Raw genomic sequence first — 72,089 nt, forward strand, 5'->3', positions numbered from 1 at the left:
TATGATATTGTGTACAAAGCTCAGAAAGCAATCAAAGGAAGCATCCTTGCCGAGCATCTTGCTTATCAATCCCTTGATGTTTACCAACCAATTAAGTTTGATTTCCCTGATGAAGAGATCATGTATCTGAAGGCAAAAGACTGTGAAGAGCCACTGATCAGTGAAGGGCCAGATCCCAACAGCAAATGGGGGTTGGTGTTTGACGGTGCTGTCAATGCTTATGGTAAAGGAATCGGGGCCATCATTGTAACTCCGCAGGGGCACCACATTCCTTTCACTACTCGAATAACCTTTGAATGCACAAACAACATAGCTGAATATGAAGCATGCATCTTGGGCATTGAAGAAGCCATTGATATGAGAATTAAGCACCTTGACATCTATGGAGATTCTGCACTTGTTATTAATCAGATAAAAGGTGAATGGGAGACTCATCATGAGAAGCTGATCCCTTACCGTGACTATGCAAGACGTCTGTTGACATACTTTACCAAGGTTGAGCTGCACCATATCCCTCGGGATGAAAACCAGATGGCTGACGCTCTTGCTACTTTGTCTTTCATGTTTCGTGTCAATCACTGGAATGACGTGGCCGTAATTAAGGTGCAGCGTCTTGATAGGCCCTCTCATGTGTTTACTATTGAAAATATGCCAGATCAAGCTGATAAAGGTGTGAATGATAGAAAACCTTGGTATCATAATATCAAACGGTTCTTGCAGAATCATGAATATCCACCTGGTGCTTCCAACCGGGATAAAAAGACCTTGAGACGATGGGCTAGCAAATTCCTTCTGGACGGAGAAATCCTATACAAGAGGAATTATGACATGGTCTTATTGAGGTGTGTTGATAAGCAAGAAGCTGAGAAATTAATGCATGATGTACATGATGGTACTTTTGGGACCCATGCTTCGGGTCACACCATGTCAAGAAAACTGTTAAGAGCCGGCTATTACTGGATGACTATGGAGCGTGACTGCCACAAACATGCTAAGAAATGCCACAAGTGTCAAATTTATGCTGACAAGATTCATGTGCCTCCACATGCCCTCAATGTTATCTCTTCCCCATGGCCTTTCTCTATGTGGGGCATTGACATGATCGGAAGAATTGAACCAAAAGCTTCCAATGGACATCGTTTCATTCTAGTGGCAATTGATTACTTCACCAAGTGGGTTGAAGCTGCCTCCTATGCAAATGTGACCAAGCAAGTGGTAGTGAAGTTTATCAAGAATAACATCATCTGTCGATATGGTGTTCCCAACAAAATCATCACTGACAATGGTTCCAATATGAACAATAGCATGATGCAAGCTTTATGTGAAGAATTCAAGATTGAACATCACAACTCTTCTCCTTATAGACCTCAGATGAATGGTGCAGTCGAGGCCGCTAACAAGAATATTAAGAAGATTGTTCAGAAGATGGTCACTACTTACAAAGACTGGCATGAAATGCTACCATTTGCCTTGCATGGTTACCGTACTACGGTGCGCAGTTCAACCGAGGCAACTCCTTTCTCTCTTGTATATGGTATGGAAGCAGTTCTCCCTCTGGAAGTGGAGATTCCATCTCTTCGAGTGATCATGGAAGCAAAATTAACTGAGGCTGAATGGTGTCAAAGTTGGTACTATCAGTTGAATTTAATTGAAGAGAAACGTATGGATACTATGGCTCACGGACAGTTGTATCAAGTGCGAATGAAGAATGCTTTTGACAAGAAAGTCCGTCCTCGAGAATTCAAGGAAGGCGAACTTGTATTGAAAAGAAAGATAAGCCAGCAACCCGACCCAAGGGGCAAGTGGACGCCTAACTATGAGGGTCCTTATGTTGTCAAGAAGGCTTTCTCTGGTGGTGCTTTGATTCTTACACACATGGATGGTGTGGAACTTCCGAACCCTGTTAATGCCGATATAGACAAGAAATACTTTGTCTAGAAAGAAAAGAACAGCGTGGTAGGTCGAAAACCCGAAAGGGCGGCCTAGGCAAAAATGCGCTTCCCGGTGGATCGAAAACCCGAAAGGGCGATCCAGGCAAAAGTTAGGGACAAAAAAATGAATATGGAAAGCTCGCTGAGATTGTACGCAACTCAGGCAAGAATGAGCGCCTCGATGAGCCGAAAACCCGAAAGGGCGGTTCATGCAAAAAATGAGGTTGACAATAAAAGACAAGTAACTATATCTGGCAAACCACCATCACTCCTTGGGGCATCTGCAACTGTCAATGATCGTCTTCATCAGAAGCTTCTGTACTTGTGAATTCAAAATTTCTATGAAATATAGCGGTCATCGTGTTCAATGTATCACCAACCAATAAAATTACCATTTTCCAAGCTTTGTAAATCCGTGGAGTTATGCCTTTGGCTGATTTTCACTCTTCTACATCAATTTGAGCCTGTGCTTTTGTTTGAAACTCTACTTCTTCTTTCTACTTTCAATGCTATATACAAAAGATTTTCTTTCTATTTGATAATGTCAATGTATGAAACAAACATTTTTGAAAATTGAAAAATCTTTTCCTGTCTATTTTGAAAGCAAGCCTGAGCAATAGGGCACATTTCAATGAAACATGCATGAATAAATGAGTGTCAATGTCTATTTCAATACATGTTACGAGCAGGTTACTCCCCAGGATGATCTGTGGTCAATGGCAAGAATGAAAAAACAGAATGAAAATGAAAATGAAAATAAAAAGCTCGCTAAGTTGAAAACCTGAAAGGGCGGCTTAGGCAAAAATGAGCACCCCGCTGATTGACAACCAATGAAAGCAATTCAGGCAAAAATGGGGCAGTGAAAAGAATTTATTCCCGGTGAATCGAAAACCCGAAAGGGCGGTTCAGGCAAAAATGGGATTGGAAAATGAAAGAATGAAAGAATGAAATACTGAAAAGCATTGACCACAGATGCGAACATCCAATGTTTACCCAACACTGACATGCCTAACAACGGCGACCTGTATCAAAGAATCTTCCGAGGTCCCTCTTCTACAAGTTTCTATTACCCTCAGCCATGGTTTTGATACGTCTCTCAACGACGATCTCTCCAAAGAGGATTTCCACGTGAATATGTCATAGTACGAGCCACTACGTGCCCAATCTTCCAATGTTTTGTCTGTCTCTGTGAAATTTCTCTGTCAAACTACAAATCAATTATGCATTTCAAGCATTCATACATGCATAATCATGCATTTTATGTGCTCATACATTCAACAATCTTGTTATACCATACATACATGTTGCATTTCCAATCTCAACTTTCAATTCAACTCAGTTTCCACTTTCAATTCAACTCAATCTCCAATTTTCAATCCAATCTCAATTTCAATTCAATTCAATCTCAAATTTTCAATCCAATCTCAATGTCAATTTAATTCAATTCAATCTCCAATTTCAATCCAATCCCAATTTCAACTCAATTCAATTTCAACTGTCAAACTCAATTCAATCTCAACTTTCAGTCCAATCTCAATGTCAATTTAACTCAATCTCAATTTCAATTCAACCCAATTTCAAATTCCAATTCAATTCAACTCAATCTCAATCTCCAATTCAATTCAATTTCAACTCTCAATTCAATGTCTATGTTTATGTCTCTGATTAATCTCAATTTTCAATCCTTCTTTCAATCTCAAACTTTCAATTCAATGTCTTTGTCAATATTAATCCACTCTCAATTTGCTTTCGGGCCAACAAAAATGGTCATGTCTATTTTCAAGTCGAGTCAATATCAACTTACTCCCAATTTGTATCTTTCCAAATCAAACTTCCAATTTATATCTTGATTTTGGTCAAGTGGCTAGTTCGATCCAAAGAACAGCTTGTACCTGCTTATATGCCTATGTTTCCGGTCAAACGGCAAGCTCGATCCGAAGAACAGTTTGTACCCTGCTTATGTTTTGTTATCGGTCAAACGACAAGTTCGATCCAAAGAGCAGTTTGCACCAACCTGCATGTTGTAATGTTGATCAAGCCGCAAGTTCGATCCAAAGAACAGCTTGTATCATCCTTTTGTCTATGCCTCCAGGTCAAATGGCAAGTTCGATTTAAAGAACCGTTTGTACCTGCCTATCTGTTTACATTCTCAATCAAGCGACAAGTTCGATCCGAAGAACAGCTTGTATCTTCCTATATGTTTGTATCTTCAATCAAGCGACAAGTTCGATCCAAAGAACAGCTTGTATCTTCCTTTATGTCTATGTTTCCGGTCAAGTGCCAAGTTCGATCCAAAGAACAGCTTGTACCTGTCTTGTATTTCTATTCCCAGTCAAGCGGCAAGTTCGATCCAAAGGACAGCTTGTACCCATCTTCTGTTTGTATTTGCATGGTCAATTGGCGAGTTCAATCCAAAGAACTGTTTGTACCTATCTTTTGTCCCCTGGTTTGTCTACCCTGTCAATGTCTACCTAAATCCCCAGTGATGTGACATGCTCTGTAGACTCCAGTTCGCTCGTCTTGCATTCATAATCAAAATGTTCCATGGCATTCATATTTTGAAAATCTGAGAGCGTATTTTTATGTCCAAAAACAGTGCAAATGTTAATATTTAAGTATCTTCGTCCCGTCAAATCAAGGACTCCGTCTCTTGACTCTCCGGACAAAGAAACTTAAATAGGGGCAGCTGTTATACCCTAATTTTGGACCTAAAAAGACTAGCTCAATTCTTCTTCTCTTGCATTTTTATTCATTTAAAATTGTCTCTGATCAATTGCATCTTTCTCTGCATTTTATTTCAATATTGTTTGCAAAATTCATGAAAAAGGGTATTTTAGTCATTTCCTGCATTCAAATTCATTTTAGTCCTTTAAAAATTGTTTGAGTCTTTTCAATTGGTTTGAATAAGTCTTTATTTCAATTCTATGTCAAAATCTATTTCAAAAATTGCATTTGAAGTTATTTTGAGTCAGTTTAGCCCCTAGGGGCATTTTAGTCTTTTCATGTGTTGAAACTCTGTTTAATTTCTAAAAATTGTCTCTGAGTCTTTTTCAATTTGTCTGAATAAACTCTTGCTTTAATTTCATGATAAAATCCATTTTAAAATTGCATCTGAGTCATTTTGAGTCGTTTTGGTCCCCAAGGGCATTTTGGTCATTTCACACGAAATTTTGACAAAGAGAGGTTACTTTAAAGTACCTCATTTAAGTAATTGGTTCGTTTTAGTCCGTTTTGTCATTTTTAATCGTTTCACTTTACGTTATTTTCCATCTTACCAATTTTAATTCAATTTTATTTTTTATTTTCATTTTAGTCCTAAAAATTGTTACTAATTGCATTTTAGCCCTTAAAGTTTTGTTATTTGCATTTTGGTCCTTTTAGTTTGTTATTTTTGCAGGTCAAAGTTGGTCAAAGTTTGTTACAAGTCCAGTGCCACATGGCATCAGCAGATTGGTCCAGTCATCATACACATTAGCTATAAATAGCCCAGTCACAGGCCAAGTCACACAGATCCATTCATTACAGTACACATCATCACAAACATATTTTCTTTTCTCTCTCTCTGCATTTTCGATCAAACTCCACTAAAAATCACAAAAAAAACTCAAGAACATTCAAGAACACTCTTGAATGTTCATCCAACCACCATAACCACCTTCAACCACCGCCACTCCACCACCCTGACAGACTCATAACATCACCAAATTAACTTCTCAAAACTAAATCCGTCCAACACATCACTGTAAACGTTTCAATCATTCCAACCGTTCCAGAATCAAATCAAATCGGTACAAACAGAAGCAATCGGAATCGGATCGGATCGAACAAAGAAGGTCTGTGACGAGCTGAATCAAAATCGTAAAGAATAACAGATCCGAATTGAATCGAATCAGTGAAAGAAGAAGTAGTGTGAACCGGAACTGGATCGAGCAGAAGAGGAATGTGATAGCGGAAACGAATCCGAGCTCAAACCGTCAACACAAGCGTCACGTACTGGACCGGCCACTCAAAACCTCAAACGGCAGCAAGCGCGTTCAGATTCGAGAAGGTCGAAGTTTTGTTTGTGGTTGTGTTTGATTTTAAAAGTTTAGATCTACACTACTTTGTTGTTGATTTTCGAAAACCGTTTTCAAAATGGAATAGAGGATGAAGAGAGCTTCCGAATGGTGTAAAATTTTTTTTAAAAAAAGGAAGTTAAAACTTCCGGTGCGGCGGCGGTGCCGTCAACGGCCAGCTGCCACCGCGCCGGAACACCTATCTTCATCTTCTCCGTTCAACCAGTCCTAGAGAGAGAGGAAGAGAGTCTGTAAACTTTAGAGAGAGAAAGAAGGGACTAAAATGAGAGAAAACCGGTTCAAGGCCTTATATAGGCCTGTGAACCGGTTCGACCCGTTGCCAGTACCCTACCCGGCCCGTTACTCTCCCTAAGGCCCATTCTGCGTGCCTGAAGGATCTGTTGCTATGTGTACCCCCTGCTTCCTGCTTTTCTTGTTGAAAACTGCTATATACACCTCCTGCATGTTTTTTTTTCTTTCTATGTTAAAAATTCCAAGAAATACGTATTGTTTTCCTTTGATATTTTTTGATCCTTGATAATTCTTGCATGTTAAATCTTGGTTAAAGATGTATAGGAAAATATTTTGTTCATTGTTTTGTTCTATTTTGCTAAGCACTTGTGAGAAAAACCTTTGAAAATTGTGTGAGTTTTTGCGTGAGTAATTTTAGCATTTGAGACCTATCTTTTGGAAGGCAATTACATGTAAAAATTCGCTTCAAAAATATGTAGGATATATTCTTGTATTTGCTTACTTTTTGTTATGTTTCTTGTGAAAATTGTGATGTGATTTTGTCCTTGAATCTTGGTACATAAATGTGGCTTTGAGTATGTCATTCTTTGGAGTGATTTTGCTTCTTTTTAGTATATGCTTGCTGTTCTTGTTATGGGTCCTTCACCATGTGAATAATGTGGGTTTCTTGTGTTAAATAAAGTACAAATAGGCTTGAAAATACTATGATTGTATTGCATGCTAATTTCCCTTGATTTCTCATATCATGATTGAATTAAAACCTTTGGAATATTGCCATTGATGTGAGGATTATAGGCCTTAGTTTTGCCTTAGAATTCTAGTAGTTTTAAGTACCATTTCACCATGTTTTCTTTTGGTTAAGTTTTTTGGCTATTTCCTTGTTAAATTCTAGTTACTTTACTATGCTCTTTTGTTTGCTTCCATTTCATTTTACATCTTGTCCTACTAACTCTTTTATTTCATGTTTCATTCATTCATAAGCTTTCCATCCTCCATCCTATATTTTTAGTTCCTTATTTCTTGCATTTTAATTTTACTAAGACTTAGCATGTAAAAAACCTAGGGATTTTTGTACTTTTATTCCATGCAATTTCAATTCCTTGCAAGACCATAGCATGTATCTAGGCCAATGTAAAGGACAATGGACTCTTAATATGTACACCGACACTCACACCGACACTAGCACACACCTCACTTGGTTACTTTAGATGTATGGCTAGGATATGCATGTTTAGATGTATGTTTAGGATTGAATGTTTAGATGAATGCTTAGGATTTACACTTAGAAAAAATCAATTTTCCAAAAAAACTTGAACAACATCACTTGAAAACCTTTTTCCAAAAAATATAGGAGTCAAAACTCCTTTGCATTTTCTCTTTTATTTTCTTAATCAAATTTTAATGAATCTTAATCATACTTGACTTTTTTTTCCAAAATCACTAATCAAACCTCACCATTTCACAATCTTATGCCCTTGAGGCCTCTCTCTCTCATTCTTCAAACTCCAATTTTCAAACTTAAAATCAATCAACGAAAACAAAAAACATTTTTTGGAAGAGAACTACGGTGGATTTGATCCCTTAAAAGGGTACGTAGGCAAGGAATCAAAATTCCTTCAATTAAATTAAAATAAAAATTCAAACATTTTCTTCTCCCTCCAATTCTTCACTTAGTAAACCCTTAGGTGTAAATATCATTTTTCAAATAGCATTTAAAAATAAAGCGCGCGCGTAGAAAGTAAAGACGGTTCCTATAGGTTACTATAGTCGTTATGGGTGCCTAACACCTTCCCGTAGCGAAAACAACTCCCGGACCTCGATTCTCAAGGGTTTTGCTTATTTTTTCCCTTCCCAAGAAAAAATGAGATATCACCGGTTAAAAAGGTTCAAACGTAATCAATGTTTGACACCCGAAAACCAAGATAAAACAGCTGGCGACTTCACTGGGGAGATTCGAGAGTTACGCCTAGTCTTTATTTCCACGCTTGCGCTTCGTTTTTACTTGTTTCTTTTACTTGCGATTCGAGAGTTACTTGTTTTATTTTAACTAGACTCTAACCCGTACGATGTACGGGTTTTGTAGAGTTTCTTATATAAACATCAAAGTGACTATATTATTAATTTTAGAGTTACATTCAAAGTTATAGAAACAATGAAATTAAGTGATGTTTGAGAGTGATCGACATGCAAAATCTCAAAAAAGAAAATTATAACATTAGTTTGCATCAACAAAAATGAACATGGAATAAAAGTCATAAATTAAATTATGTGAAATTAATCAAACATGAAAATAAACACATTAAAAATGAGTGTTAGTGGCTTAAAAAAAAGGCCTTTAAGATTACATATCCATTTTAGAAGCAACTATATTTCAATAAAAATGTTAGTGGTCTAGTGGTAAAAGCTCTAAGGTGTTGTTATGGGTAGTTGGTTCAATTCCTTGCAAAACAATTTTTAAAAAATATATTTAGACCCGCCAAAAAGGGCGGGATTAGGGTTAATTAAGGTTGATTGGAGAATATCTAACATATATATATATATATATATATATATATATATATATATATATATATATATATATATATATATATTAAGATATTTGTTCCTTTATTAAAATGAAAAAGATTCGTTAGGATTTTTATAGAATTTTTCAAGCATGTGATAGTTTTTTTTTTTTTTTTTTTTTAAGGAATGTGATAGTTTTTTGTTTCTTTTGTTTTTAGGGAGGTATGTGATAGTTTTATTTTCACGGGATATACCACGTAATAATTTGATTTATTTTTAATTTAGAAAATTATTGATTTACATTATGTCAACGTGTGGAAAGACGGGCATTCACATAGCCGTCTTTTCGTTTTTTTATTACGCTAACACATATAGATTATGAACGATATTTTATATAAAAAAGTTTATATAGATTAAAATTATAAGCATAAATATTTATGAATTTTAAATGTAACAAACAAAATTGTTTAAGGTATAGTTTGAATAACAAAAGTCAGTCTAAAATCCTCTATTGTTTATAAATATAGTACAAATATATCATTAATAATTGTAACCAAAAAATATATCATTAATAAGTGTACTACAACTTGTCAAAAAAAAAGTCCACAGAAACAATAGATATATACAAACGATGACACAGCAGGATATGAATAAAAAGCTTATCAGCGAGGAGAAATATTAGGGATTGCTGCATTTTAGAAGGAATTTATTAGTTTAAATTGGTGCGCTGCATTTTAGATGGAATTTTTTTTTTGAAGTATGCATTTTAGATAGAATTTGTTAGGTTAAATTGCTGCTAATCTAATGCAGAATTTTAAAGGGAAATTATTAGGTTAAGTTGCTGCAGACCTAATAAAATTAGTAAATAAGGATAAATGAGGATAAAAAAGGCATGAAATTGGTGGGCATGAAATTGGTGCGATGCATTTTTTTAGATGGAATTTGTTATCTTAAATAATTGCAAACCTAAAAGTGTAGAAAATATTTGATTCAAAAAAAAAAGGAGGATAGGAATGAAATTTGTTAGGTTAAAAAATAAGGATTCGGCTGGCCAAAATTATAGCAAACTTGATAACAAAATTCGGCTGGCATTAAGTAAGATGATCAATGACCAAAATTGAATGGCGCCTAAATGTGCTAGATCTAATGGCTCAGAAAAGTGGAGGGAAAAATGTGGGGAAAATATTAGGGCAACAATAGCTTGAGGGGTTAAGCTTTAGTAAGTTAGGGTAGAAAATATTTGCTTCATAAAAAAAAAAGGCAAGAGGATAGGAATAAAATTGGTGCGATGCATTTTTTTAGATGGAATTTGATATGTTAAATAATTGCAAACCTAAAAGTGTAGAAAATATTTGATTCAAAAAAAAGGAGGATATGAATGAAATTTGTTAGGTTAAAAAGTAAGGATTCGGTTGGCCAAAATTATAGCAAACTTGATAACAAAATTCGGCTGGCATTAAGTAAGATGATCAATGGCTAAAATTGAATGGCGCCTAAATGTGCAAGATCCAATGGCTCAGAAAAGTGGAGGGAGGGGGGGGGGGGGGGGGGGGGGGGGGGGGGATATTAGGGCAACAATAGCTTGAGGGGTTAAGCTTTAGTAAGTTAGGGTAGAAAATATTTGCTTCATTAAAATAAAATGGGTAAGAGCATAGGAATAAAATTGGTGCGATGCATTTTTTTAGATGGAATTTGTTATGTTAAATAATTGCAAACCTAAAAGTGTAGAAAATATTTGATTAAAAAAAAAAAGGAGGATAGGAATGAAATTTGTTAGGTTAAAAAATAAGGATTCGGCTGGCCAAAATTATAGAAAACTTTATAACAAAATTCGGCAGGCATTAAGTAAGATGATCAATGGCCAAAATTGAATGACGCCTAAATGTGCTAGATCCAATGGCTCAGAAAAGTGGAGGAAAAAATGTGGGGAAAATATTAGGGCAACAATAGCTTGAGGGGTTAAGCTTTAGTAAGTTAGGGTAGAAAATATTTGCTTGATAAAAAAAAGGCAAGAGGATAGAAATAAAATTGGTGCGATGCATTTTTTTAGATGGAATTTGTTATGTTAAATAATTGCAAACCTAAAAGTGTAGAAAATATTTGATTCAAAAAAAAAAGGAGGATATGAATGAAATTTGTTAAGTTAAAAAATAAGGATTCGGCTGGCCAAAATTATAGCAAACTTGATAAAAAAATTCGGCTGACATTAAGTAATATGATCAATGACTAAAATTGAATGGCGCCTAAATGTGCAAGATCCAATGGCTCAGAAAAGTGGAGGGAAAAATGGGGGGAAAATATTAGGGCAACAATAGCTTGAGGGGTTAAGCTTTAGTAAGTTAGGGTAGAAAATATTTGCTTCATAAAAAAAAGGCAAGAGGATAGGAATAAAATTGGTGCGATGCATTTTTTTAGATGAAATTTGATATGTAAAATAATTGCAAACCTAAAAGTGTAGAAAATATTTGATTCAAAAAAAAACAGGAGGATATGAATGAAATTTGTTAGGTTAAAAAGTAAGGATTCGGTTGGCCAAAATTATAGCAAACTTGATAACAAAATTCGGCTGACATTAAGTAAGATGATCAATGGCTAAAATTGAATGGCGCCTAAATGTGCAAGATCCAATGACTCAGAAAAGTGAAGGGAAAAATGGGGGGAAAATATTAGGGCAACAATAGCTTGAAGGGTTAAGCTTTAGTAATTAAGATTCGTAACAAACGACCTAACACTCAAAATATAATATTTTTCTGTACTTACGTGCATAGAAAAACAAAACAAATCTTCATTTAAAAAAAAAAATATACATTAAAAAAGATAAAAACAAAACAAATCTCGAAATAGTAAAGTACGGATTCTCCCGTAAAATATTGATCTCAATATCCTTATAAATATTGCTTGTTGGATTGGTACCCCCACATCAACTATTTATTTCTCGAAAAGTAGTTTTTAGTTATTAGGGTTCGACGTCGACTGCAATCTTTCAGCCATGAATCATCAGTCTCTCACCACCAAAATCACGGCGGAGTCGCCAGCGATCCTCCCGGAGAAACTCCTCATGGAAGTGCTTGCCTACCTTCCTGTGAAAAGTCTACTTCGATTTAAGTGTGTCAGTCATTCGTGGAAAGAACTCATATCCACTCCTTCCTTTATTATATTGCACCTGAAGCGATCAACAATAAGGCGCTCTTATATTTAGTTTCTTTTGCGGCTTGTGCGTCTTGTGCAGGTTTCACGTCAATAATATTTGCTGATTAAGTTTTGGTGATAACGTTTTCAACTTTCCCTTTATTTTGTTTTCTATTCAGTATTATCTAGGTTAAGAATAATGATTTGTATTTTGAGTAACAGTGTGACTTGGTTGATCCTTTACAATAACTAAGTTTTGAATAATCAATTTGTGATTATCTATTGAACTCTTTGTGTGTTGATGGATTGACTTTGTTTTTCTTATTGAAAATTATCTTGTTATATGGTAGTTATCAAATTTGGAGTTCCAGAGTTTTGGCATAGCTAATTTAAATTATTTATTAAAGTTATCTTCCGATTAGACATTATTTTTGTGTTAACCCTTGAATTTTGACGGAATGGATCCTGGTAATTTGGAGTTGGGTCTGAAGTTAAATAAAATTTGATCAAAAATTATTTCATCTAAATCTTTATCGGAGAGTTCACTAACTACTTGAGCCTGATTTACGAACCTGAAACTTGACAGGAGCATATACACCAAAGATCTCAAGCGGGCTATTAACAGTAACTAATTTGGTTTGATGGTATATTAATTGAGTGATAGTCTATTAGTTATTGTTAAATGTTTGACAATCAACCTGAATTTTTTCCCTGTTGGTGTTTTATGATGATGTTGCTGGTGTTTGTTAACTGGCTACATCTCTGTTGTGATTTATGTCATGATGCCTTTGTTACTATTTATCAAAGTTTGCTTCTAGGCCTTGTAATTTCTTTAGCACTGCAACATGATTACTTAACAAGGGCTTGTTTTCTATTCCTTTTATTTTATTTTGATGTTATGTATCTGTCTTGATGCAACTTTAAGTTTGTCGAGATAAAAGATCGTTTGTATATAATATTTGAACTCGTCAATCTAATAAGTTTTTTTTTTTTTTTTTTTTGAAAATAAAGGATAACAACGTGAGGGTTCATACAATGTCCCAAAACGGATAATACTTTAGAACGTAGTCACGTACTTGAGGGTGGAATAAAACAATTGTCTTGCTAATCGTAGCTTTGTGTTATGAATTTACAATTTTTTTTTAAAAGAAATGAACAGTTTTGAGTAAATTAGAGTCTATCCAAATAATTTTTGTAATACAACTAATTTTGCTCATTCCCTAAATAAAAAAAAACTAATTTTGCTCATATTCCATTTGAATCATATACATATCGGTCCCTTTGTCAAAAAATAAAAAAAAATATCGGTCCTTTTTTTGAGGTATAAAATATCGGTCCTTAGTATTTGGTCTTTTCCATTTTGCTGAAAAGTCAAACCAACACTAGTTGGTATTTGCAAGTCACATCGTTCCTTATAATTTTATAACTAGTGGCGTTGTCGGGACCTTGAATCGGGGTTCAAACTTTTAAATTTTAAGTTTAAATGCAATTTTGATCCTCTTATTTATAATTTTGTTAATTTTTTGTGCCCCTTTTTCTAAAAACAACGTTTTGATCCCCTATTTAGAAAATCAACAAAAGTTTTTGGTGTCCCTTCTCTTTTGATGATGTGGTGCTAGGGGTGGGAACATGCCAGGCCGTCCGACAGGGGCCTACGGCCTAGCCTCTTTAAAGCCTAACTCGGCCCAACTCGTTTATTAACAAGGTCGGGCTCAAGCTTTTTATAAGGCAATTAAATAGGCCAAGCTAATGCTTGCAAAAAAGCCTATTAAGCTCATCAGGCCGGCCTATTAAGCTTTTCATATATAATATATCTTCCATTGTTGATATTTTTGAAGTTTTTTTTCATAAACATAAACCTTCATATGATTGGTTATTTAGTAGCTGATATATTGGTGTGATTAGACCTTCGTAAGAATTCATTATTTAGTAGCAAACATATTTGTGTGTTTTAGGCCTTAATAAGTTTTAACCAATTTAGGAGTAGGCTTACATGTGTTGCAAGGCCTCAGCATAAAATAGGCTTTTAAATAGGCTTTCAGGCATCATCAGGCCTTTAAAAAAGCCAGGTCATGCCTCGAAAATGAGCCTATGACGGGTAATAGACCAGGCTCATGCCTATAATTTTTGTAGTAGGTCAGGCTTAGGCCTTACAAAGCCCGACCCAGCCTAACCAATTTCCACCCCTATGTGGTGCGCTCATTAATGACGTGCGTTCTACATATATAGTATTGTCTACTTGATATCGTCATTACTCATTTCCACTTCATTATTATTAAAATTAAATAAAAAACTTTAATAATTAGAATTTAAAAACAAAAATCTGAAAATAAAATGTTTATATAATTGAAGAACCCTAACTTGTAAATTCTACAAATTGATTTTCCTCCCCAAATTGAATCAGCCCCATCCACAGTCCTATATAGCCTCTTAAATACTGAACCCTAACGTGTGTGCATATTTTATTATATTTGTTTGTATAATTTTGATTACAATTTTTAAAATTTTAAATATTAATGGATATTTGTACACCAATTTATTTACAAATTATTGTCAATGCATATAACGAAATTATTTAGCACCTCGACATATTTTGGTTTGCCTATATAAAAAATAAGAATAAAATAACAATCATTTATTGTTTATTCTAACAATAATTAGTTAAATAATAACATAATGTATAAATGACTTGTTGTATAAAGGAAAAATCATATGATTACGATAAAAGAATATTTTTAAAAACTACATTTTTTGTAAAGTTTGTTTTTGAACAAGTCAAAATGAAATATATATATATATATATATATATATTAACATAACAAAAGTGACCCCCTCCTGCACAAGGTGTGCTAAGGGAAGTCAGCAAGAGTTAGTACAAAGGTAGCAAAGCCAAAAGCAAAGGTGAGCTGCCGCAAAGCAACAAAGTAATTGCAAAGAAAGGCCCATACATGCTAATGGGTGTCGCCGCCACTCATGGTAAGTGTAGGAAAAGTTTATCGATTTAGCCTTGAGCCATGTAAAAGAAAGTAATTTAACTTAATCTAGCAATTGATGTAGCTCTTAAAATTGGTTGCTGAATATCTGATTGTTTCTTTCTTTCCAGATCGTCCAACTACATGCGAACCATATAAGTTTTAAGAACGGATGAGTCTGTCTGGGGAATCCACCTAACTGACTGAATTGATGGAAATGATCGTGAGCACAAAAAGAATCGACGGAAGAGATGCCAAGCCAACTACAAATTTGCGTCCATAACTGAATGAAATGACGACAAGTAATTAAAAGGTGATCTGCTGACTCCTGAATCCCACAACCACCAAAGAAGGTATTTGCTACTGCTTGAATGATACCGCTCATAATGAGATTATCCTTTGTTGGAAGACGGTTGTGGAATAGGCGACATGCAAATAAAGATATTTTAAGTGGAACGTGTTTGAGCCAAACATTAGATGTGTTAACCTGCACAGTATTTTGGATTGGCATTGTAAACATGTGATAAACACCGTTGACTGAGAAACCGTTGATTGGGTCAAGTAACCATTTCCAACGGTCGTGAACACCATCCTGCAAAACAATGTTATGAAGCAGAAAACAATAGTTCCTAAGAAGGTCCTCCTTCCATGCAAATAACCTTCGTCTCCACTTGCTTCTTCAAACAAAACCTTCATCTCCACTTCCATGCCTCTCCTCCCTCATCCCACCCTAATTGGTGCATCTCTGCCACCGCGCACAATGGGTTTTCAGCCAAAACATACAAACGACTAAACCTATCACACAAAGGGATATCACCTAATCCACCTGTTCGTCAAGAAAAAAGTGTTACTACCATCTCCGACCTCCCGAAAAATATTATCACCAAACCAGATCCCCACATATGCCATCACGAATATCTGCCATACTCTGCCACCAAGCGAAACCTAACCTATTGCCCTCCTTAAGCCACCCCTTCTTCCCTGTAACGAGCCTTCAACATGCTATACCACAACCAATATCCTCCAACACCATTTACCTAGTAACGACAAGTTAAACTCCCCCAGCCTTTTGACACCTAACCTTCCATCCTCCTAACTCCAACAAACAGAGTCCTAATTCACCCAATATATTTTCCTAGAATCCTCACCCCCTCCCCCAAAAAAAAACTTTTAAAAATAGATTCAATAGAAGAGATTATACACGCAAGAGCCTTGAAGAAGGAAACAAAGTAAATCAGACGACCACCGAATGAATGATTCTTGCTTTTCGAACTAGACAACGTCATTAGTTGGTCATCCATTAACTAACACTGATGCCGTTGCTGAACCAACACATTCTAAAATCCACATGCGCAATAAAACTGGGAAATTCATTTTTTTTTCATAACATCATCCAAATAATGCCAGTCCAAAGAATCAAAAGCTTTATCAAAATCTACTGTAAAGAGCAACATCTCCTAATTGAGTTTCCTGGCATCATCAACCATTTCATTTGCAATGAGGATTTCGTCTAGAATCTGTCTTCCCTTGATGAAAGTTGACTAAACATGCGACACCACACTCTCAATAACAAGGTGCAATCTGTTAGCGAGGACCTTCACCCGCACTTTATACATACAACCAATAAGAGAAATATGACGAAAATCATTAAGGCGCTGAGGACTATCTACCTTTGGAATTAGAGATATAAAAGTTGCATTGATTCCTTTTGAGGGCTTCCCGTTTCGATGAAATTCAATAAGAAAGTGCATAAAATTCTCTTTGAGCTCATTCCAAAATTCTTTAATGAAACCGAAATTTATACCATCTGGATTCGTGCTTTTGAAACTATCGCAATCCCAAACAACTTTCTTAACCTCCTCCAAATAAAAGGGGCAAGTTAGCTGACCAGGATAAGCAACACTTAACTTTGAAAAATTCAAGCCCTGTATGTAACACCCTACTTCTATTAAGCGGTAAAACGCGCGAATATACGAACATATTCTAGAAATAGATGCTACGTCATCAAACCAAACATACATGCATAATTATGATGTTACATCTCATAGCAGCGGATCACATATATAATCCATAAACAACTACAAATCTCAAAATAAAGATACAAAAATACATCCTCCGATGTCAGATACAATAATATCTCAATTCCAACTACATAGACAACAAAATCCAACATGCAGGAACTACCCTAGATCAGAGCCCTAATCTAGACACTTGCACATAAAAAGAGGAACTCCGCTCCTCGGTAACATCAAGCATATAGTCTAAGCATCCTGCACTCTATCTACCCGTCCGTACGGAAAGGTAGGTGGTAAACCACTGAGGGTTAGCATTACATCATCATAATCCATATAAGATTTAACAAGAACATTGAAATGAAGATATATTCAAGAACGAAGGATAACAAGTCATACATGCATTCACAAATATTCACAACACACACATCATTCAATATCATCATTCCAAGTTTGTATCAACAAGTGTATCATACACATCTCACAATTTCAACCATGTCAATTAACAATTAACAAGTTCAAACATCAAGTACAATTCAAATGTAATTCAATTCACCAACAATGTATGCAATAGCTCTAGACTCATCTAGATGCATGCGGTACCATATCACCTCAAGGTCGTCACCTTCGATGCAACAAAAACATCGTAATCACCTCAATTGGATATAAAATCCACCACCATCAGTCATGAATGCATGAACATATGACTCGACTACAATGCATATGTTCACACATATAAATCACCTCAACATCACCAACATTTGATATGTATGTAATCAACAACAATTCACCATCACATAACATATATACAATCACCGACAACATTCATAATTCAATCCACATGTAGTTGTCACACACATACACCACCAATCATCTCCACATAATTTATATCAAATATCCACAAGAATTCACAAGACAAAGGATTCTTAAAGCCATTTTCAACAAAGTTCGTCTCTTAGATCACAACTTAAAATTAATCAAGCCTTTAAGCCAAAACCAAGTAAATAAGTTCCAATGCCTCAACTAAACATACCCCTAGGCCACATATGAGCGCAATAGAGGATGCCTTGGCGTTTCACCGGCCAAGTGTGACGAAATCAATAAAAACCCAAAGTTCGTCTCACTTTATCATTTTCCACAAAATTTCTATTTTCAAAGAAAAACAAGTTAGATTCAACACATCACAGTTTAAATACCTTAGTTGAACTCATAAAAATCAAGTTTCATTGATTATAAACAGTCCACAAGGTTTGGGTCGACTTAGAACTAGTTATGCGGGATTTTTTGATAAAACTTTTCAAGAGTATTTTCCCCATAACTTGAAAACCAAAAACCATATCCAAGTCAAACCAAAGCCTCTAGAAAGCTAAAAATATTCTCTACAATTTTCATGTTTATACCAAAAGCCAGTTCAAAACAAAAACGAGGGATAAAGGCACAAAAACGCAAAACAGGGAGTACTGACCCGTGCAGCTCGCCGTTGCGAGCAGGTCCACTCGCGAGGCGAGTGATCAGTTACTCGCCGTTGCGAGTAAGTTTACTCGCAAGGCGAGTTATGATAGTTCAGTCTCGGGAAAAACCTCATTTTCACCCCCAAAACCCCAATTTTGACATCCCAAAGCTCAAATTTGATCCCAAAGTTTGTTTAAACATTTCCAAACATGAAAAGACACTCGATTCCATATAAAATTTGCCCCAAAACATTCTCTTAACAAAAATCACCATTTGACCCATTTTTCATTAAAACTTCAAAAACAACACAAGGTCATAGTAAACTCCACAATTATGATTACCCAAAGTTTTAATCATCAACAACAACATCTCTTAACAACAACAACAACTAACCATCATGAATCCATCAATAATTCATCAACAACAACACCTCATATCATCATTTTTGGACAAAAATGCAAAGCACACATATAACCACAACTTAAGCATGTAGTCTCATCATCAACAACTCAATTAACATTCAATTTGCATACCCAAACATTGCATCAAAACATAAGCACAAATTTACAATTAATTAGGTTCAATTCATCAATTTCAAAAAATGGGTAAAAGGGAAAAGTTATGAAATTATGAGTGAAGCCTAACCCTCTTACCTCTAGCACCAAGAATCTCTAATCCAAGCTTCAATTTAGCTCCTAGATGATGAATTCCTCTTCTAGCTCTAGCCTTCCTCTTCACTTCTTATCTCTTCTCTATCTCTATCTCTTCTCTTCTCAAATGAAAAATGTTGGTGAAAAACCCTAACTCTTTACTAACATTAGTTTATATAGGCTCACTTAATTGGGCTCATCTCACAAACCTTAATGGGCTAACCCATTTCTATTCTAACCTCAAAAATGTTACTACTCACTTAACGGTAAAATATAACACTAACGGTCACTTAACGGTAAACTAAATAATTACCCCACTCTCCAACACTTAGTAAAATAAGAACTCTCACTAAGCGCTAAAAATAACCTTCAGCAAAATTACAAAATTACCCCTGCTCTCAAAATGACCAAAATGCCCCTAAGTTCAAAATGACTAAAATACCCTTCTAACACCGAATTCTACAATTCCCAACCAAAAATACACACGGAGGCAAATAATCACACAAGAGAACATATAACACAATTAAGAATAATAAAAATAAATCTAATCGAAAAATCGGGCTGTTATACTCTACCCCGGGCCTCTCAACACGAGGAGACTTAAAGTCATGTGCAAAATGAGTAAAGACTACTGAACGGATATGCTGAACACCTTCAACTTGAACACCATTTACATTGATCATAGTAATTGCATTTGCTCTCCGTCGACTACACATGATCCCATGGAAAATTTTTGAATTAGCGCCATCTTCCTTTAACCAGTTCGGGCGAGATTTTTGCCAACAAATGCTCGAATGAACCCGCGCCAACGAATTTAAGTTAATAGACATATCATGAAGTTCCACTAGCCCCGTCCTCGCCTAAAGCCGAATCCTCCCCTTTTAAGTCCAAAGATGAGATGTGGTTCTGAACATTTTTCATTCAACCTTCCATATTACGAGTGTTAGACTGATGCCACTCCTTATGGTGGCTTTTGATCAGCTTAAGCTTTTCCTTCAGAAAAAAAATCTGCCCCAGCCCTGAATTTGATAAGAACCCGTCTTGTCACGCACGAAATTCTTATAGCCTAGAAAGTCATCCCAACATTTTAACCTACGAAGAGGCTGCGGTCCCCAGTTTGCGGAATCCACTAGGGATGGCAATGGGTACCCTATGGGTAGGGTACTATAGTGCCCATCCGCATACCCACATTTGTAAAAATACCCGTACTCATTCCCGTACCCTCGTGGGCAACAACTTTAGTGCCCTTCCCCATACCCTATGGGTACCTAAGGGCACATACCCGCACCCATTACCCGCACTTTAACTATGAACAGACAATAAAAACATCATAATTGAAATAAAACTACGGTCTAAATTTTTTAAAATTTACTCAAAAAATAGTTCGAATCGTAGTATTTAGTGAAATAAAAAACATCCAAAATATCCCTAAAAAATTGTACACCGGCATGATGGAGTTGTTATTATATTAAGTAGTTTTTTTTGTTTAAGTTTAGGTATAGGCTTAAATAGCTAGATAAATAAATTAATTATACACAAAAAATAAATAAATTATTTATGATATTATATAAATATGTATATGCGGGGCTGCGGGCCTGGGCAGTATAGTACCCTTACCCGTGCCCATACCCATTAAAATTTGTGGGTATTACCCGGACCCGTGCCCATACCCATGAAAGCGGGGTTTTACCCTACCCATCGTGGGTATTTTTTGCGGGTATCCATTGGGTCTGGGTCCAATTGCCATCCCTAGAATCCACAGATAGTAAGAGAGGAACAAGAACAGAGAGACCTCTTTGTTGAGCCATTTGGATATTATTAGACCACTTCATACACAAATTTTCAGATAATAGGAATCGATCTAAACGACTCATCGAGAACCCATAACCGCGATACCAAGTGTCGACCCTCCCACTTAACGACAAATCCACCAAGCTGTTATCGAAAATGAAGCTATTAAAAACATCAGAATCGATCTGACAAAAAATTGACCCTCAACTCTCCCGTTAATCTACTGGACAAACTGAATTGAAATCCCAACATAAACAAAGATTATAATTTTCTAGTTTGATGAAGAAAACCTGAGAGTCGGTCCCGTAAAGCATGTTTTACTGCCAAGTCACACATAGCATAAACATTAATAAAAACAAGTTCATTTTTACTTTGAACAAACTGCCTTGATTGCCAAAAAACGATCGATGTTTGTAGTAAACCACACTTCAACTTCTGAAGTATCCCTCATAGATAACAAACCACCTCACGCACCAACCGAAGGCTGAAAAGAATAATCGCAACCCGAATCACCACAATTCGACAATACAACAGAGTCGTCCAAACAACCAAGTTTCGTTTCTTTAATACACATGATAAATGGTTTTTTATCACAAAATAATCTGTACAATTCTTTCCTCTTTTCCAAACTCCCCAATAATGGGTGCCTCAACCACTCATAATAAGTGTAAGAAAAGTTTATCAATTTAGCCTTAAGCCATGTAAAAGAAAGTAATTTGACTTAATCTAGCGATTGAGGTAGCTCTAAAAATTGGTTGCTGAATATCTGATTGTTTCTTTCTTTCCAGATCGTCCAAACACATGCGAACTATATAAGTTTTAGAAACGGATGAGTTTGTCTGGGGAATCCACCTAACTGACTGAATTGATGGAAATTATGTTTGCACAAAAGAACCGACCAAAGAGATGCCAAGCCAATTACAAATTTGCGTCCGTAACTGATTGAAATGACGGGAAGTAACGAAAATGTTATCTGTTGACTCCTGAATCCCACAACCACCTAAGCAGGCATTTGCTTCTGCTTGAATGATACCCCTCGTGATGAGATTATCCTTTGTTGGAAGACGGTTGTGGAAGAGACACCATACAAATAAAGATATTTTAAGTGGGACATGTTTGAGCCAAACATTAGCTGTGTTAACCCGCACAATGTTTTGGATTGGCATTGTAAACATGTGATAAAATCGCTGACTGAGAAACCGTTGATTGGGTCAAGTATGCATTTCAAACGGCCGTGAACACCATCGTGCAAAACAATGTTATAGCTTTTTTAAAGAAATAATTACTTTTAAGTGTATTGCATCCGTTTGTTATAGTTTTTAAAAAAAATCAGAATCTAAAATAAACCAAAATCTGAATTATAATATTAAAAAAAAAATCACTTTTATTTTAATTCGTAACAAACGAACCCTAGCACACAAAATTATAATATTTTTTCTGTACTTAACGTGCATAGAAAAACAAAACAAATTACCTAAAAAAAAAAAACAAATCTTTATTTAAAAAAGAAAAAAACAAAACAAATCTTCAAATAAGGATTCTCCCGTATAATATTGCTCTCATCCGTTGCACGAACATAATATATATTCTTATAAATATTGCTTGTTGGATTGGTACCCCCACATCAACTATTTATTTCTCGAAAAGTAGGATTGAGTTATTAGGGTTCGATATCGACTGCAATCTTTCAGCCATGAATCATCAGTCTCTCACAACCAAAATCGCGACGGAGTCACCAGCCATCCTTCCGGAAAAACTCATCATGGAAGTGCTTTCCTACCTTCCTGTGAAAACTTTACTTCGATTTAAGTGTGTCAGTCATTCATGGAAAGAACTCATCTCAACTCCTTCCTTTATTAAGTTGCACCTTAAGCAATCAGCAGTTAGGTCACGGTCTATAATGGCATAAGGCACCTTTGTATTTAGTTTCTGTTGCTACCTGTGCGTCTTGTCCAGGTTTCACGTCAATAATATTTGCTGATTAATTTTTGGTGACAATGTTTTGAAGTTTCCCTTTTGTATTCTCTAGTTTAAGATATATGGTTTGTATTTTGAGTAACAGTGGTTGATCGACTATAGTGTATATCACGAGTAATAATATTAAGTGGTTGATTCTTTACAATAACTGAGTTTTGAATGATCAATTTGTGATTATCTATTAAACTCTTTGTGTGTTGATGGATTGACTTTTTTATTTTTTTATTTTTTTTTATTTTTTATAGAGAATGATCTTGTTATGGTAGTTCAAATTTGGAGTTCCAGAGTTTTGACATAGTTGGTTTAAGTTATTTATCAAAGTTATCTTCCTACTATATATATATATATATATATATATATATATATATATATATATATATATATATGGGTAATGCTAATGCACACCCACTTGAATTTTAGTAGGTGTGCATTAGCATCATACACCTTTTTGCTTTGGACTTAAAAACCATTTTTTCCTTTTTAAACAACTTAGATTAAAGGGTAAGATAGTAATTTTATTTGTTTATTGAAAACATACAATTAATTTCCCCATTTTTTCTTATTTTTTCCGTAAAGAGGCTTTGAACTTGCCATCATGTTCTCTCTCCAAAAAAAATAAAGTCTCTCCAAAACATGACCGCCCATCTTCATTGCCGGAATCCAAGCTACTCCGATCACATTTCTTCATTATATGTTAAGTTTGTCTTCTACCAAAAAAATATATTAATTTATCCTTTTGGTATTAGAATTTAAATAGCTTTAGTTTTGATACAAATTGTTAACCCTGTGCTGATGAATAAAGAGGAAACAAAGGTATCTATCAAAAATCATGGACGGTGGTGTTTTGTTTTTTGCCAACAGCAGATGTGATTCATAGACAATGGAAATAAAAATTTTGGTGTTGGTTAATCAAAACAATCAAAATAAAAATAGAAGAAGGTTTAATTTTTTTTTTAGGTGTAAAAGAAGGTTTTCTTCTTTCCCTGTGCTACAACGTGATTGTTTAGGAGCATGAAAGAGAAGATGATGAGCAAGAATGGCAAAATTACTTTAAGAGGCATATGCTTTTAATGACAATTGAAGAAAGAGAAAGGGTATTTTTGTCCAAAGTGAAAAGGTGTATGATGCTAATGCACACCTTCTAAAATTCAAGTAGGTGTGCATTAGCATTACCCTATATATATATATATATATATATATATAGGGTTATGATAGAAGACACCTTTTATGAAGGTGTCTTTTATCAAAGTTATAACTAAAAAGTGAAAATCACACCTTAAGGTGTGACTTGATAAAAGACACCACCAAATGGTGGCTTGTAACATAACCCATATATATATATATATATATATATATATATATATATATATATGTGTGTGTGTGTGTGTGTGTGTGTGTGTGTGTGTGTGTGTGTTAAGCCTTCGATTACGTGAACTTCAGAGTTGGGTTGGGAGGTAAGTAAAGTGAAAAATTATTTCATGTAATAATTGAATTTAGTTCTCCCGAATGAACAAGAAGGACCAGAGTTGTTGGATGTTGCTCGGTGTTGCTATAAATTAACAACGAAAAAGCTCTGTGTCAAATTTTAGCCCCTTCGAGTCGGCAACAGAGCAACAACCCAATGACGCCCACCATTGTGGAAGGTTTGTTCTTTGATGGAATTCATTGACCACTTCAGCCCGATCAAGGGTTTCTATTATAAATTTTAATGTTGTTTGCAACTTTTGAAATTATCAACCCATTGCCTTTTTTGTCTTTCTTTGAATATAGTTTAATTTAATTGACAAACAATCACTAGAGAGGTTTATAATTTAATAGAGTAGACTAGACTGTTACTTTTTTTTTTCCTCCCAATTTTTCCTCTTCCACGTGAGTCAATTTTTGAGTCAAAAATGAGTTGGTGTAGATTGCTATTCTTAGGGAAAAAACTTGCTGAATTGGTCAACTCCTTTTTCCACTTATTCCATAATCTTATGGCACCACGTTCCTATAGTAACTGTATAGTGCTAAAGATCAGCCCTCAACGTGTTACACGTTTCTTGGCTTTGTGATGGGCAAGACTCTATGAAAGGGAAATATATTCTCTCTGTTTAAATGGTCACTGAACCCATACTCTTCTATCTACAGAAAACTACACCATCGAGTTTGAGTGAGTTAAGGTTTAGAATAGTTAAACAAATTGGTTGCAGCAGCAGCAAAAAGCTCTTTTCTGACAAAGCCATTTGGTTGGAGGTTAAACAACACATTTAAACCAGTAAGCGAAAGCAAATTAAGAACGCTAACCTCCGACCATTTCTATGTGAGAACCGATTTGTTTCACTATTCTAAACCTTAACTCACTCAAACTCGATGGTGTAGTTTTCTATAGAGAGAAGAGTAGGTTCAGTGACCATGAAAGCATATTAAGAACACTAACCTCCAGCCATTGATATGTGAGAAAAGAGCTTGTGCTAAAAACGATTTGTTTCACTATTCTAAACCTTTAGCACTGTAGAGTTACTTTAGTTCAAATAGGTTATTTTAGTTGATAAACTATTTCACTGTTACCCCTGCTGTCAGTTAATAATTAAATGATGCCGATGTAGCCGTTAACTTGTTGACTTTGATCAAATCACTGTCTTTTAAAAGCTTCAGGGTGTCAAAACGTTACGTTAAATGGTCACAAATATCATTTTAGCACTATAAATATCGTCTAATAATGCTAGAAAGGCATTTGTTGCAGTAAATAGTTGCCTTTCTAGCACTATAAATGATCATTTGTGACCATTAAACGTGCTTTTTGACACCATGGAGCTTTTAAGAGACAACATTATGATCCAAGTCAACAACTTAAGGACTACATCAGCATCAGTTAAACGGATACTAACAGCAGGGGTAACGGTAAAATAGTTTATCAACTAAAAGGACCTATTTGAAAAGGACTAACTTGGGAATCTTGTCAAACTAAAAGGACCAAGAGTGGTATTTGACCGAATTGATACATTTATTAGTTTTAATGAAAAAGATAAGAGTAATTGAGAATGGGTTTAATTGACAAATTGTACCCTTAAATTACCAAAACAACAGTTAAATATAAACATTAAATCCATAGTCAAACGATTAATTAATTTTTTTAGTTATCATTTCCAATCCTAAAATTATCTATTACTCCTTCAGTTTCTTTTTAAGTGTTGTTTAACAACGGATTTAGCTTTCTTATTCAACTGTTGTTTTGCTATTATAAGGGGTATAATCTGTCAATTATACTCTTTCTACTTACACTTATCTTTTTCAATAAAAATAATAAATGTTGTCTATTTTGAAAATTAATTTTTTTTTCTAACGAAGTTTGTTTATTTTTATCTTTAAATTTAAACGAAATTTTGTTAACTATAATAATAGTTTCATGAAGAGCTGAAATTCTATAAGCAAGATGACTAACATTGTTTCAAATTTCATATGCAAAATATAAAAAAAAAAAAAATCTTCTAATCCCTTGGTTCAGCCCCCCCTGAAGGTTTCGTCTGATACAAGGTCTATATTTATAGTAAAAGAATCTCTAAAAAATTGGAACAAATCTGACGCATAAAAATACGTTTTATTTTTATGCATCAGCGCAAAATCGAGGCTCGATTTTGCAAATCGTGGCTCGATTTTTCCAGAAGAAAAACTCCCAAAAATGCACCCAAAATCATGGCTCAATTTTGACAGATTTATGATCCTCAATTTCGAGTCACTTTGACAACAAAAGATTTAATTTGCTCCCTAAAATCTCAATTAACTTTTCAATATCAAAGTAATTTATATCTAGTGACCAAAAAAAAGTAATTTATATCTTGTTGTATAAATTGCTACAAGGAGTACAGTGAAGGAGGTAAAAATATGCTTCAAAACAAGTTTATAAGAAGGAAATTATGTATCTTGTAGTTTATAAGAAACAAGTATATTATCTAGGTACGGTCCAAGACTATAAACATAAAAAAAATTAAGTATCATAATCATAATTAGGTAACAAGTTTAATTAATGAGAACAAATTAAGATTACTTGCAGAATTGAATGCATTAAGTATCATTGCTGAAAATACCAAGTTCTATATAATACTAAATGATTCGAGAACAAATATATACTCGTAGAAAAACTGAACATGAAAATGCTTCTTTTATTCCAAGTAATTTCATTGATACAAATTTAGAACATGGAGATACTCAGAGAAATATTCTAAACAGAACAATAATGTTGCTTTAATCTCTAGTAATTTCTTTGATACAAAGCAAACATGTTGCTTTGATCATTAAGTATCTTGCTCAAACTATGATCCTTCCCACTATCACATGATTTCTGGTAAACAATCTTCTTCCTCTTATGAATCTTGTTGAGTCTTCTATCCTCAAGTGCCCAACTCTCTTTCAAAGACTTCCACTTGTTCTCAAAAATATCACTAAGCTTCATAGCAATTTTGTGAACAACATCCCTTTGAGGATAAAGCCATCCATGATAGAACACAAACCTCATATCCTCAGCAAACTCATCCGGTGTTGAATAAAATTTCAGCTTGGCTTCGATATCTTTTAATCCAATTGCCTTCAATTTATCGGACGTCTTCGATGACTTGTTCTTCAAAAACTTGAGATCAAGAGGGTTTTTCAAAGCCCATCCATCTCTTCCGGTTATCATTCTACTCACTATCGCCCAACATTGCATCCTTTTATAACGCTCCATTGGGGTTTTCTTCTCTTTATTCATCATCAACTCTGCACCATTACCCAAATTCTCATTCTTCTTCTTGCAGCCAACATCATCCTTTGATTCTATTGGAAAAACGTTTAAGTTTTCTTTTCCAAAAGATATTTTTGAGTACGAACGATAGGCGGTAGAAACAGTTGTTGTTGTTGTTGCTGCTTTGTTGGAGTGTTCTTTTTTGTTGTTCTGGTTGGTATCAACAACGTTGTTCTTCTTATGTTGAGACAAAGATATTGTTGAATCAAGCCAATAGCCAGTGACAATTGGCTTTGCATGATCTTCCATCTTTCTCCTCTTGCTAGCTGATCCTTGAGAGTGATCATCCATAGAATCATCAATGAGTGAACTAGCATGCTTTTTAGGATAAGAAATCTTTATAATAAGACGTTTACGAGGTTCACTGGTAGTAATCAATGAAGAACTCATGATTTTGTGCTTATAGCAAAGTTGAAATCTGATGCTTCTTTGAATTAGGTTTAGGTTATGGGAAGGTGTTGGGTTTGTTTTATATATATGATGATCGAATCAAATCTTTTAAACTAAATCTTTTGAATAAATCATTTGAGTAACAAACTAATATGATATATACGAGTTATTTTCCTCCCAAATCTATTATATAATATATGAAACTTAATAACTTCCCTAAAAAAAAATGAAACTTAATAACTACCAAAAATACAATCTTAAGTCATTCTAATTATTTGACACGTCATCAAAATTATATTTTTTGTGTCTTTTATTTTAAGATCCCCCTATTATTTCTCAAATCGATAATTAAAACAAACTACAACAAACAAATTTTCTCATGATAACTTACTTTTCACTTCTAAATATCTAGAGTCCGTCCTTAAAAATAAAAAAAACAAAAAAAAACTCTAAGAGTAAAAAATAATCTCCAATAAAAACTGATAATTTATTCTCTAATTACTACTCTAATTCTATCAACAACACAATTCTAATCATTTGACGCTTTGGATTTTTTTTTACTATTTTGTGTCTTTTTGTTACAAAAATTAAGTTAATTTTGTAACAAAATATTTGTTTGATTTAGTTGTGTTCAAACAAACTAAATAATTAAAAAAAAAATTTACGATAAACAAACACAAAAAAAAAAAAAAACGAATATGATATATACGACAATTAAGGCATGAAAATTCGGTAACACGGAACTTGTGATCTTATCTTACATCTTACATACAACATAATTAGGAAGAACAATGATAATCAAACTTTTTCTACTACTATTAGAAAATAGTACTCTTTTTTTGGTGGTGGTCGGGGTTTGAACCCCAGACCTTGCATATATTATCCATTGTCCATACCCAACTGAGTTAAGATCACAAGTACAGAAAATCGTACTCTAGTAAAACTTTATAATTATCCTCAGTTAAACTTATAATCTTCTTAATTTTATGGACTTAATCATCGTCATAAAAATTTAAAAACGAATTTATTCATATTCTGAAAATTTAATTTTTTTTTCTTGAGTTTAACTTCCAAACCTAACTAATTAATTCAATATATTGTCATTTTGCAGATATATCACTTTCAAGCCTAACTAATTCTTCTATCATCATTTTGCAGATTTATCACTTTCAACCCCCCTTCCTGTGTTTTTCTCACCTTCAGGGATCACATTTCAATTTATATTTCTAGCCTAATAAATATGTATAAAGCAACTTGTTGTGTTTTGAAAAAAATGCAAAGGAAGAAACAAATTATTCAACAAGTGGAAATGTTGATAGTGGTTACAATTACTTGATGTCATGTGATTTTATATTGATCTTGCATTTGATGAAAGAAATCATGGGGATAACATATGTGCTTTGTCAAGCCTTGAAACTGCAATATCAGGATGTAGTTAATGATATGTTTCTGGTTGGTAACACAAAAACTCTTATTCAACAATTTAGAGAAGATGGTTGGGGTGAATTGTTTGTTGATGTGAGGATTTTTTATGTAAGACATGATATCGACATTCCTGATCTAGATGATTTCCATTCAGCAACAAGATTTGGACGATCTCGTCTTGAAAACAACCATGTAACAATAGAGCATTACTTTAGAGTTGAAATATATTTTCCTACCATTGGTAAACAATTAGAAGAGTTGAATAGTATATTTAGGGAGCAAGCAATGGATTTGTTAACTCTAAGTTGAGCTTTTGCTCATAAGGATAATTATAAAGCTTTTAACATTGATATTGTTTTCACTCTTGTTGAAAAATACTATCCCAAGCTTAAATTGCACTGTCAACTCCAACAATTCATTGCGTGTGGAGAAAATCTTGCATGAGGTTCGGGGAGGGATGAATTATCGTCTGAGGTGGATGGATGCTAGGGTTGCGCAATAGTTTTCTGACTGTGCTGTAACTTTTGGATAAATTATGTTTTTAATTTATGTTTAAAGTTTCAAATTATATAATCTGAACTGCGTACTAGTCTTTGGGGGGTTTGGTGCCTTGCAGATTATATAATACAAATTGATATTAGCTTTTTCAGATTTTATTGACTGATTTGTGTTGAGACAATATTCAGATGAACCAGGACAACTTGCAATTTTTTTATACCTTTTTTAGGGGATTGGGATTATAATAATCCAAAAATCATGAAAAAAATGGTTCAAATTATAGAATCCGAACTAGGTATTTTCTTCAAATTAGAGGGCGCGTGAGAAGTACAGAGGCTCGGAAAGAAATTCTCATCTAACAAAAATTAGTTAAAACCCATTTAGACCATGATGTGTCTTTTACAAACCAAAATACTACAGTGACGCATATTTATTAGACGGTTGTGTACTTTATGTGTGTGTGTGTTTTTAAAGGAATATATTATTGATCGACAAGTTTTGGTAATCTCTACATTTTTTTATTTGAAAATAATTGGAAAAATTCAAATCACTTATAGTGACATGCAACTAAATTGCTAACATTACTTGTAGTTAAATATATGAGCAATGGTTCAAACATGACTTTTACCTATTGACAAAGCATAATTGACAGCAAAATTATTGTCTCTCCGATATTTACCTACAGAAAAATTATATTTATTGACGGAATATGCCGTAGGTAAAAGTTTATTTTCTTCTTTTTTCAAAGTTTCGAGCCCTGTACCAAGAGCTTTGTTGCATTTTCACAATGCCCCTCTAACTTTTTTTTTTTTTTTAAAGTTTATAATTTAAGATGACGTGTCAATATAATAAAAGATATTATTTGATGCTAGTGTATATGAGTTTCCTTAATCTAATATAAAAATTAACCTTTTTAATTAAGGAGCTATTTTGCTCTATGGGTTGATAACCTCCAATTCTATGCCGTGCGTTACACGTCACAAAGGAAAATAATTTTAAGTATATTATAAGAGGGAGATATGATAAGAGAAAATAATTTTAAGTATATTATAAGAGGGAGATATGATAAGAAAGGAGTTTATAACTTGAAATAATTGGTTAAAACTCATAAAATTGTGTTACTTTATAGTATTTCATTAAGAAAATTTTCAAAAGATTTAATTTGCTCCCTAAAATCTCAATTAACTTTTCAATATCAAAGTAATTTATATCTTGTTGTATAAATTGCTACAAGGAGTACACTGAAGGAAGTTTATAAGAAGGAAGTTATGTATCTTTAAAGTTTATAAGAAACAATTATATTATCTAGGTACGCTCCAAGACTATAAACATGAAACATTAAGTATCATAATCATTGTTATCAAAAACGCGACTTAAGTCCCAAAATCCTGGTTTTTGCGACTTTGCGTAGCTTCAACGACTCAAATCCATAGCAAAGTCCCAAAAACAGGCAAAATCCTATCAAAGTCGCACAAAATCGCACAAAATCGTGAAATCCATTCAAAATCGCAGGATTTTGATGGATTTTGAAGGATTTTGTTCATTTTTTTGATAAGGGTCAATTTTTGACCCAGTTCGTAAATTGACCCGATTTGAATCCATGACCCGTTCTATAAATAACCAAAAGGCAAATTTTTTTCATTCTTTCACTTCCCCCCACATTTATGTATATGTATTTTGTGGATTTTGAACTTTAGTCATTTATGACTATATGCAATATATAACATATATTTAACATTATTTTTGTTTTAATAGAATCCTCGATTTTGATTGCGATTTTACGAGTCCCGATTTTGCTACTCCCTTTCGACTTGAAGTAAAGTCCCGATTTTGATAACCTTGATCATAATGGTAAAAATCATAACAAAATTATAATTAGGCAACAAGTTTAATTAATGAGAACAAATTAAGATTACTTGCAGAATTAAAACTGAACATGAAAATGCTTCTTTTATTTCAAGTAATTTCATTGATACAAATTGAGAACATAGAGATACTCAGAGAAATATTCTAAACTGAACAATAATGTTTCTTTTATCTCTAGTAATTTCTTTGATACAAAGCAAACATGTTGCTTTGATCATTAAGTATCTTGCTCAAACTATGATCCTTCCCACTATCACATGATTTCTGGTACACAATCTTCTTCCTCTTATGAATCTTGTTGAGTCTTCTATCCTCAAGTACCCAACTCTCTTTCAAAGACTTCCACTTGTTCTCAAAAATATCACTAAGCTTCATAGCAATTTTGTGAACAACATCCCTTTGAGGATAAAGCCATCCATGATAGAACACAAACCTCATATCCTCAGCAAACTCATCCGGTGTTGAATAAAATTTCAGCTTGGCTTCGATATCTTTTAATCCAATTGCCTTCAATTTATCGGACGTCTTCGATGACTTGTTCTTCAAAAACTTGAGATCAAGAGGGTTTTTCAAAGCCCATCCATCTCTTCCGGTTATCATTCTACTCACTATCGCCCAACATTGCATCCTTTTATAACGCTCCATTGGGGTTTTCTTCTCTTTATTCATCATCAACTCTGCACCATCGCCATTCTTCTTTAAGCCATATTTTTCAGTCCTTGGGTGATCTTTGACAACAGAAGGTGTACTTGTATCATTACCTGAATTCTCATTCTTCTTCTTGCAGCCAACATCATCCTTTGATTCTATTGGAAAAACGTTTAAGTTTTCTTTTCCAAAAGATATTTTTGAGTACGAACGATCGGCGGTAGAAACAGTTGTTGTTGTTGTTGCTGCTTTGTTGGAGTGTTCCTTTTTGTTGTTCTGGTTGGTATCAACAACGTTGTTCTTCTTATGTTGAGACAAAGATATTGTTGAATCAAGCCAATAGCCAGTGACAATTGGCTTTGCATGATCTTCCATCTTTCTCCTCTTGCTAGCTGATCCTTGAGAGTGATCATCCATAGAATCATCAATGAGTGAACTAGCATGCTTTTTAGGATAAGAAATCTTGATAATAAGACGTTTACGAGGTTCACTGGTAGTAATCAATGAAGAACTCATGGTTTTGTGCTTATAGCAAAGTTGAAATCTGATGCTTCTTTGAATTAGGTTTAGGTTATGGGAAGGTGTTAGGTTTGTTTTATATATATGATGATCGGATCAAATCTTTAAAACTAAATCTTTTGAATAAATCATTTGAGTAACAAACTAATATGATATATACGAGTTATTTTCTTCCCAAATCTATTATATAATATATGAAACTTAATAACTTCCCTAAAAAAATGAAACTTAACAACTACCAAAAATACAATCTTAAGTCATTCTAATTATTTGACACGTCATCAAAATTATATTTTTTGTGTCTTTTATTTTAAGATCCCCCTATTATTTCTCAAACTGATGATTAAAACAAACTACCACAAATAAATTTTCTCATGATAACTTACTTTTCACTTCTAAATATATAGAGTCGGTCCTTAAAAAAAACTCTAAGAGTAAAAAATAATCTCCAATAAAAACCGATAATTTATTCTCTACTTACTACTCTAATTCTATCAAGAACACAATTCTAATCATTTGACGCTTTGGATTTTTTTACTATTTTGTGTCTTTTTGTTACAAAAAAAAGTCCAAAAATTAAGTTAATTTTGTAACAAAATATTTTTTTTATTTAGTTGTGTTCAAACACACTAAATAATTAAAATAAGATTTTTAGGATAAACAAACACAAAAAAAAAACTAATATGATATATACGACTTCTTTCAAGAAAGATCTAATTTCATATATACGACAATTAAGGCATGAAAATTCGGTAACACGGAACTTATGATCTTATCTTACATCTTACAGACAACATAATTAGGAAGAACAATGATAATCAAACTTTTTCTACTACTATTAAAAAATCGTACTCTAGTAAAACTTTATAATTATCCTCAGTTAAACTTATAATATTCTTAATTTTATGGACTTAATCATCATCATAAAAATTAAAAAACGAATTTATTCATATTTTGAATTTTTTTTTCTTTCTTGAGTTTATCTTCCAAGCCTAACTAATTCAATATATCGTCATTTTGCAGATTTATCACTTTCAAGCCTAACTAATTCTTCTTTCATCATTTTGCTGATTTATCACTTCCAAGTCTAACTAATTTCCAATATTAAAAAAAAAACAATTTTTTAACAAAAGGAGGAGTTTGTTTGAAAATTTACAAATTTATTGAAGTAATGAATAAACAAACGATTTTTTTTTTTTGCTAAGCAAGGAGAGAGACAAACGTCAGGAGGCAACACCGACATCCCAACTAAATGGCACCCCGGGAAGCCTCCGTCGTATGCCTGTCAAACTCTAAAATTTATTAAAAAGGGGGGAAAAAGTCTGTACAAAAGAGAGGGGGGACTAGACCAAAACCCTCAAAAATAAGAAATGCAAACAAAGCCAAAAAAGAAAAAAAAATAACAGAAAAAGACAAAGGAGATCTATAAAAGGTATAGAAATCCATATAAGTGTTTCTAACCAAAGTGAACTTTGAATCCCATAACTCATATTCGCCAATTTGTCCGCACAGCTGATACCGGCACGAAAATCTACGGACAATCCTATAAAACAGAATCATTTGGAAGATGGAGGACCACCCTTTGCACGAGTTTGATAGGACGTGCCAATGACGTGCTTTTTACGATTTTGCTTCTGCGCCTTTGTAAGAACTTGAGTGAAGCCTTCATCAGCCATTCGTTGATCATATTCACGTATTCTGGCCCATAAATCCAGGCCATCCTGTATGTTCCTGCTGATATGAACTTGTTGTAGTACAGGTGGGCTTACCTCTGCTTCATCTGTGATATTGTTTGCTGGATGTTGGAGTTGTAAGGCATCATGGTCTACATCTGCAACAAGGGAGTCTTTGTCATTTCCCCGATCAACTATGTTTTCCTCAGCATCTATCTCCTCTAACACATGTATAGAAGTACTAGGCAGCCGGCCGGCACGAGATGTAGTAACTTCTGTCTGATCCTCAAATGCGTAAGTAATAACTTCAAGCTCTTTATTGACAGTATTCAAATTTTCCTGAGCAGAAAATATATCCCTTTGTTGCGCCAAATTTTCATCTGTAATGATATGCTCTGCGACATCATCCGCCTGTAATAAACGAATGAACCTTTAATAGTGAAGAATAAACGAATGTAATAATAATAGTCATGAAATACAGTGAAACGCTAAACAAACCTTTAATTTTTTTTTCTTTTTGTTTATCACTTCCAAGCCTAAAACTAATTTTCGATATTTTTCAAATAAAAAAGCGACTTTGTTTATTTTTTTTTCTCATTATTATCTGATTCTCTTTATTTATATATTTAATTATTTTTTTTAGTTATAACTTCCAATCCTAAAAATATCTACTACTACTATTATAAGAAAATCACACTCCAGCAAAATTTCATAGTTATCCTCGGTTAAACTTATAATCTTCTTAATTTTATGAGGTAAGTCGTTATTTAAAAAATACAAAACTAATTTTATAATATCCCACTCGTCAGTTAATGGAATATTACCAGTCGAACGTGTCAGAGGTTAAGTGTTCATTGAATCCATTTACAACGGAGAACGTCTATAATGCAGTTTCAGTAGGTTTCACGCGGGTTCAGTTAACCGTATCAAGTCAAGAACGTCTAAGACCAAGGGTAATATAGTATTTTCAAATAAGGAGTATATAAGTAAGTTTGAGCCAAGATTATTCATTTGTATTGGAACTTTCTTTCTCTAAACATTCGGAAGCAAAATTCTCTCCTCCCTCTCTCTAAAGAAAATCGCCCCATCTTCCTCTTCAATCCATCAATTCTTGCAAGCAATGTTCATTTGAGTGTTTGAGCATGAATTGGGTTACCTCTTGCACAAGGAGCAACTAGAAAGTTGAATTATGCATGAACTTCAATTCATCCATTATTGCATGTGATCAAGAGCTAGGGTTTGGTCTTGGGCAAAGTTGAAGTGAAGCTAAGAACAATTGCAGGAACATGTTAGGTGAGTTCTTAGATTAGTTTACCACCTTTGGGTTTGTTTGATTTTAGTAAGAGAACATGAACTTATGCTAAGTTTAGTATGATGTGATTTTAGTACCCTTTTATGCCAATTGTTGATTGAAACATGTTTGTTGAGCCATGCATTTCATTTCATATAGTTTTTATGTATTCTGGATGATTATGGTGCATTAGGTTGTTTGGAATTGAGGTAAAACATCAAAAATCGCATTTTCTGCACTTCTGATACAAAGAAACTCGCTATTAGCGAAATATTTCGCTAATAGCAAAATTTCCCAGAACCAGTTGGCAAATTTCCCAGAACCAGTTGGCTAATAGCCAAATTTTCAGATAGCCATCACAGAGCCACTTCGCTATCAGCGAAATTCTGGCGAAAATGGCAGACAAAGTTTCACTTTTAGCTGGCTTTGGGGCCTTGCATGCCGTCTGAAACCACTTGTTTAACGCTTATTAATCTAAAGAAAACCCTCAATCTCCAATAACCTATTGTACCATCATACTTGAGCTTCCAACGAAAAATGCATGATACATATGAACATATTTCAACAACAATGGCACTTGAGAGAGATAAGCAGGTTTAATCGGGTAGCGATAAACTAAGAATAGGAAAAAGCATAGAGCCTCGACATAGATCGTCAAGAACTAGAATGTTAGCAAGAACCCTAAGCAAGTTAAGTTGTGAATTTATAGGCATAATCTCTTCATTATGATCAAGAATGATTAAGTAACCAAATATCAAGAGAAGTTATCATGTATGGTCAAGACCATAAAGTAAGATGTAGGGGTCGTGTCTTTTCGTTATCCACGCCAAGGGGGATACGAGAGGTTCTTGCCAGGGGGAACGGGATACGCTCCGCAAGGTGGGCCCATACGTCACTGAGGGAGTCTGATGTACCTTAGCTAGGTTTTCATCGGTCAAGTAAGGGAATGTACTTGGGTTACTCCACCCGATGCCCTCCGTAAAATGAACCAAGATAATATTGTTTGTTCAACGCTAACATCTAACATAATGAATGAACATGTTTACGAATATGATTACGATATGTTTCAAGACAAGAACAAGCTTATGCAATAGAACAAGTTATGATGATATATTGTCGACGGTCTTAGTAACTCCCCGATCGTCCAGTTTAGGAACATGTCATGAATGAGTTATGTTTAGGTTTTGATGCGTTAGCGCGTCTCGACAAAGCGGTCCTAGGTTCCCTTGACCGCCATGACATGTAGAGTACACGACAAGACTTATGAGCTAAGTTAAGAAGAACCCTACGACGGATCTAGTATGCACAACCGTCTAGGTAAGCATGACCCACACACGTATATTCAAGCGGCGGGTTGTATTGTAGACACGTGGTGACCATAGGTTTTCTCGAGGTTACCTATAGCCTAAGATTAGGTAGAACTTACTGAGACATTATATCTCATTTCAATCCTTATTTGTTTCAGATCAGCAGGTTGGTTCAGCAAGAGTTAGCAAGTCGTAGCCGAATGGATAATCAGCAAGTGTTCGTTCGTACCCGCTGCAGGATGTTTGGGTTTCAAGAATGTATTTTCTATGTTTTGGACTAGTAGTAGTGTATTGTTGATTGTACGAACGCACATTGTTGTATAAAATATTCATTCGAAGAATTTATGTTGTAAATTTTAATGTATCCAGTACTAAAGATAATGCACATGCTAAACTTTCTAGATACGTTTAGTGTGGGCGTTACAAATTTATAGTGGTTACAATTACTGTGATACGAGCTACAGATACTAGGTGGGGATCACATTTCAATTCATATTTCTAGCCTAATAAATATGTATAAAGCAACTTGTTGTGTTTTGAAGAAAAAAAATTGCAAAGGAAGAAACAAATTATTCAACAAGTGGAAATGTTGATAGTGGTTACAATTACTTGATGTCATGTGATTTTATATTGATCTTGCATTTGATGAAAGAAATCATGGGGATAACATATGTGTTTTGTCAAGCCTTGAAACTACAATCTCAGGATATAGTTAATGATATGTTTCTGGTTAGTAACACAAAAACTCTTATTCAACAATTTAGAGAAGATGGTTGGGGTAAATTGTTTGTTGATGTGAGGAATTTTTATGTAAGACATGATATCGACATTCCTGATCTAGATGATTTCCATTCAGCAACAAGATTTGGACGATCTCGTCTTGAAAAGAACCATGTAACAATAGAGCATTACTTTAGAGTTGAAATATATTTTCCTACCATTGGTAAACAATTAGAAGAGTTGAATAGTATATTTAGGGAGCAAGCAATGGATTTGTGAACTCTAAGTTGAGCTTTGGCTCATAAGGATAATTATAAAGCTTTTAACATTGATATTGTTTTCACTCTTGTTGAAAAATACTATCCCAAGCTTAAATTGCATTGTCAACTCCAACAATTCATTGCGTGTGGAGAAAATCTTGCATGAGGTTCGGGGAGGGATGAATTATCGTTTGAGGTGGATGGATGCTAGGGTTGCGCAATAGTTTTCTGACTGTGTTGTAACTTTTGGATAAATTATTTTTTTAATTTATGTTTAAAGTTTCAAATTATATAATCTGAACTGCGTACTAGTCTTTGGGGGGTTTGGTACCTTACAGATTATATGATACAAACTGATATTAGCTTTTTCATATTTTATTGATTGATTTATGTTGAGACAATATTCAGATGAACCAGGACAACTTGCAATTTTTTTAAACCTTTTTTAGGAGATTGGGATTATAATAATCCAAAAATCATGAAAAAAAATGGTTCAAATTATAGAATCCAAACGAGGTATTTTCTTCAAATTAGAGGGCGCGTGAGAAGTACGCAGGCTCGGAAAGATCTTCAAATTAGAGGGCGCGAGAGAAGTACGGAGGCTCGGAAAGAAATTCTCATCTAACAAAAATGAGTTAAAACCCATTTAGACCATGATGTGTCTTTTACAAACCAAAATACTACAGTGACGCATATTTATTAGACGGTTGTCTACTTTATGTGTGTGTGTGTGTGTGTGTGTGTAATTTTTTAAAGGAATATATTCTTGATCGACAAGTTTTGGTAAATTTACTTATGTTTGGTACATAATTTCAGGGTCGTCCCCGACAATTTGGAGGCACCGTTATAATCTCTACACATTACTTGTGTTTAAATATATGAGCAATGGTTCAAACATGACTTTTACCTATTGACAATGCATAATTGACATCAAAATTATTGTCTTCCCGATATTTACCTGCTGAAAAATTATATTTAGTGGCAGAATATGCCGTAGGTACAAGTTTATTTTCTTCTTTAATTTTTTCAAAGTTTGAAGTCCTGTACCAAGAGCCCTGTTGCATTTTGACAATGCCCCTCTAATTTTATTTTTTTTAAGTTTATAATTTAAGATGACGTGTTAATATAATAAAAGATATTATTTGATGCTAGTGTATATGAGTTTCCTTAATCTAATATAAAAATTAACCTTTTTAATTAAGGAGCTATTTTGCTCTGTGGGTTGATAACCTCCAATTCTATGCCGTGCGTTACACGTCACAAAGGAAAATAATTTTAAGTATATTATAAGAGGGAGATATGATAAGAATTAAAGAAGTTTATAACTTGAATTGAATAGAGCCTGAAGTGAATAATTGGTTAAAACTCATAAAATTGTGTTCCTTTATAGTTTTTCATTAAGAAAATTTTCAAAAGATTTAATTTTCTCCCTAAAATCTCAATTAACTTTTCAATATCAAAGTAATTTATATCTAGTTGTATAAATTGCTACAAGGAGTACAGTGAAGTTATGTATCTTTAAAGTTTATAAGAAACAAGTATATTATCTAGGTACGCTCCAAGACTATAAAACATAAAACATTAAGTATCATAATGGTAAAAATCATAACAAAATCATAATTAGGCAACAAGTTTAATTAATGAGAACAAATTAAGATTACTAGCAGAATTAAAACTGAACATGAAAATGCTTCTTTTATTTCAAGTAATTTCATTGATACAAATTGAGAAGATAGAGATACTCAGAGAAATATTCTAAACTGAACAATAATGTTTCTTTTATCTCTAGTAATTTCTTTGATACAAAGCAAACATGTTGCTTTGATCATTAAGTATCTTGCTCAAACTATGATCCTTCCCACTATCACATGATTTCTGGTACACAATCTTCTTCCTCTTATGAATCTTGTTGAGTCTTCTATCCTCGAGTGCCCATTCCTCTTTCAAAGACTTCCACTTGTTCTCAAAAATATCACTAAGCCTCATAGCAATTTTGTGAACAACATCCCTTTGAGGATAAAGCCATCCATGATAGAACACAAACCTCATATCCTCAGCAAACTCATCCGGTGTTGAATAAAATTTCAGCTTGGCTTCGATATCTTTTAATCCAATTGCCTTCAATTTATCGGACGTCTTCGATGACTTGTTCTTCAAAAACTTGAGATCAAGAGGGTTTTTCAAAGCCCATCCATCTCTTCCGGTTATCATTCTACTCACTATCGCCCAACATTGCATCCTTTTATAACGCTCCATTGGGGTTTTCTTCTCTTTATTCATCATCAACTCTGCACCATCGCCATTCTTCTTCAAGCCATATTTTTCAGTCCTTGGGTGATCTTTGACAACAGAAGGTGTACTTGTATCATTACCTGAATTTTCATTCTTCTTCTTGCAGCCAACATCATCCTTTGATTCTATTGGAAAAACCTTTAAGTTTTCTTTTCCAAAAGATATTTTTGAGTACGAACGATAGGCGGTAGAAACAGTTGTTGTTGTTGTTGCTGCTTTGTTGGAGTGTTCTTTTTTGTTGTTCTGGTTGGTATCAACAACGTTGTTCTTCTTATGTTGAGACAAAGATATTGTTGAATCAAGCCAATAGCCAGTGACAATTGGCTTTGCATGATCTTCCATCTTTCTCCTCTTGCTAGCTGATCCTTGAGAGTGATCATCCATAGAATCATCAATGAGTGAACTAGCATGCTTTTTAGGATAAGAAATCTTGATAATAAGACGTTTACGAGGTGCACTGGTAGTAATCAATGAAGAACTCATGGTTTTGTGCTTATAGCAAAGTTGAAATCTGATGCTTCTTTGAATTAGGTTTAGGTTATGGGAAGGTGTTAGGTTTGTTTTATATATATGATGATCGGATCAAATCTTTAAAACTAAATCTTTTGAATAAATCATTTGAGTAACAAACTAATATGATATATACGAGTTATTTTCTTCCCAAATCTATTATATAATATATGAAACTTAATAACTTCCCTAAAAAAATGAAACTTAATAACTACCAAAAATACAATCTTAAGTCATTCTAATTATTTGACACGTCATCAAAATTATATTTTTTGTGTCTTTTATTTTAAGATCCCCCTATTATTTCTCAAACTGATGATTAAAACAAACTACAACAAACAAATTTTCTCATGATAACTTACTTTTCACTTCTAAATATATAGAGTCGGTCCTTAAAAAAAACTCTAAGAGTAAAATATAATCTCCAATAAAAACCGATAATTTATTCTCTACTTACTACTCTAATTCTATCAAGAACACAATTCTAATCATTTGATGCTTTGGATTTTTTTACTATTTTGTGTCTTTTTGTTACAAAAAAAAAGTCCAAAAATTAAGTTAATTTTGTAACAAAATATTTTTTTTATTTAGTTGTGTTCAAACACACTAAATAATTAAAATAAGATTTTTAGGATAAACAAACACAAAAAAAAAAACTAATATGATATATACGACTTCTTTCAAGAAAGATCTAATTTCATATATACGACAATTAAGGCATGAAAATTCGGTAACACGGAACTTATGATCTTATCTTACATCTTACAGACAACATAATTAGGAAGAACAATGATAATCAAACTTTTTCTACTACTATTAAAAAATCGTACTCTAGTAAAACTTTATAATTATCCTCAGTTAAACTTATAATATTCTTATTTTTATGGAATTAATCATCGTCATAAAAATAAAAAAACGAATTTATTCATATTTTGAAAATTTAATTTTTTTTCTTGAGTTTATCTTCCAAGCCTAACTAATTCAATATATCGTCATTTTGCAGATTTATCACTTTCAAGCCTAACTAATTCTTCTTTCATCATTTTGCTGATTTATCACTTCCAAGTCTAACTAATTTCCAATATTTAAAAAAAAAACAATTTTTTAACAAAAGGAGGAGTTTGTTTGAAAATTTACAAATTTATTGAAGTAATGAATAAACAAACGAATGAACCTTTAATAGTGAAGAATAAACGAATGTAATAATAATAGTCATGAAATACGGTGAAACGCTAAACAAACCTTTATTTTTTTTTTCTTTTTGTTTATCACTTCCAAGCCTAAAACTAATTTTCGATATTTTTCAAATAAAAAAGCGACTTTGTTTATTCTTTTTTCTCATTATTATCTGATTCTCTTTATTTATATATTTAATTATTTTTTTTAGTTATAACGTCCAATCCTAAAAATATCTACTACTACTATTATAAGAAAATCACACTCCAGCAAAATTTCATAGTTATCCTCGGTTAAACTTATAATCTTCTTAATTTTATGAGGTAAGTCGTTATTTAAAAAATACAAAACTAATTTTATAATATCCCACTCGTCAGTTAATGGAAAATTACTAGTCGAACGTGTCAGAGGTTAAGTGTTCATTGAATCCATTTACAACGGAGAACGTCTATAATGCTGTTTCAGTAGGTTTCACGCGGGTTCAGTTAACCGTATCAAGTCAAGAACGTCTAAGACCAAGGGTAATATAGTATTTTCAAATAAGGAGTATATAAGTAAGTTTGAGCCAAGATTATTCATTTGTATTGGAAATTTCTCTCTCTAAACATTCGGAAGCAAAATTCTCTCCTCCCTCTCTCTAAAGAAAATCGCCCCATCTTCCTCTTCAATCCATCAATTCTTGCAAGCAATGTTCATTTGAGTGTTTGAGCATGAATTGGGTTACCTCTTGCACAAGAAGCAACTAGAAAGTTGAATTATGCATGAACTTCAATTCATCCATTATTGCATGTGATCAAGATCTAGGGTTTGGTCTTGGGCAAAGTTGAAGTGAAGCTAAGAACAATTGCAGGAACATGTTAGGTGAGTTCTTAGATTAGTTTACCACCTTTGGGTTTGTGTGATTTTAGTAAGAGAACATGAACTTATGCTAAGTTTAGTATGATGTGATTTTAGTACCCTTTTATGCCAATTGTTGATTGAAACATGTTTGTTGAGCCATGCATTTCATTTCACATAGTTTTTATGTATTCTGGATGATTATGGTGCATTAGGTTGTTTGGAATTGAGGTAAAACATCAAAAATCGCATTTTCTGCACTTCTGATACAAAGAAACTCGCTATTAGCGAAATATTTCGTTAATAGCGAAATTTCCCAGAACCAGTTGGCTAATAGCCAAATTTTCAGATAGCCATCACAGAGCCACTTCGCTATCAGCGAAATTCTGGCGAAAATGGCAGACAAAGTTTCACTTTTACCTGTCTTTGGGGCCTTGCATGCCATCCGAAACCACTTGTTTAACGCTTATTAATCTAAAGAAAACCCTCAATCTCCAATAACCTATTGTACCATCACACTTGAGCTTCCAACGGAAAATGCATGATACATATGAACATATTTCAACAACAATGGCACTTGAGAGATAAGCAGGTTTAATCGGGTAGCGATAAACTAAGAATAGGAAAAAGCATAGAGCCTCGACATAGATCGTCGAGAACTAGAATGTTAGCAAGAACCCTAAGCAAGTTAAGTTGTGAATTTATAGGCATAGTCTCTTCATTATGATCAAGAATGATTAAGTAAGTGATAGAAGTTTGGCAAGTGCACCAAATACTATCGAAGTAGTAAAAATATCGATCCCACGAGGACTGTTTTTAACTTCAATAATTCAATCGCGTTATAAAAATAGGATGTATAAAAGTTTATTTTAGTTTGCCGCTAGACAGTAGATTTGGTTTGATTTTATGAAATCAAATAAAAGAAAGATTTGATTAAGAAAATATGGAGAGAGATGAGATCAGGTCTTCGAATCCTCTATGTTTCCCCTAATTGGTTACTGCACCTATTGTTACTAATAATTTTCTAGTTTCACGATAGTTAACAAATTAGCCCTAATCAATCCCTTGAGTTAGGACCCTCTTCTTAAACTACAGCCCCTAATTCCTTAGGTGGTCTAATAATCCTTGAAGGTTTTATGAACGTTAACCTAATATCACTAATAAACGATTATCCATTCCTAGACTAACCATGTTTATTAGAACAATTCAATTAGGTCTAAGTCGAAAGCTATGGTCAGTAGTCATTCGTTCTCACAAAATCATGTTTATATTTGATCAGGATATAAAAAGCATTAAGAACAATTGAATTGAATAAAGACTAGATATTCATTAATAAACAATAGAGTTTCACAGCAACATATGATCAATTAGGGTTACATAGATTCATCTCTGACCTAATCTCTAAGAGATTTAGCTACTCATAATTGAGTTTACAAATAGCATAATCAATGAAAGAATTAAAACATACATAAACTGGGTTAGAGATGATGAAATCCTCCCCGCTGCAGCCTTCTGGGTGTTAAAATCGCACTTTAGCTCTCCAAAAATCGTAATCCCCTTTGTTTGAGACTGACTTCAGCTTAAATAGGCAAGTTCTGATCGCCCAAAATCGTACCACGATTAGAGAAATCGTACCACGATTGCATCTTTGAACCCTAATTTCCTTAAAAGCCCTTCTTGAAATCGTATCACGATTATATGGATCGTATTACGATCCAGCTCCTTCAAAAACATGCTTTCTGACTTCAAGAAATCGCATTGCGATTGGAAAATCGCAATACGATTGGCTGATCCCAGTTCTTCCAAATTTGTTGCTTTTAACTGCTCCTGGACACTCAATGTTGCTTAGAACTCTATCAAAATGTCAAAATAAGTCCTAAAAATTACGTAATGACAGCATGTCATCACAACCCCAAACTTAAACCATTCCTTGTCCTCAAGGAATTTGCTTACAACAGTGACAAACGACAGTAAAATAACAGTTACCTGACATAGTACCCAAAAGTTCATTCTCCTTCTAGCTAAAGATGAGCTAGTTTGACTTGTTCGCATCCACCAATTCACAACTCCTCGCATCAAATTGAAATAGGGTTCTACCAGTCGACATGCAGGTCTACATATTACCATACGCTTGAAAAGTTTCTAAACATCAATCAAAGTCAATATCATTACACACTTTTGAGGTCTTTAGGGTTATAACGGGGCTTAGGTGAAAGGTGGGATATATTTGGATAAGTAGGCTACACAAAATTGAGTTAGGCATTCCTACGGAAGTTAAAGCACAAAATTCAATCCTTCAATCATTCACCTTGTGGAAATACAATCAATGCAAAGGTACTAGAGAATATTTTTAACATTTAGGGACAATCGAGTTTAAAGTTACTCGGATTTTCAATGTTTTGTCCCTTTTTCAGCATTCATTATCATTTTTTTTTTTCATACATCATTTTTGTGTATATTTTACATGGTAATTTCATATTTCTTTCATTTTTGTTCACTTATTCTCTAGTACCCCCACCCCAAACTTAGTTGGTTGCAAATTCCAATAGCAACCCCAAACTTAATCTTTAGCAACATTCTACAATGCCTTAACTTAGAAAATACATTAAGGGACAAGTCCTAAAAGTCTCTAGGCTTGTAATGTAGTTTGTCACTGAACAAAAAGTTCTAATCCTACCGGCTCACAATTGGATAAGAAAGGATAAATTCAACAAATTAAAACAGGGTAGGCTTCAAAAAGGCTCATAGGACCAAGCACTTTTGCCTCAGTGTGTAATTAACAAAGACCAATCAATAATAGAGAAACAATGCAAGTTCTAGAAATGTAGTTGCATGGAAAACTAATCTGAATATAAGTAAATTGAAAAACAAAATTTGGCAATGAACCTTATGGCTGAGATTTCTGGGAGTATGTGACTACCTAGCAACGCCGTACACTTCGCCTTTGAATCAAGTCACCCCTCCTTTAGAACTTTTGGAATACCGTTTCATCAAACAACTGTTACTAAACTGGAATAGGTCACATGAAACAAAACAAATTCATTAATAATAAACAAGTGCAGGAGCAATTACAATAGAGAAATAAGTTCAATGGACTTCGACATAAAAAGAAAATAAAAACATCATCAATTGAAAACAAAGTAAATCTAGTGGGTTGCCTCCCACTCAGCGCTTCTTTATCGTCACTAGCTTGACTGCTAAGGATCTTTAGAGGTCCTTAAGAATGAGTCCCACCCTTTCTTTTGGTATGTCGCCACCTAGGTATGGTTTAACTCTTTGTCCATTCACTTTGAAACTTCGATCTCCTTCAGGTGTCATTAGTTCAACAGCTCCATATGGTGACACGCTTTTGACCAAGAATGGTCCAGACCATTTTGACTTGAGCTTCCTAGGAAACAGCTTCAACCTGGAATTATACAACAAAACTAGTTGTCCACAGTTAATATCCCTAGGCACTAAGTTTTTGTCATGATACCTTTTTGTCCTGGCTTTATAGATGAGCGCATTTTCATACGCTCAAAGCCTCATCTCCTCAAGTTCATTAAGTTTCAAAATTCTTTTCTTACCAGCGGCTACTTGATCAAAATTTAAGGCCTTAATGGCCCAATAAGCTTTATGTTCTAGCTCGACTGGAAGATGACATGCCTTCCCATAGACTAACTGATAGGGTGAAAACCCAAGATGAGTCTTAAAGGCTGTCCTATATGCCCACAGTGCGTCATCTAATTTCCTAGACCAATCTTTCCTATTTGACGCAACTGTTTTCTATAGAATTTGTTTCAACTGTCGGTTTGAAACCTCTACTTGACCACTAGTTTGTGCGTGATAGGGAGTTGCAATTTTGTGCTTAATGTTATACCTTTTTAGCACATTTTCAAGAAAATTATTGCAAAAATGCTTCCCCCCATCACTAATCAATACTCTAGGGGTTCTAAACCTAGTGAAAATATTCTTCTGAAGGAAGTTGACAACAGTTTTGGCATCATTAGCAACACATGGTATCGCTTCAACCCACTTTGTGACATAATCGACACAGACTAGAATATGGAGATAAGAGTAAGAGGAAGGGAATGGTCCCATAAAATCAATACCCCAACAGTCAAATGGTTCCACTTCAATGATTCCTTTTAGGGGCATTTCATTCCTCTTTGATATGTTACCTGTTCTTTGGCATCTGTCGCATCTTGTGACAAAGTCGTGGCAATCTTTGAAAAGGGTGGGCCACCAGAATCCACTTTGCAAAACTTTTGCAGCTGTTCTTTCTCCACTATGGTGGCCTCCATAAGCTGAGCTATCGCAGTGCCACATGATACTATGTGCTTCCTCACCTGCAACACAACGTCTAATCAAACCGTCAGTACCTACTTTAAACAGATAAGGGTCATCCCACAAGTAGTGGTTTGCATCTTTGAAGAACTTTTTCCTCTGAGGGTAGGTCAGATCATCAGGAACTATGTTGCCGGCCTTAAAGTTTGCCATGTCAGCAAACCAAGGCCTTTCTCCAATCGCAAACAGCTGTTCATCGGGGAACTCGGCCTTGATGGCCTTCTCCTTCTTTGTCACCTCATCATTCTCCAGCCTTGAGAGGTGGTCAGCTACCACGTTCTCGACTCCCTTCTTGTCACGAATCTCAAGATCAAATTCTTGCAATAATAGGATCTACCTCAACAGTCGAGGCTTTGAATCCCCTTTTGTTAAGAGATATTTAAGAGCTGCATGATCTGTAAAAACAATGACTTTGGAGTCTATTAGATAAGAACGAAATTTTTCCAATGCAAAGATTACGGCAAGCAATTCCTTTTCAGTGGTGGAATAGTTAACTTGATTTTCATTTAAAACCTTGCTTGCATAGTAAATTGCATGGAAAAATTTGTTCTTGTGTTGGCCTAGGACTGCACCAACAGCATAATCACTTGCATCACACATAAGTTCAAAAGGTAAATCCCAATCGGGTGCAATGATTATTGGTGCAGTCACCAACTTGTTTATAATCAAAGAAAAAGCATTTAGACATTCAGAATCAAAATTAAACTCGTTTTCTTTGACCAAGAGGTTACAGAGGGGTTTGGAAATTTTAGAAAAGTCTTTTATGAACCGCCGATAGAAACCGGCATGCCCCAAGAAACTCCTCACTCCTTTAACATTAACGGGTGGAGGAAGTTTCTCTATAACCTCTATCTTAGCTTGGTCCACCTCAATGCCTTTAGCACTTATTTTATGCCCTAAAACTATACCTTCGGTTACCATAAAATGACATTTTTCCCAATTCAAAACAAGGTTAGTTTCGGTGCATCTTTTAAGTACAGCATTTAAATGGAACAAGCATTGATCAAAAGACTTACCAAAAACAGAAAAGTCGTCCATAAATACCTCAATGTTCTTCTCTATCATATCAGAGAAGATGGAGAGCATACACCTTTGAAAGGTCGCCGGCGCATTACACAGCCCGAAGGGCATCCTTCGATAAGCAAACACTCCAAATGGACAAGTGAAGGCAGTCTTTTCTTGATTTTCCAGAGCCACTGCAATTTGATTATACCCCGAATACCCATCCAAGAAGCAATAAAAGGCTTGACCAACCAATCTCTCAATCATTTGATCCATGAATGGTAATGGAAAGTGGTCCTTTCTTGTTGCGGTGTTCAACCTCCGGTAGTCTATACACATTCTCTAACCAGTGATGGCGCGGGTGGGTATCAATTCATTTTTTTCATTTGCCACCACCGTCATTCCTCCTTTCTTGGGTACCACATGAACTGGACTTACCCATGAGCTATCTGAGATAGGGTAGATCATACCTGCATCTAGTAACTTCAGCACTTCTTTCTTCACCACTTCCTTCATTGTTGGGTTAAGTCTCCTTTGAGGTTGAATTACCGGTTTGTATTCAGCCTCCATGTGTATTTTGTGCATGCAGTAAGCTGGACTAATACCCTTCAAATCAGAAATGTTCCACCCCAAAGCTCCTTGATTGTCTCTTAACACCCTCATTAATTTTTCTTCTTCCAAAGGTGTCAAGGTATTGCTGATGATTACTGGTTTAGAGGCATCCTTAGTGAGAAAAACATACTTCAAGTGAGAAGGGAGTTCTTTTAATTCTGGATTTTTCTCTCCTTCTCCACTCAAAATAGGAGCATCCATAGAGTACTTACCCATTAATTCTTCTATTTTTACCGGTCCCAACTCTTGCTTGCTTGCTTCGAGTTGCTTCACACAATCACTTACTTCAAGATCTTCATCATCACCACAACTTGCTATAGAATTCACAATTGCACGTTCAAGAGGTTGTGTTGGTTGATGTTCACAAGAGTCATCTTCAACTATTTCTTCAACAACGTCAATCCGGTAACACTTGAGATTTTCATCTTTGTGCTTCATGGCCTCAAATATATTAAACACGACTTGCTCCTTATGGAATCTCAACATTAGCTCTCCTTTCTCAATGTCAATCAAAGCACGACCAGTTGCAAGGAAAGGTCTTCCTAGAATGAGTGGCATTTCTTCATCTTCAGCCATGTCTAAGATCACAAAATCTGCTGGAAATAGCAAGTCATTAACCTTGACTAGCACATCTTCAAGCACACCGAAAGGATAAAAGATTGACCGATCAGCTAAAGTAATGGTCATTCTTGTTGGTTTTGGTTCCCCACACTTAAGCTTCTTCATCATTGAAAGAGGTATCAAGTTGATACTTGCTCCCAAGTCACATAAAGCTCTACCAATGTCTATCGGTCCTATGGAACAAGGGATAGTAAAAGCTCCAGGATTCTTCAGCTTAGGTGGTAACTTCTTTTGAAGAATAGCACTACAATTCTCAGAAAGTGCTATGTTCTCATCATCCTTAGGCTTTCTTCGTTTAGTTAACAAGTCTTTCATGAACTTAGCATATAACGGCATTTGATCAAGAGGAATATTCACCTGAAGTTGTGAGAAAAGTTGCATAAACTTCTTGAATTGACCTTCATCCTTTTCTTTCTTCTTGGAAAGGTGAGGGTATGGAAGCTTCACATATGATGGAACAACTTGTGGTTTATCTCCATCTTTCAAGATTTGACTCTTCGACTTCCTCAAGATCGAATCTTCATCAATTAACTTCTCACTTTTTTCTCCCTCTATTTTTTTCTTCCTTTCATTTTCCACTACTCCATGATCAGTTTCTTTTTCAACTACACCCTCATCATTTTTTTCAACTTCACCATCTTCCTCCGCCTCAACTACTACATCATCAACCTTCTTTGGAGCTTTTGGAACTAAAGGTGTCAAAACCTTTTTGCTCCTCAATTCAATAGCATTACAAGACTCATTCTTAGGGTTGTCTTTAGTGTTACCTGAGAATCCGCCTTTGCTTTGTTCAGCCAATTGCTTAGCTAATTTCCCCAATTGAGTTTCAAGCATCTTCCTAGCAGCTTCATTGTTCTTTCTTTCAGCCTCTTGACTTTTCTTCATCTCCTCAAAGTTTCCTTGAGTCATCTTCATAAAGTTCATCATAGTTTCCTCAAGAGTTGATGGCTTTCTTTGTTGTTGTTGTGGAGGAGCAAGCATCTGAGAATTCAAAGCGTTGTTATTTGAGTAGCTTAGATTGGGATGCTTGTTGATTCCTGGAGTGTAGTATTGATTTTGCCTTTGATATCCTCCCATGTAGTAAGCTTCTTCACTAGAACCTTCAGGTACACATTCACCATTGGGATGTTCTTCACCACATAAGTCAGACTTGATTGCAGCCACTTGTTGTTGCTTATGAGCCAAAGTGAAGCCTTGAAACTCCTTAGTTAGAGCTTCGATTTGTTTGTTCATAGCTGCTTGGTTAGCAAGGATAGCAGTTTGTTCACTCACCCCAAACACTCCTCTTTCCTTCTTCTTAGCTTCAGCACGATACTCATTTCCAGCCATGTTTTCTATCAAAGCCTGGACTTCATGATCAGTTTTGCTCTTGGGACTACCTCCCGCGGAAGCATCTAAGAACATTCTAGTGTTTGGTGTTACCCCCTCAATGAAGATTTGGAGGTATTGTTTCTCGGTGAACTCATGATTAGGGCATCTCTTAAGAAGCAAATTGAATCGCTCCCAAGCATCATACAAAGATTCACCTTCTCCTTGCTTGAAGTTAGAGATCTCCATCTTCTTTTCCCAATATTTAGACATAGGGAAATATTTCTCCAAGAACTTCAGCTCTAACTCTTCCCATGTTTGGACAGTCCCGTTTGGTATTGTTAGCAACCAATCTTTTGCTCTTCCCGTCAAGGTGAAAGGAAATAGCCTTAGTTTCTTTTGTGCTTCAGTCACGGTGGCTGGTTGCTCACAAAATTCACAAGTTTCAGCAAAGCGGCTCAAGTGTTCATGAGGACTCATAGCTTCAGTCCCATCGAATTGCTTGTCCCTCAAACCGTTGAGGACAGTTGTCTTGATGTCGAAAGCAACTGGGTTAGCTGGTTGAAAAGTATGGGTCAGTTGACCGCGATGAGTGGCTAACCCGTAGTCTCCTAGCTTAGGTCTCGGTGGTACAACTCCTTCACCTTCCATAGTTGCAGATTTAGGAGAAGTAGATGTTTCAGATTCAGTTGAGAGTGGCTCCGGTATTTGTTCTCGAACACCCGGTGGAACGGACTGAGCTAACCCTTGCGACCGGACAGCTTTGCGAAGTGCTCTAGCAGTTCTTTCAATTTCCGGATCGTAATCTAAGTCGTCAGAGCTCTGTTTACCTCGCATAGACAGCAAAATACCTTAGTAGCGCTGCACGATAAAGAGTAATCAAATGAATACTGAAACAGAAAAATAAAAATTAAAGACAGAAAATTAAATTGCAGAAACCCTAAATTATAACGTAATTGCCTTGTTGAAATAAATCAACAGTCCCCGGCAACGGCGCCAAAAACTTGATAGAAGTTTGGCAAGTGCACCAAATACTATCGAAGTAGTAAAAATATCGATCCCACGAGGACTGTTTTTAACTTCAATAATTCAATCGCGTTATAAAAATAGGATGTATAAAAGTCTATTTTAGTTTGCCACTAGGCAGTAGATTTGGTTTGATTTTATGAAATCAAATAAAAGAATTAGATTTGATTAAGAAAATATGGAGAGAGATGAGATCAGGTCTTCGAATCCTCTATGTTTCCCCTAATTGGTTACTGCACCTATTGTTACTAATAATTTTCTAGTTTCACGATAGTTAACAAATTAGCCCTAATCAATCCCTTGAGTTAGGACCCTCTTCTTAAACTACAGCCCCTAATTCCTTAGGTGGTCTAATAATCCTTGAAGGTTTTATGAACGTTAACCTAATATAACTAATAAACGATTATCCATTCCTAGACTAACCATGTTTATTAGAACAATTCAATTAGGTCTAAGTCGAAAGCTATGGTCAGTAGTCATTCGTTCTCACAAAATCATGTTTATATTTGATCAGGATATAAAAAGCATTAAGAACAATTGAATTGAATAAAGACTAGAAATTCATTAATAAACAATAGAGTTTCATAGCAACATATGATCAATTAGGGTTACATAGATTCATCTCTGACCTAATCTCTAAGAGATTTAGCTACTCATAATTGAGTTTACAAATAGCATAATCAATGAAAGAATTAAAACATACATAAACTGGGTTAGAGATGATGAAATCCTCCCCGCTGCAGCCTTCTGGGTGTTAAAATCGCACTTTAGCTCTCCAAAAATCGTAATCCCCTTTGTTTGAGACTGACTTCATCTTAAATAGGCAAGTTCTGATCGCCCAAAATCGTACCACGATTAGAGAAATCGTACCACGATTGCATCTTTGAACCCTAATTTCCTTAAAAGCCCTTCTTGAAATCGTATCACGATTATACGGATCGTATTACGCAAGGTAGGCCCACACGTCACTAAGGGAGTCTGATGTACCTTAGCTAGGTTTTCATCGGTCAAGTAAGGGAATGTACTCGGGTTACTCCACCTGATGCACTCCGTAAAATGAACCAAGATAATATTGTTTGTTCAACGCTAACATCTAACATAATGAATGAACATGTTTACGAATATGATTACGATATGTTTCAAGACAAGAACAAGCTTATGCAATAGAACAAGTTATGATGATATATTGTCGACGGTCTTAGTAACTCCCCGATCGTCCAGTTTAGGAACATGTGATGAATGAGTTATGTTTAGGTTTTGATGCGTTAGCGCGTCTCGACAAAGCGGTCCTAGGTTCCCTTGACCGCCATGACATGTAGAGTACAAGACAAGACTTATGAGCTAAGTTAAGAAGAACCCTACGACGGATCTAGTATGCACAACCGTCTAGGTAAGCATGACCCACACACGTATATTCAACCGACAAGTTTTATTATAGACACGTGGTGACCATAGGTTTTCTCGAGGTTACCTATAGCCTAAGATTAGGTAGAACTTACTGAGACATTATATCTCATTTCAATCCTTATTTGTTTCAGATCAGCAGGTTGGTTCAGCAAGAGTTAGCAAGTCGTAGCCGAATGGATAATCAGCAAGTGTTCGTTCGTACCCGCTGCAGGATGTTTGGGTTTCAAGAATGTATTTTCTATGTTTTGGACTAGTAGTAGTGTATTGTTGATTGTACGAACGCACATTGTTGTATAAAATATTCATTCGAAGAATTTATGTTGTAAATTTTAATGTATCCAGTACTAAAGATAATGCACATGCTAAACTTTCTAGATACGTTTAGTGTGGGCGTTACAAATTTATAGTGGTTACAATTTATTGTGATACGAGCTACAGATACTAGGTGGGGATCACATTTCAATTCATATTTCTAGCCTAATAAATATGTATAAAGCAACTTGTTGTGTGTTGAAGAAAAAAAATTGCAAAGGAAGAAACAAATTATTCAACAAGTGGAAATGTTGATAGTGGTTACAATTACTTGATGTCATGTGATTTTATATTGATCTTGCATTTGATGAAAGAAATCATGGGGATAACATATGTGTTTTGTCAAGCCTTGAAAATACAATCTCAGGATATAGTTAATGATATGTTTCTGGTTAGTAACACAAAAACTCTTATTCAACAATTTAGAGAAGATGGTTGGGGTAAATTGTTTGTTGATGTGAGGAATTTTTATGTAAGACATGATATCGACATTCCTGATCTAGATGATTTCCATTCAGCAACAAGATTTGGACGATCTCGTCTTGAAAAGAACCATGTAACAATAGAGCATTACTTTAGAGTTGAAATATATTTTCCTACCATTGGTAAACAGTTAGAAGAGTTGAATAGTATATTTAGGGAGCAAGCAATGGATTTGTGAACTCTAAGTTGAGCTTTGCCTCATAAGGATAATTATAAAGCTTTTAACATTGATATTGTTTTCACTCTTGTTGAAAAATACTATCCCAAGCTTAAATTGCATTGTCAACTCCAACAATTCATTGCGTGTGGAGAAAATCTTGCATGAGGTTCGGGGAGGGATGAATTATCGTCTGAGGTGGATGGATGCTAGGGTTGCGCAATAGTTTTCTGACTGTGTTGTAACTTTTGGACAAATTATGTTTTTAATTTATGTTTAAAGTTTCAAATTATATAATCTGAACTGCGTACTAGTCTTTGGGGGGTTTGGTACCTTACAGATTATATGATACAAACTGATATTAGCTTTTTCATATTTTATTGATTGATTTATGTTGAGACAATATTCAGATGAACCAGGACAACTTGCAATTTTTTTAAACCTTTTTTAGGAGATTGGGATTATAATAATCCAAAAATCATGAAAAAAATGGTTCAAATTATAGAATCCAAACGAGGTATTTTCTTCAAATTAGAGGGCGCGTGAGAAGTACGCAGGCTCGGAAAGATCTTCAAATTAGAGGGCGCGAGAGAAGTACGGAGTCTCGGAAAGAAATTCTCATCTAACAAAAATGAGTTAAAACCCATTTAGACCATGATGTGTCTTTTACAAACCAAAATACTACAGTGACGCATATTTATTAGACGGTTGTCTACTTTACGTGTGTGTGTGTGTGTGTGTGTAATTTTTTAAAGGAATATATTCTTGATCGACAAGTTTTGGTAAATTTACTTATGTTTGGTACATAATTTCAGGGTCGTCCCCGACAATTTGGAGGCCCCGTTATAATCTCTACACATTACTTGTGTTTAAATATATGAGCAATGGTTCAAACATGACTTTTACCTATTGACAATGCATAATTGACATCAAAATTATTGTCTTCCCGATATTTACCTACTGAAAAATTATATTTAGTGACAGAATATGCCGTAGGTACAAGTTTATTTTCTTCTTTTTTCAAAGTTTGAAGTCCTGTACCAAGAGCCCTGTTGCATTTTGACAATGCCCCTCTAATTTTATTTTTTTTAAGTTTATAATTTAAGATGACGTGTTAATATAATAAAAGATATTATTTGATGCTAGTGTATATGAGTTTCCTTAATCTAATATAAAAATTAACCTTTTTAATTAAGGAGCTATTTTGCTCTGTGGGTTGATAACCTCCAATTCTATGCCGTGCGTTACACGTCACAAAGGAAAATAATTTTAAGTATATTATAAGAGGGAGATATGATAAGAATTAAAGAAGTTTATAACTTGAATTGAATAGAGCCTGAAGTGAATAATTGGTTAAAACTCATAAAATTGTGTTCCTTTATAGTTTTTCATTAAGAAAATTTTCAAAAGATTTAATTTTCTCCCTAAAATCAATATCAAAGTAATTTATATCTAGTTGTATAAATTGCTACAAGGAGTACAGTGAAGTTATGTATCTTTAAAGTTTATAAGAAACAAGTATATTATCTAGGTACGCTCCAAGACTATAAAACATAAAACATTAAGTATCATAATGGTAAAAATCATAACAAAATCATAATTAGGCAACAAGTTTAATTAATGAGAACAAATTAAGATTACTAGCGGAATTAAAACTGAACATGAAAATGCTTCTTTTATTTCAAGTAAGTTCATTGATACAAATTGAGAAGATAGAGATACTCAGAGAAATATTCTAAACTGAACAATAATGTTTCTTTTATCTCTAGTAATTTCTTTGATACAAAGCAAACATGTTGCTTTGATCATTAAGTATCTTGCTCAAACTATGATCCTTCCCACTATCACATGATTTCTGGTACACAATCTTCTTCCTCTTATGAATCTTGTTGAGTCTTCTATCCTCGAGTGCCCATTCCTCTTTCAAAGACTTCCACTTGTTCTCAAAAATATCACTAAGCCTCATAGCAATTTTGTGAACAACATCCCTTTGAGGATAAAGCCATCCATGATAGAACACAAACCTCATATCCTCAGCAAACTCATCCGGTGTTGAATAAAATTTCAGCTTGGCTTCGATATCTTTTAATCCAATTGCCTTCAATTTATCGGACGTCTTCGATGATTTGTTCTTCAAAAACTTGAGATCAAGAGGGTTTTTCAAAGCCCATCCATCTCTTCCGGTTATCATTCTACTCACTATCGCCCAACATTGCATCCTTTTATAACGCTCCATTGGGGTTTTCTTCTCTTTATTCATCATCAATTCTGCACCATCGCCATTCTTCTTTAAGCCATATTTTTCAGTCCTTGGGTGATCTTTGACAACAGAAGGTGTACTTGTATCATTACCTGAAGAAACAGTTGTTGTTGTTGTTGTTGCTGCTTTGTTGGAGTGTTCTTTTTTGTTGTTCTGGTTGGTATCAACAACGTTGTTCTTCTTATGTTGAGACAAAGATATTGTTGAATCAAGCCAATAGCCAGTGACAATTGGCTTTGCATGATCTTCCATCTTTCTCCTCTTGCTAGCTGATCCTTGAGAGTGATCATCCATAGAATCATCAATGAGTGAACTAGCATGCTTTTTAGGATAAGAAATCTTTATAATAAGACGTTTACGAGGTTCACTGGTAGTAATCAATGAAGAACTCATGATTTTGTGCTTATAGCAAAGTTGAAATCTGATGCTTCTTTGAATTAGGTTTAGGTTATGGGAAGGTGTTGGGTTTGTTTTATATATATGATGATCTTTTGAATCAAATCTTTTAAACTAAATCTTTTGAATAAATCATTTGAGTAACAAACTAATATGATATATACGAGTTATTTTCTTCCCAAATCTATTATATAATATATGAAACTTAATAACTTCCCTAAAAAAATAAAACTTAATAACTACCAAAAAATACAATCTTAAGTCATTCTAATTATTTGACACGTCATCAAAATTATATTTTTTGTGTCTTTTATTTTAAGATCCCCCTATTATTTCTCAAATCGATAATTAAAACAAACTACAACAAACAAATTTTCTCATGATAACTTACTTTTCACTTCTAAATATCTAGAGTCCGTCCTTAAAAAAAGAAAAAAAAACTCTAAGAGTAAAAAATAATCTCCAATAAAAACCGATAATTTTTTTTTGAAAAGGCTAAAATGAATTGTATTAACACCAAAAGAGGGCCTTCCCAGCACAAGGTGTACTAAGGAATAAAAAACCCGAGTCCAAACAGATACACAATAATATTTACAAAGAGGCACCAAACCGCTTCAGCGGAAGAACCTAAAAGAAACAACAATTAACCAATGCCTAAAGTAATGAACGGACAAACCCACCATCCATGGTAATTGAGAGGAAGATTGATGAATTTTCCTTTCAACCACATGAAAGATGTCGATTTGATCTTGTCCACAACCTGAATAATTGTGCATTGTCTATCATTAAATACCCTGTTATTTCTTTCTTTCCATATTTCCCAAACAGATGCAAACCAAATAGCCTGTAAAATATGTTGCTTCGATTTGGCAACACCACCAAGGAAGCCGAAATGAATAAAATGGCTGGAAACATCGCAATGCTTCACTGAAAAAATACCTAACCACCTGAGAATAAGATACCAAACAGAACCAAAAAAATCACAGTGTAAAAACAAGTGGGAGGATGTTTCCATTTCCCCACACTCTCCAGAGCAAGTCTGAGCATCAACTGCTATAACGTGACGACGGAAAAGATTGTCTTTGGTAGGAAGTCTATCGCGAAACAGACGCCAAGCAAAAATCACCACCTTCAAAGGAACATTTTTGTGCCACAAAGAGGACATAGGAACCGCAAGATCAACAATAAGAGAAGCTGTTAACGAGTTATATGCACTTCGGACTGTATAAATGGAAGATGTTTCCACTCTCCACTCCCTTTTGTCCGCCCTATCCACCTGCAAAGTAACATTTTGAAGTAAAAGCCTAAGCTCCCCCACTAACTCCTCTTCCCACGCAAACAACCTCCGCCTCCATCTCCAAGCACCTCCCTCAACACCCCACCCCAACGAAAACATACCAAAGATAGTCTCCTCCTTTAATAACGACAAGTCAAATAATCTATTAAATCTATCTCTCAAAGCTAAACCCCCTAACCAAACATCCGACCAAAAAAGAAAGTTTTTACCATCTCCAACAACCTGAGAGACATTCCCATGAAACCAATCCTCCGTCCGCAAAGTGGATATGTCCTTCCACCAGCTGGAAGCCTCGCTGCCCCCTGCAGACAACTGACCCCCCTCCACACCGTATCTAGACGACAACACCCTAAACCATAAACTATCTCTCTCCACCAGCAACCTCCAGCACCACTTTCCTAACAGAGCCCTATTAAAATCTCTAATTCTCCTTACCCCCAATCCTCCAACCTCCTGACTACAACAAATAGATTGCCAATCGATCCAAGATATTTTCCTGTGGTCTACACTCCCCCCCCCCCCCCCCCCCCCCAAAAAAAATTTATTAAAAATAGATTCGATAGAGGAAACGATACCTGATGGAGCCTTGAAAAAGGAAAGCGCATAAACAGGCAACGATGACAGGACAGACTTCAACAAAACCAGACGACCACCGAAGGACAAGAACTTCGAACTCCACCCTGATAGTCTAGCAGTTATGTGATTCAAGAGAGGCTTCCAAAAATCCAACCGACGAGCATTTCCACCAATAGGCAACCCAAGATACATAAACGGAATAGCACCCACCTTACAATTCAACACCATAGCTGCTTCCCCCAACCAAGACTCAGAGACATTAACCCCCACTAGTAAGCTCTTCATAAAATTTACCTTTAAGCCAGACAATTCTTGAAAAAGAAGAAGCACCGCTCGCAATGCTCTAATATTTGCCCAAGATTTTTCACCCAAAATTAACGTATCATCCGCAAACTGAAGGTGTGTAACCTCTATTGAACCATTTCTCCCCACCTTGTAGCCATTAAATAAATTGTTTCGAGACACCGAGGACATTAAAACATTAAACCCTTCTGCTGCCAGGAGAAATAAGAAAGGAGACAAAGGATCACCCTGCCTCAACCCCCTTCCCAAAGGGAACTCATCTGTTGGAGACCCATTAACCAACACAGAAGTTGATGCCGTCCCAATACACTCATGAATCCATTTGCGCCACAGAGTCGGAAAACCCATTTTCCCCATCACCTCATCCAAATAATTCCAATCAATTGAATCATACGCCTTCTCAAAATCAACTTTGAACAATATCAACTCTTTCTTATGTTTTCTAGCTTCATCAACTATCTCATTGGCCACCAAAATACCATCAAGGATTTGCCGGCCTTTAACAAAAGCCGACTGACAATCAGAAATTACCGCACCAATCACCGACCGAAGCCTATTAGCAAGAACCTTTGCTAAAATTTTATACATGCTACTCACCAAAGAAATAGGGCGAAAGTCGTTGAGACGTTGCGGACTATCCACCTTAGGAATAAGAGCTATGAAAGTGCTATTTATTCCTTTAGTCAATTTTCCGTTCCTATGAAACTCCACCAGAAAACGCATAACATCATCCTTCAACATATCCCAAAAAAATTTAATGAAACCAAAAGAAATACCATCAGGTCCCAGGCTCTTGTAACTATCACAATCCCAAACGGCCTCCTTCACCTCTTCCAACGAAAAAGGTTTCACCAAACCAGCCCCTTGACGACAATTTAACGACTGAAACTGAAGACCATCCATACCTGGCCTGGTAGCACGGCAAGATTTGAAATGATCAGAAAAATGAGAGAACACTGCTGTGCGAACATCTTCAACCCCCTCCACAAGGGCGCCCTACACCATGATGAACTGAATAGCATTCCTACGTTTCCTACTTGACATGATGATGTGAAAGAACTTTGTATTCGCATCCCCTTCACATAACCATTGCATCCGAGACTGTTGCCAACAAATACTAGAGTTTATCCGAGCTAACGAAAACAACTCCTCAGAATGGCCATGAAGCTCCTTTATCTCTTCCTCCATCAAAGTTTCGGTCTCACCTTTAAACTCAATAGAAGAAATACGATCTTTCAAAGTCGAGATCCTATGTGGCAAATTCTTAGAATGATGATGATGCCAATCTTTTAAAGCTAATTTAATTAGCTTAAATTTTTCTTTCAATACATAACCTCCCCATCCATCTAGTCGATAACTACTCCACTTCTCACGAACAAAATCATTATACCCTGCAAATTTCTCCCAACATTTTAACATTCGAACCGGTCGAGGCCCCCAATTATTCTCATCAATACATAACTGAATGGGACAATGATCTGATAACCCCCGAGATGAAGCCAACTGAAAACAATTCGGCCAAGTCAAACACCATCTTTCCGATAACAAAAAGCGGTCGATACGACTCATAGACTTTCCATCTCCCCGATACCAGGTAAAATTATGGCCCCGAAGAGGTAAATCTACTAAAACATGATCAGCAATAAAGTTGTTAAAATATGCGCTTCCTGCTTGAATACTGGAACCTCCCACACTTTTACGTTCCTCCAAACTTCGAACCACGTTAAAATCCCCACACACACAAACATTATCATCGGATAAAGTCATCAGGCGAACAGAAAGATTATGCCAAAGAAGCTGCTGACGAGTACTGTCACAAGGAGCATAAACATTAAAAACAGTGAACTCCTCACCAGACTTTACAAAGCGACCCGTAATCCCTAACACATGCTCCAACTTCGAAGATGCCCAAACCTCAACCTCTGAACGGTCCCAAAGAGTAACCAAACCACCCGAAGCACCTAACGACGGTAAAAAAGAAAAATCAACATCTGAATCACTCCATAAAGACTTACACACCCTTTCATCGACTACAGACAACTTAGTTTCCTGAATACACAAAATGAACGGCTTTTTCTCCCTCACCAAAAGACTCACCTCCCTTCTTTTTTCAAACCCCCCTAAACCCCGTACATTCCAAGAGATAATATTCATTACAAACACAACCACACCACCACCCCAACCCCCCCACCACACCTCAAACCAGGCCGCAGCCTATCCCTCTTTCCCAACTCCCTCTGAATTATTTCTTCTCGACCCTGACAACACATCAAACCTGTTATTTTTATCACCTTTAAAGTTCAACCCCACCAACTTTCCAATCCCCCTAACGTCTTCTTTCACCGTCTTATCACTTCCTCGAAGGACCAGCCAATTCGTCCAGTCATTACTAGCTGACACTTGTGAATCACTTTGAGAAGAACCATGTTTCCCATGAACCATCTTCTTGGATACCTTAGCATGCTTCAAAAGTCGCATATGAGACTTCCGTAGAGCACGAAGAACCTCTTTCCTATCACTTGCCGACAATCTTGCAATACGTTTCAAATTACGGGCACAATGACGAATCTGGCCACTACCTTTCTTCTTTGAACCATGTTGGGCAGCAGATTGAGATGCACTTTTGTTAATGGATTCAGATGTTCTATCATCATTTACCGCTCCTCTTTTTTGACCTTCTAACCAGCTCACACTCCAAGGCCCATCCGAACCTGAATGGACTTTACCTGGAGGACAAGATAAACACCTTTTCACACGGCTCCCTTCACCTTTCCAATTATCACGAGGCTTTCGACCACCACACTCATCTTGCGATAAAAAACTCTTGTGAGCAGCAATTTGTATAACTTTTCCTGAACTGAAACCATCAATTCTGCCTGAACCACCACTGATCTGATCGGGTGTGACTGACTGTGCTACATAAGAAGCCGCATGAGTCCCTTTCGGTGACACTTGAATTGGAGTCGCAGCATGAATACTAGCTGCAGGCCGAGATAAATGTGCTGGTACCTCCTTCTGCCAATCTTCTGAAAGGTGATGTAACAAAGAATCAACATCAGCATTAGCTACCAATTCCTCATGAGCATCTTCTTGGTGATTATCATCCTTCATATGTTCCTCTTCCTCCTCGCCTAAACAAGCATCTTCCCCTAATGCAAAGCCCCACTCCTCAATAATAATAAAATCAAGTAACTCACCATCAATCATAACCTTGGCACTTGTATTTATAATTTCCAACGTTGATGTAGAAATTAACACACGTGCATAGTCAAACCGCTCTTTGTTCAAAGTGAAATCGTCCACTCTCAGCATTCGACCAACATCATAAACACATAACTTAAAAAAATCTGAATTCCATGCGTGCATTGGTACACCGTAAATCCTCACCCAAGCTCCTCTTTCTCGTACAATCAAGTCTTTTTTCCAGTTAATATAATTAGAGAAGAAATGTTGAAAAAATTCTGCAGATATATCAATAACACAATTCTCGTAAAAACCGATAATTTATTCTCCAATTACTACTCTAATTCTATCAAGAACACAATTCTAATCATTTGACGCTTTGAATTTTTTTACTATTTTGTGTCTTTTTGTTACAAAAATTAAGTTAATTTTGTAACAAAATATTTGTTTTATTTAGTTGTGTTCAAACAAACTAAATAATTAAAAAAATATTTTTACGATAAACAAACACCGAAAAAAAAATGAATATGATATATACGACTTCTTTCAAAAAAGAACTAATTTGATATATACGACTGATATATACGACAATTAAGGCATGAAAATACGGTAACACGGAACTTATGATCTTATCTTACATCTTACAGACAACGTAATTAGGAAGAACAATGATAATCAAACTTTTTCTACTACTATTAGAAAATAGTACTCTTTTTTTGGTGGTGGTCGGGGTTTGAACCCCAGACCTTGCTTATATTATCCATTGTCCATACCCAACTGACCTAAGCTCACAAGGACAGAAAATCATACTCTAGTAAGACTTTATAATTTTCCTCAGTCAAACTTATAATCTTCTTAATTTTATGGACTTAATCATCGTCATAAAAATTTAAAAACGAATTTATTCATATTCTGAAAATTTAATTTTTTTTTCTTGAGTTTATCTTCCAAGCCTAACTAATTCAATATATCGTCATTTTGCCGATATATCACTTTCAAGCCTAACTAATTCTTCTATCATCATTTTGCAGATTTATCCCTTCCAAGTCTAACTAATTTCCAATATTTAAAAAAAAAATCAATTTTTTAACAAAAGGAGGAGTTTGTTTGAAAATTGACAAATTTATTGAAGTAAGGAATAAACAAAAGAATGAACCTTTAATAGTGAAGGATAAACGAATATAATAATAGTCATAAAATATGGTGAAACGCTAAACAAACCTTTATTTTTTTTTTTCTGTTTATCACTTCCAAGCCTAAAACTAATTTTCGATATTTTTCAAATAAAAAAGCGACTTTGTTTATTCTTTTTCTCATTATTATCTTATTCTCTTTATTTATATATTTAATTAATTTTTTTAGTTATAACTTCCAATCCTAAAAATATCTACTACTACTATAAGAAAATCACACTCCAGCAAAATTTCATAGTTATCCTCGGTTAAACTTATAATCTTCTTAATTTTACGAGATAAGTTGTTATTTAAAAAATACAAAACTAATTTATTCATTTTCTGAAAATTTAATTTATTCGCTTATATCCCTACCCTAACTAATTCCCTATATATCATCATTTTGCAGACTTATCGCTTCCAAGCCTAACTAATTCCCAATATTGTTATTGCTCAGGTTTATAACTTCCAAGCCTAGCTGATTCCCTTATAATACTACTACTATAAGAAAATCTAACTACAACAAAATTCCAAAATTATCCTTGCTTAAATTGATAACCTTATTGATTTTACCCTTTGATGGGCGCCTCTTTACCCTATATGGCGCAATGTTTACCCATTGAGGGCGCAATTACCTATTGAGGGCGCAATGTAGTATTTTATTGGTGATCCATTAAACCTTCGCTCTTCACATTGAAATTATTTGATCATTATGAGTTCTCATCTCTATTTCTACTTCTTGCACTATGATTAACTTGATACTTTGGTTAGTTATAAATGCATTGACTAACTAAAGAATGAGGCTATCTACTCCTTCACAACATCAATGTATAATATCCTATTGTCCATTTTGCTAACAATGATGAATTCTCACTGCAACATTACAAGTTTCTCGCAAGTGTGATGGATCGCAGAGAGCACGTTTTATTTGAAGAAGTAGCAAAAGTTAACAGATGGCGCTTGACCTGTTGAAGTACCAAGAATTGAAGAAGAGATAACTCTTACACATCAACTTGTTCAAGTTCTAGGAATTGTAGAAGTGCATAACCAAGCTTATTTTGTGAATACTTTAGAACGTGATCCTGGAAATCGTTCCCAAATATGGACATATCCACCAAATCATGTTGATATAATACGAAAAGCTTATTTGAATTGGGGTTCATATTAAATATGTATAGAAGAATATCCTTTGTCTGCTAGAGACAAACATCCAAGATGGTTTCAAGACACTTGGTTTAGCATATTCCTTTCATGGCTAGAATATTCACCTTCAAAGGATGCTACATTTTTTTATATCGGATATGTTACAAACACTACATATTTAAGTCTTACGGAAGCAGTGTGTGATATACTTTCTCGACATAACATTGACGTGTCTAACCTTCACGATCAAGGGTATGATGGTGCAAGCAATATGAGAGAAGAATGGAACAGTTTACAAGCATTGCTTATGAAGGATTGTCCTTATGCGTACTACATTCGTTTTTTTGCTCATATATTACAACTTTCCTTGGTTAGTGCATCAAGAGATTCAAATCAATTCACAAATTTTTTGAGAAGTTAACTTTTATGTCAATGATGTTTGTTCTTCTCTTAAGCTTCATGATTAGTTAAAATATTCCCAACTAAAAGAAATTGATTATTTGTTATAGATTGATGAGATTATACCTGGTAAAGGTGCAAATCAAATTCATACTGTGAAATGAGCTACTGTGAAATGAGCTACAGATACTCGGTGGGGATCACATTTCAATTACATTTCTAGCTTGATAAATATGTATGAAGCAACTTGTTGTGTTTTGAAAGAAAAAAAATTGCAAAGGAAGCAACAAATTATTCAACAAGTGGAAATGTTGATAGTGGTTACAATTACTTGATGTCATGTGATTTTATATTGATCTTGCATTTGATGAAAGAAATCATGAGGATAACATATGCGTTTTGTCAAGCCTTAATTGAAACTACAATCTCAGGATATAGTTAATGATATGTTTCTGGTTTGTAACACAAAAACTCTTATTCAACAAGTTAGAGAAGATGGTTGGGGTAAATTGTAACTAATAGAGCATTACTTAAAATATATTTTCCTACCATTGGTAAACAATTAGAAGAGTTGAATAGTATATTTAGGGAGAAAGCAATGGATTTGTTAACTCTAAGTTGAGCTTTGGCTCATAAGGATAATTATAAAGCTTTTAACATTGATATTGTTTTCACTCTTGTTTGAAAAATACTATCCCAAGCTTAACTTGCATTGCCAACTCCAATAATTCATTGTTGATGTGCATATAGACCATATCTAAGGGTTAATGGCTAGTGGTGAGGTGGAGATAGGAAGTCCAACATGATTGCATGTGGAGAAAATCTTGCATGAGGTTCGGAGAGGGATGAATTATCGTCTGAGGCGGATGGATGCTAGGGTTGCGCAATAGTTTTCTGACTGTGTTGTAACGTTTGGTTAAACTAAGTTTTTAATTTATGCTTAAAGTTTCAAATTATATAATCCGAATTGCGTACTAGTCTTTGGGGGGTTTGGCACCTTACAGATTATATAATACAAACTGATATTAGCTTTTTTAGATTTTATTTTCTGATTTGTGTTGAGACAATATTCGGATGAACCAGGACAACTTGCAATTTTTTTATAGCTTTTTCAGGGGATTGGGATTATAATAATCCAAAAATCGTGAAAAAATGGTTCAAATTATAGAATCCAAACGATATATTTTCTTGAAATTAGAGGGCGCGCGAGAAGTACGGAGGCTCGGAAAGAAATTCTCATCTAACAAAAATGAGTTAAAACCCATTTAGACCATGATGTGTCTTTTACAAACCAACATACTACAGTGACGCATATTTATTAGACGGTTGTTTACTTTATGTGTGTGTGTGTGTGTGTGTGTGTGTGTGTGTGTGTGTGTAATTTTTTAAAGGAATATATTCTTGATTGACAAGTTTTGGTAAGTTTCCTTATGTTTCGTACATAATTTCACCCCCGACAATTCGGAGGCCCCCTCTACATTTTTTTTATTTAGAAATAATTGTAAAAAATTCAAAATCACTTATAGTGACAGGCAACTAAATTGCTAACAGCACTTGTAATTAAATATATGAGCAATGGTTCAAACATGACTTTTACCTATTGACAATGCATAATTGACAGCAAAATTATTGTCTTCCCGACTTTTACCTACAGAAAAATTATACTTAGTGACGGAATATGCCGTAGGTACAAGTTTATTTTCTTCTTTTTTCAAAGTTTGAAGCCATGTACCAAGAGTCCTGATGCACTTTCACAATGCCCCTCTAATTTTATTTTATTAAGTTTATAATTTAAGATGACGTGTCAATATAATAAAAGATATTATTTGATGCTAGTGTATATGAGTTTTCTTAATCTAATATAAAAATTAGCCTTTTTAATTAAGGAGCTATTTTGCTCTATGGGTTGATAACCTCCAATTCTATGCCGTGCGTTACTTTTAAGTACTATATTATAAGAAAGAAAGTTTATAACTTGTGTTACTTTTTAGTTTTTGATTAAGAAAATTTTCAAAAGATTTAATTTGCTCCCTAAAATCTGAATTAACTTTTCATAAAACCTGAATTAAATTTTCAAAAGATTTAATTTGCTTCCTTAATCTGAATTATCTAGGTACGCTCCAAGACTATAAACATAAAACATTAAGTATCATAATGGTAAAAATCATAACAAAATCATAATTAGGCAACAAGTTTAATTAATGAGAACAAATGAAGATTACTTGCAGAATTAAAACTGAACATGAAAATGCTTGTTTTATTTCAAGTAATTTCATTGATACAAATTGAGAACATAGAGATACTCAGAGAAATATTCTAAACTGAACAAAACAATAATGTTTCTTTTATCTCTAGTAATTTCTTTGATACAAAGCAAACATGTTGCTTTGATCATTAAGTATCTTGCTCAAACTATGATCCTTCCCACTATCACATGATTTCTGGTACACAATCTTCTTCCTCTTATGAATCTTGTTGAGTCTTCTATCCTCAAGTGCCCAACTCTCTTTCAAAGACTTCCACTTGTTCTCAAAAATATCACTAAGCCTCATAGCAATTTTGTGAACAACATCCCTTTGAGGATAAAGCCATCCATGATAGAACACAGACCTCATGTCCTCGGCAAACTCATCCGGTGTTGAATAAAATTTCAGCTTGGCTTCAATATCTTTTAATCCAATTGCCTTCAATTTATCGGACGTCTTCGATGATTTGTTCTTCAAAAACTTGAGATCAAGAGGGTTTTTCAAAGCCCATCCATCTCTTCCGGTTATCATTCTACTCACTATCGCCCAACATTGCATCCTTTTATAACGCTCCATTGGGGTTTTCTTCTCTTTATTCATCATCAATTCTGCACCATCGCCATTCTTCTTTAAGCCATATTTTTCAGTCCTTGGGTGATCTTTGACAACAGAAGGTGTACTTGTATCATTACCTGAAGAAACAGTTGTTGTTGTTGTTGTTGCTGCTTTGTTGGAGTGTTCTTTTTTGTTGTTCTGGTTGGTATCAACAACGTTGTTCTTCTTATGTTGAGACAAAGATATTGTTGAATCAAGCCAATAGCCAGTGACAATTGGCTTTGCATGATCTTCCATCTTTCTCCTCTTGCTAGCTGATCCTTGAGAGTGATCATCCATAGAATCATCAATGAGTGAACTAGCATGCTTTTTAGGATAAGAAATCTTTATAATAAGACGTTTACGAGGTTCACTGGTAGTAATCAATGAAGAACTCATGATTTTGTGCTTATAGCAAAGTTGAAATCTGATGCTTCTTTGAATTAGGTTTAGGTTATGGGAAGGTGTTGGGTTTGTTTTATATATATATATATATGATGATCGAATCAAATCTTTTAAACTAAATCTTTTGAATAAATCATTTGAGTAACAAACTAATATGATATATACGAGTTATTTTCTTCCCAAATCTATTATATAATATATGAAACTTACTAACTTCCCTAAAAAAATGAAACTTAATAACTACCAAAAATACAATAAGTCATTTTAAAAATTCTTTGAGAAGTTAACTTTTATTGTCAATGATGTTTGTTCTTCTCTTAAGCTTCATGATTAGTTACAATCTTCCCAACTAAAAGAAATTGATTATTTGTTGGAGATTGATGAGATTGTACCTGGTGAAGGTGCAAATCAAATTCATACTGTGAAATGAGCTACAGATACTCGGTGGGGATCACATTTCAATTACATTTCTAGCTTGATAAATATGTATGAAGCAACTTCTTGTGTTTTGAAAGAAAAAAAATTGCAAAGGAAGCAACAAATTATTCAACAAGTGGAAATGTTGATAGTGGTTACAATTACTTGATGTCATGTGATTTTATATTGATCTTGCATTTGATAACTACAAAAAAACGCGCCTAATTGCGGCGGTTTTAAGCATAATTTGCGGCAGTTTTTAACCTCCGCTAGTTATTTTGCGGGATTTTTCAAAACCCCCGCATATACTAATCCCACAAATTATTTGCGGGGGTTTTTCGCGACCGCTGGTATTCATATCAAAAACCTCCGCAATATAAGTGTTTTATTTGCGGGAGTTTTTAACCTCCTTAGATATATTGTTTTTAATTTTTTTTTATTCCCTTTTTGTTTGTTTTGTGGGAGTTTTTAACCTCCTCTAATACAGTGATGATATAAATTTTTTATTTTTTTTTTATCATTTTTTTCTGTATCTAATCTAAGTTGTTTTTAATTGCAATTTAAAGGTATTGTAAGATTTAATTGTTTGATTTTATCAATACACTCAATTCAAAAATAAATATCATCAATAACTTAAATATTTTAGTCTAAAATACCCATATATAATCTAATATCAATTGTGGCAATACAAAACATAATTAATAATAGCATAAAATATGTCTTCCTCTAAAAGGGATATATATCATCATAACAAAACATAGAGTCGTTATCTCTTGTTCTACCATTATATATAATAAAATACGTCTTCCTCTAAAAGGAATATATATCATCATAACAAAATATAGAGTCAATATCTCTTCTTCTACCATTATATATAATCTAAAAACATCAGATGTTGCTTCCACCACATGATCCTCTTGCGTTCAAAGGCGAATTAGGCTCACTTGGAAGATCTGTCGACTGAAATTAAAAAAGAAAACACTTCGTTAGTTAAAATATTTGACGAAGCTTCCACAAAATTACCGAAAAAAAAATTAAAACAAACACCACACACTAGTGCAAAATTGACATAAGAATTATATGTATTATACCTATTTTATTAAAAAAAGGTGTGAAATATAAATAAGGTGGCAGTTTTGTAAATATATTAAAAATTTTGTTTTAGTGAATAAGTTTCAAAACCTGATTTTAAGAATAAATGGGGTCAAATTTGAAATAAAAACAAGGTGGCAAACTTGTAAATATTATTTTATATATGATTTTAAGAAAAAAAGGTGTGAAATATTAAAAAAAAATTGTTATGTTAATGTTTTAATTTTGTTTTAATTTCTTTGTTAGGATTCGAACCCTTTACCTTCGACTTATTAATCTTTAAATTAAACAAATTTAACTACTTATGCTCCTAAATATCATTGCAAACCTAATTTTAAGAAGAAAAAAAAGGTATGATATCTTTTCTCCATATGTTTTTTTTTAAAAAACAAACAAAATAATTTTTTGCTCATAATCCTGGGCCCACCTAAACTTTCCCCATCTCACTCCCACTATAACTAAACAAAAAACAAAACAAAATAATACGTTTCTGTTTCTTCAATATCCAACACTAATATTTCATTCAATCTCTCAAACCCTCAATCGATTCCTCAATCGAACTCTCTAGTTTCGCATTCTCCAACGCTTTCATCAGCGATTCAAACCCTTTCAACATCGTCCGTTCAGTATCGATCACAAACACTTGATTCAATTCTTCACCATGTTCAGATTCTCTCTCGCCTCTCAAACCTTCTATTCGATCATCAAAGTTTAGTTTTACATTCACGGTCAATTCGTTAAACTGTCTATACACTAATCATGGATTCACACTCTCAGACCCAGAAAAATCAACACCCTCCCTCACTGATCTGCACTGTGGCGGCAAGCACGACCATCGCACAATTTATCCAATACGCTAATGTTATTTCTGACTAGGCCATGAGGTATAACAACATAGTTTTATCTTTTTTTAGCAATTTCAATTTACAAATTTTTTATCTCTTGTTTAATTTCACCTGGGTTTTGTTTTCGCCGCAGAATTTGTATATTTAATTAGCGTGAATGTCACTTGGATTTTGAATTGGTTTCTTGAGTTCAGTAATGCCTTACATAGGTTTATGGGTCTAAAAAAACAAAACTATATTCTTTAGCCAGGATTGCTCATCACCATAATAGTGCATCTTCCTCCAATCCGTGTGATAAGCTTTGTTTCTTATCTCTATTTTAGCATGAATGTTTCGTGTTTGATAAAATGTTTGATAGAACAATACACTAAATACCCTCATTTGCTGCTATTTTTTTTATTGCTGATATTTCTAAGGAATCTTGTTTTGGAGAGAAAACCCTGATAATAATTATAAATGTTTACTTACAACTTTAGCCCTCATAACCTTTTAATTTTTGTGCTGATCTTCTTTTAATCAAGCTTTTTACATTTGAAATAATTTTAAAACTGATGCATTCTTCCAAATTCACAGGTATTTGAGTATCTTAAAGTAAGAAAATCAGACAAGCTGCGGTGATTGGAGGTGTCTTTCGATATGGATTACGTATATTAGACCACATTGTGTGGTTTATTAAGGTACAATACAATTCTAAACTCCTTACGAACCTCATGTGTGCTTTTTTGGGAATTAATTTTTTTTATTTGAAACTAGCTTCTGGATCCTCGATTCATTAAAAATTGGTTATTCTTTATACACATGCAAAACCAGTTCTTAAACTTATTGAAACCAATTTGCAAACTGGTTCTTTAGCTGCACTTTTTATTGATTGTTGCAAAACCTGGTAGAAATTTATTAAAGCTTTCATTTGTTTTATGAAGAATTATTAAAGCTTTCATTGAATCGAATCATAGCAAAACTGGTTGTAAACACTTTGAGTCAGCTCTTTACCTTTTTTGAGCCGATACTAGGCTGAACCAAACCAGATTTGAAACAGATTTTCAAGCACGTACATTTGGCTAGATTTTTAAATTTTGTTTTATTATGTGTTTAAAATGTTGTTACCACCAAAAAACCTTCAAAGCTATCCAGAATATTAAGCAATATGGCTTCAAATTGAAACTTAACAGAATTGTGCCTCATGGCATTAGTTAGTCCTAGAAGCTGCTTGTATTGTGCCTCATGGAATTATGTTAGAGAATCATGGCATTAGTTAGTCCTAGAAGCTGCTTGCATTAGCTAGTCCTAGTTAGTTCTAGTTAATTATGTTAGAGAATTCCACTTTAGCTTTATCCAAGTATCAATATATCTTTTTATCTAGATAAATCATCTGATGAGTTGTTGTTTCTATTTAGCAATGCTACATTGCAGCAAATAAGCAAGAGTACCCATAACTCCAGGACTTCTTGATATCAATTGCATTAGTAAGTTCATTCCAGGAATGCTAAAAGTGTCCTATTATTTAACTATAGATAATCTATCTGATTTGTTTATTCACTTTTGGTTTTGTGCCTAATGGAATCAATTGTTTTGAACTAGTCAATATACCTAATTGACAAACTTTTGATTTAGGT

The 72,089-nt window shown here is 34.5% G+C and overlaps 6 protein-coding genes, 1 long non-coding RNA gene, 1 other non-coding gene and 1 pseudogene across 10 annotated transcripts in view; 3 read left to right on the forward strand and 6 right to left on the reverse strand.

Moving 5' to 3' along the window:
- Positions 1 to 26,954: 26,954 nt before the first annotated feature.
- LOC146907200 (uncharacterized) lies at positions 26,955 to 27,906 on the reverse strand. Its single transcript, XM_085727683.1, has one exon. The coding sequence runs from the start codon at positions 27,870 to 27,872 to the stop codon at positions 26,955 to 26,957; it is 918 nt and encodes a 305-aa protein (XP_085583809.1). The 5' UTR covers positions 27,873 to 27,906.
- Positions 27,907 to 31,732: 3,826 nt separating this feature from the next.
- LOC146907201 (uncharacterized) lies at positions 31,733 to 32,890 on the reverse strand. Its single transcript, XM_085727609.1, has one exon. The coding sequence runs from the start codon at positions 32,823 to 32,825 to the stop codon at positions 31,836 to 31,838; it is 990 nt and encodes a 329-aa protein (XP_085583735.1). The 5' UTR covers positions 32,826 to 32,890; the 3' UTR covers positions 31,733 to 31,835.
- A 6,967-nt stretch (positions 32,891 to 39,857) lies between these two features.
- On the reverse strand, positions 39,858 to 40,854 carry LOC146907202 (uncharacterized). Its single transcript, XM_085727315.1, has one exon. It carries the CDS (start codon positions 40,852 to 40,854, stop codon positions 39,865 to 39,867), a length of 990 nt encoding a protein of 329 aa, XP_085583441.1. The 3' UTR covers positions 39,858 to 39,864.
- Positions 40,855 to 50,914: 10,060 nt separating this feature from the next.
- On the forward strand, positions 50,915 to 51,020 carry LOC146907203 (small nucleolar RNA R71). The gene has a single exon (XR_015020952.1). It is a non-coding gene; the product is annotated as a small nucleolar RNA R71 (small nucleolar RNA).
- Positions 51,021 to 55,911: 4,891 nt separating this feature from the next.
- On the reverse strand, positions 55,912 to 56,832 carry LOC146907204 (uncharacterized). The gene has a single exon (XM_085727376.1). The coding sequence runs from the start codon at positions 56,799 to 56,801 to the stop codon at positions 55,914 to 55,916; it is 888 nt and encodes a 295-aa protein (XP_085583502.1). The 5' UTR covers positions 56,802 to 56,832; the 3' UTR covers positions 55,912 to 55,913.
- A 7,456-nt stretch (positions 56,833 to 64,288) lies between these two features.
- Positions 64,289 to 72,089, forward strand: part of LOC146907205 (uncharacterized) — a 15,102-nt pseudogene continuing 7,301 nt past the window's right edge.
- Positions 67,220 to 68,147, reverse strand: LOC146907206 (uncharacterized). The gene has a single exon (XM_085723945.1). The coding sequence runs from the start codon at positions 68,114 to 68,116 to the stop codon at positions 67,229 to 67,231; it is 888 nt and encodes a 295-aa protein (XP_085580071.1). The 5' UTR covers positions 68,117 to 68,147; the 3' UTR covers positions 67,220 to 67,228.
- Positions 69,180 to 72,089, reverse strand: part of LOC146907207 (uncharacterized) — a 9,547-nt gene continuing 6,637 nt past the window's right edge. For both annotated transcript variants that reach the window (XM_085723947.1, XM_085723946.1), the window contains exon 7: positions 69,180 to 69,499. In XM_085723947.1, coding sequence (XP_085580073.1) covers positions 69,428 to 69,499 — 72 coding nt within the window. In that variant the 3' untranslated portion in view covers positions 69,180 to 69,427. The remainder of the gene's footprint in view (positions 69,500 to 72,089) is intronic.
- LOC146907208 (uncharacterized) overlaps positions 70,118 to 72,089 on the forward strand; it is a 4,175-nt gene continuing 2,203 nt past the window's right edge. For both annotated transcript variants that reach the window (XR_015017879.1, XR_015017878.1), the window contains exons 1-3: positions 70,118 to 70,515; positions 71,050 to 71,153; positions 71,871 to 71,939. This is a non-coding gene — a long non-coding RNA (uncharacterized LOC146907208). The remainder of the gene's footprint in view (positions 70,516 to 71,049; positions 71,154 to 71,870; positions 71,940 to 72,089) is intronic.

The sequence above is a fragment of the Medicago sativa genome, chromosome 7 (genome assembly GCF_051527215.1).
Source record: "Medicago sativa cultivar Bolivia chromosome 7, Bolivia_mono, whole genome shotgun sequence".
NCBI classification, from domain to species: domain Eukaryota; kingdom Viridiplantae; phylum Streptophyta; class Magnoliopsida; order Fabales; family Fabaceae; genus Medicago; species Medicago sativa.

Excerpts from the sequence above, each read along its gene's own strand:
- LOC146907202 (XM_085727315.1), bottom strand. The coding sequence starts at position 40,854 with ATGAGTTCTTCATTGATTACTACCAGTGCACCTCGTAAACGTCTTATT.
- LOC146907204 (XM_085727376.1), bottom strand. The coding sequence starts at position 56,801 with ATGAGTTCTTCATTGATTACTACCAGTGAACCTCGTAAACGTCTTATT.
- LOC146907201 (XM_085727609.1), bottom strand. The coding sequence starts at position 32,825 with ATGAGTTCTTCATTGATTACTACCAGTGAACCTCGTAAACGTCTTATT.
- LOC146907206 (XM_085723945.1), bottom strand. The coding sequence starts at position 68,116 with ATGAGTTCTTCATTGATTACTACCAGTGAACCTCGTAAACGTCTTATT.
- LOC146907200 (XM_085727683.1), bottom strand. The coding sequence starts at position 27,872 with ATGAGTTCTTCATTGATTACTACCAGTGAACCTCGTAAACGTCTTATT.